The sequence below is a fragment of the Podarcis erhardii genome (genome assembly GCF_964252035.2).
Source record: "Podarcis erhardii genome assembly, chromosome: 7".
Lineage (NCBI taxonomy): Eukaryota > Metazoa > Chordata > Lepidosauria > Squamata > Lacertidae > Podarcis > Podarcis erhardii.
The window spans coordinates 64,780,258-64,850,066 of NC_138511.1; the positions used below are offsets into that span (position 1 = coordinate 64,780,258).

At 46.1% G+C, this 69,809-nt stretch overlaps 4 protein-coding genes across 8 annotated transcripts in view; 2 read left to right on the top strand and 2 right to left on the bottom strand.

Annotated features, from left to right (window-relative positions):
- The first annotated feature begins 334 nt into the window (after positions 1-334).
- LYPLA2 (lysophospholipase 2) lies at positions 335-25,678 on the top strand. 3 transcript variants are annotated; one of them, XM_081871726.1, is made up of 11 exons: positions 376-432; positions 5,118-5,200; positions 10,349-10,447; positions 14,151-14,182; positions 14,893-14,958; positions 17,816-17,863; positions 18,712-18,782; positions 20,116-20,189; positions 21,184-21,285; positions 21,504-21,680; positions 22,614-25,678. In XM_081871726.1, exons 3-11 carry the CDS (start codon positions 10,370-10,372, stop codon positions 22,662-22,664), a joined length of 699 nt encoding a protein of 232 aa, XP_081727852.1. In that variant the 5' UTR covers positions 376-432; positions 5,118-5,200; positions 10,349-10,369; the 3' UTR covers positions 22,665-25,678. The 3 variants fall into 3 exon arrangements, with proteins under 3 accessions (XP_081727850.1, XP_081727852.1, XP_081727851.1); XM_081871724.1 differs by lacking the exon at positions 5,118-5,200 and having other exon boundaries at positions 335-432; positions 10,343-10,447; XM_081871725.1 differs by lacking the exons at positions 376-432; positions 5,118-5,200 and adding an exon at positions 5,247-5,387 and having other exon boundaries at positions 10,342-10,447.
- Positions 25,679-30,687: 5,009 nt separating this feature from the next.
- GALE (UDP-galactose-4-epimerase) lies at positions 30,688-48,128 on the bottom strand. Its single transcript, XM_081871721.1, has 11 exons — positions 48,018-48,128; positions 40,112-40,238; positions 38,491-38,606; positions 37,396-37,509; positions 36,726-36,902; positions 34,940-35,053; positions 34,764-34,830; positions 33,500-33,585; positions 32,949-33,026; positions 31,588-31,702; positions 30,688-31,070 (listed from the first exon to the last, which is right to left on the bottom strand). The coding sequence occupies exons 2-11, from the start codon at positions 40,230-40,232 to the stop codon at positions 31,015-31,017; spliced, it is 1,044 nt and encodes a 347-aa protein (XP_081727847.1). The 5' UTR covers positions 40,233-40,238; positions 48,018-48,128; the 3' UTR covers positions 30,688-31,014.
- A 2,161-nt stretch (positions 48,129-50,289) lies between these two features.
- Positions 50,290-57,239, top strand: LOC309347508 (uncharacterized protein). Of its 2 annotated transcripts, none has more exons than XM_081872157.1 (6): positions 50,290-50,530; positions 52,490-52,519; positions 54,612-54,644; positions 56,335-56,496; positions 56,600-56,719; positions 56,823-57,239. In XM_081872157.1, exons 2-6 carry the CDS (start codon positions 52,507-52,509, stop codon positions 56,954-56,956), a joined length of 462 nt encoding a protein of 153 aa, XP_081728283.1. In that variant the 5' UTR covers positions 50,290-50,530; positions 52,490-52,506; the 3' UTR covers positions 56,957-57,239. The 2 variants fall into 2 exon arrangements, with proteins under 2 accessions (XP_081728283.1, XP_081728282.1); XM_081872156.1 differs by having other exon boundaries at positions 50,290-50,496.
- Positions 57,240-65,438: 8,199 nt separating this feature from the next.
- Positions 65,439-69,809, bottom strand: part of HMGCL (3-hydroxy-3-methylglutaryl-CoA lyase) — an 11,426-nt gene continuing 7,055 nt past the window's right edge. For both annotated transcript variants that reach the window (XM_081872005.1, XM_081872004.1), the window contains exons 5-9: positions 69,519-69,667; positions 68,937-69,000; positions 67,790-67,978; positions 66,766-66,891; positions 65,439-65,726 (exon numbers count right to left, since the gene is read on the bottom strand). In XM_081872005.1, coding sequence (XP_081728131.1) covers positions 65,625-65,726; positions 66,766-66,891; positions 67,790-67,978; positions 68,937-69,000; positions 69,519-69,667 — 630 coding nt within the window. In that variant the 3' untranslated portion in view covers positions 65,439-65,624. The remainder of the gene's footprint in view (positions 65,727-66,765; positions 66,892-67,789; positions 67,979-68,936; positions 69,001-69,518; positions 69,668-69,809) is intronic.

Sequence of the window (69,809 nt, forward strand, 5' to 3'; positions counted from 1 at the left end):
CGCCGGAGCCCGATTTCTGTTCTCATCCTGAAGCAAAGTTCTTAACCCGAGGTACTATTTCTGGGTTAGCAGAGTCTGTAACCTGAAGAGTATGTAATCCAAGGTACCACAGTAATAACAGCAAAAAGCCATATGAAAATACTGAGCCATTTAATTTATGACACCGGCACGAAGAACCCCGCGGGTCGTTACTTCAGCCAAACAAGATGGCCGCGCCCCTCGAGGCTCCTCTTCCGGACTCCGTTCTTTCCAGCGGGATAGAGCGGCGCGCGACACTTCCGGCGGGGCCGAAGCTTGGGCGGACCCGCCCACCTCGCGCGCGCTGGCGGCAGCGGCGGCGGCGGCGGAAGTTCCGGAGCCGTCTGGTGAGCTCGAGAACTGACTGAATCCTCTTCAGTTGGAAGCCGGGTAGAAAGAGACAAGAGGAAAGAGGTGAGGGGGGAGGGGGGCAATTAGATTCGGGACCCTTCTCGAGGGGATAGTCTCGTCGCCGAGGGGGCTTCTGTATGGGGAGAGAGAGGAGGAGGAGGAGGGTGGGCCGCCGGTCTCTGCGTGAGCGGCGGGCTGTTGGTAGAAGTGGGGGGGGGGCACGCGAAGGGGCCCAGGTCTGTGAGGTAAAGGGTTGGGGGAGGGCGCGGGTGGGAGCGGAGGGGGCGTGGGCTGGAGGGAGGCAGAGGGTGAGGCGGGCTGCAGGGAGGGTGTGGCCAGGAGGTGACACTCGCGAGGAGGGAAAGGAAGCTGAGAAAGTGGAAGAGGGTTTGAGGTGCTGGATTTTTTTTGGGGGGGGGGGTCCAGGGGTTGCAGGTGGGAAGAGGTCAGTGATGGAGGGTTAGGAGCACGAGGAGGTGCTAGCATGGACCAGATACAATGGAAGAGATGAGAGAAAAATATGCACCTGCCAGGACTCCCTGTCATTCTGAGAGTTTTTGTGTGTGTGCGTGCATGTTTTTAAAGGTGTCCTGGCAGGTGCATATTTTATCTCATCTCTTCCCAGTTTACATTTACATTTGCCTTTGATGTACAGGAGCTGCCCACCTTTCTCTTCCTTGGCATGGGCTTATCCTAAGAGGACAGGGGATGAGGAGGGGGAATGAGTGTGGGCAGGAAGATGCAAGCGGTCGTGGGTAGAATGTGTGTGTGCAGATGAATGGGGGGGGGGATCTGGGTGGGACGCTTTCTGAAAGGATAAGAACCAAAGCTGTGCCAAATCATAGGAGAGAAGTTAATTGCATGCTGCAGTATCTCATGCAAACTGTATTTTTATTGTGAGCAGTGACCTGAGTACTTTTAACTGCTTACAACCTTTGCATATATTGTAGGTACCCTTGCAAATAATAGATGATATGCACTCAGTTTCTATCTTCTACCTTATTCCTAGAACAAAGGTGGACAACACATTCATTATTAAAAGCATATATTGTCTTTTTTCCATTGTATAATAATGTCCAAAGTGGATTGCAAGTATCATAATAAAACAGTATGAAATAATAATAAACTAAGCAGCATAAAAACATAACTTTGATAACTAAAAGAATATGATTCACCTGAACTCAAAGGCTTGTTGAAACAAAATAGCCTTTACTACAATGTTGTATTGTGTAATAACTGTAGATTACATTGGAACTTTTGCCATCACACATCAATAGAAAATGGGTGTCTCTCATGGACTGGGTTCTTTAATATTTAAAAGTGGGAGAGACACACACATACATTTGTTAGGAAGAAATAATAACTTCGTTAGTTGTGTTGACCACAAGTTTGAATGCCTTAAACCTTAGTTAACCTACAGACTGATCTAACCATGTTTCCTTGGCATTCCAAGATTGCCTAAGATTGCAGTCAGCATGCCAGAAGTTATAATTTGACTTACACAAAAACTCAGTTTGTGAAAAACACATCGAGTGATTTGTAAGTTAATTGATTCAGCAAGGCCAGAGTTTCCAGAGCAAGTTATAATGGAATCAAGCTGATGAGTTGTGGTTTTGGCTGAAGATGCACAGCACAGTGTTCTTCATTACAGTACACACAAGTCACATTGCTAGATCTGACTAGGAGCCCACTACTCATGCTGTCTTCAGCCAACTAAATGCCTCAAGATAGAGCATGAAAGCAAGAACCTTAGCCTTTTGCCTTTCCAATTATCTGATGCTCAGTTATACTCTCTTTAAACATGGAGGCTTTGCTGAACTTTTGTGGCTAAAAGTTTCTGTTAATCTTGTCCTTCCATGCGTTTGTCTGATCCTTTTTAAATACCATCTCAGTTGGCCATCAATCACTACTTCTGGCAGTAGCAAATCCTATCAGTTTATTTCATGTTGTGTAAAGTACTCAGGTCCATTTGCAAAGGTTGAAAGCACCACAGCAATAAATAGAATGTGTGGGAAAGGTTTGAAGGGAAGAAGATTTATTCTTAGTACGTATAGTCCCTTTCCCCATACATCTCAAGCATGTAAAATGCTCCATATTGTAGCATGGAGGTTTGATAAACCATTTCCAGCTTGTTGGGCTATGTGTCCTATAAGAAATGAAGTATCATTTTTTTACTATAGCATAGGAATTGATATCAGGCAAAGAACAACATATTTGTGTGAAATAGTTCTTAAATAGTTGGCTTCTCTTTCCAAGCAACCATCTACTTATGGCATCCTGTTCAGGAGGCACTAGGGAGAGACTTCTTTGAACCAGTGAACAACAATTACAAGTAGTTGTTAGGTCTTTTAGGTCTTCTAGAAAAAATTCCTGAAGCAGTGTCATAACACCTTTATTAGGGCCATCTCAAACACTACCAAGTAGTGAGCAACCTTTCAAATTGTTTGAAACTCACTCTTTTGTAGTGCTTTAGTTGGTCCTAATAAAAGTTTTATGCTACTGTTGCTTTTGGACTCACTCATGTCATGTATTTTGGGAGCATGTTGGGACTGATTTTGTTAGCAATGTACTTAGCTCTGAGAGTGCTGTTATTACTGAACAAGCATTGTTATTAATATTGCATGACTTCTCTTTGTTACTAGAGAATGAGCAGAGAACACAAATGAAATTCCATTTGCCATTTGAATAGCTTGTTTCTCTTGCCCCATCACTCAGATATGGACAAGGAATGTTCATTTTCCCCAGTCCATTTTCCTAAAGAAGTGCTGGTCATAAGAGCATAGAATTGCCTTGCAGAAAGTTTCTTTAGTCTGGCTTTCTTTTCCAGCTGTGGCTAGCCAGATGCCTCTAAATGAAAATCCTGAGCAGGGTATGATGAGAGCCATCCCCTGTTGTTTGTCCACAGCAGCTGATATTCTGGAGTATGCTACCTCTGAACATGGATATTCCAACTGTTCCAGGGTTATTGGCCAGTAGATTTATCCTCCTGAGAATTTGTTTAAACACTTAAAAAAAAACCTTCAAAATTAGTGGTCAGTGTTTGGTAGTGCACTTTGTAAATTTAAGAGTTGCATGCCCAACGTAATCCTCCTATATCCTGAGCTTGCTGCTGCTTGACTTCATTGGGATCCTAAGTTCTGATAATATTCTGTTTCCCCTTACTCTGTCTTTTCTACAATATCCCTTTTGAGGCAGAGCAGCTGGTAACCTAGTATTCTAATAGTAGGTGCACCACAGTTTTCTATATATATAATGGCTGTTTTATTTTCGGTCTCTTTCCTTGGGATTCTTCATTCCTGTCTGAAAATTGCTTTATCTTCTACTGCTACCTCATTGTTTCCTACATACAGCTCCATATAATTTATGAATAGGTGAAATAACACAATTCTCAATTCAGAACTGAGGGAGTTTAATTTGCTTCCCACCATTGTGAAAACTGACAATTTATTTCTAATGTCTGTTTCTTGTTTTTTAACCAGAATGCTAAGGGTTTTTTTTTCTTAGCAGCCCTTGATAAAAAGTTTTGTCAAAAACTTTTGAGCTGTTCTTGTATTCTTGAATTTTCTGAAATCTTTTGACAAAATTATATGTCTGGCAGGTCTCATGTTTAATGCTCAAGGAATTTTCAAAAAATGGCTAGAACTATCCTTGAAAAAGCTGTGCTGAATCTTCCTCAGGATACTAATTCCTCAGCTGATTCTTCCTCTCTATGTGTTTAACAATTCTAGCCCTTAATAAGGTTTTCTGTCAGTAGCAGAGACAGCAGTTAGCCTAATTAATCTGTAGTTTACTGGATCCCTTTAAAAAATGGTGTTACGCTGGCTGTGTTCCAATAAGGAAGCTGATTTCCATGATGCTGTAAGTGGTGAGTTCTCTTAAATTCAAGCAAAATTGTCATTATTCTTGAAAACTACCTAGCTCATTCAGATTTAGCATGGTTTAGCATGAGGTTCTGTAAAACATTTTCCCCTCTCCTCAGTCCTTATATATGACAGACTTTCACATCTGTTCCTCAACTAGGAATGAATGGGCTGTATTGTGTAAAATTGGGGGGGGGGTAATTAGATTACAGTACCAGTGTTAATTTCAAGATGAGTACCTTGTATAGAGGTGAAAATGTATGCAAGGTACTAAGATTCCAGTGTCTGATTTTAATTTTTTAATGCACAGATGACCAGATTTTCTATCTGACACATTTCTTTTACACTCCTTCATATAAATAAGGCCATGGTATGCATTTGGGGGAGGAAGGGATTATGATTTCTTAACAGTTAGGGATTGTATTTCTCATGGCTTTTTTCACATGAGCCAGGGTGCCTTGAATGAGGGAATCCTGCTATTTTCTGCACCAACCTTTTCAACATCTTGTGCTCATAGATCATATAAACTAGTGATAGGAAATCTGTGACACTCTAGGTGTTACTGGACTTCAAATCCCAACATACCTGATCTTTGGCACACTGGCTGGAGTTGATGTAAGTTGGAGTTAAACAACCTATGCTATGTGCATAGCAATTTAAATATTTTGGTCACCGCCCAACATAGAATTAGGCACCTTTAAGTTCTTTGCTTTTTGGTGGATTTATGTACACATGGCCCTTGCACAGGTTTGTGGCCCTGATCTTTGCCTTTATGGAATTCTAACCTTGAATACTGTACTGTCTAGTCACTTTTTTTCGTAGGCTTTAAAATGATGTTATGGAATAAACAAGCTTGGTATGTCCTCATCTCACTCAATTTGTGGGCAGGTTACAGGACTTCCGGGGAGAGGAATGGCGGTTTGGCTGCCTCTCTGTTAGCTCCTGCTTACAGAAGATAATTACGGTATGTAGTGATTGATAATAGACAGATAGTCTGACTATTAATCATTATGCAGATAAGGGTGATCTGGGAGTTGACCTCAAATGCTTTCATCGAGACTGTTTTTATATGCCTGGTGGCTTGGACAGGAGTTATAACGAGCTGGGAAACTGACGAGTTGCCATCGTGCCCAAACTCTACATAATCAATTTTCACAGGTAAGAAAGACCCACACCCTCTCTTTTTAAAACACTTCTGGGACAAGGAAAACTGTAACAAAAATTCCCTCCATCAGCTGGTGAAAATCTACAATCTGAAAATCTGTAAGTAACACCTTCCGTCATTAAGGAAAACAGAAAGGAAAACAGATTGTTGTCTAAGGCAGAGTGTCTACGGCAGAGCAAAATTCCAGATTTATTGTTGACAATAATGATTAAATGGACAAGGGGAACCTCTGTGTGAAAAATCTTTAACCCTTTTTCTCTTTTCCTGCCACTAAACAACTGAAAAAACTGAAAGTAAAGTGGCCGTTGCCAGCTGTGGGTTAGAAGTTAATATGAGATAAGACACGTTGCAGCTGTGATTTTAAGGTGGAAATATTAAGCTAGACTGAGTTGCTAATAATATCCAGAACATCAAAAACGTCCATTATGGTAAAGGCACTTTTGGATCTTCCAGTGACTGTTGGTGTAGTTCAACAGTTCATGACTGAATAGTTTCAAATGATCGGATCAGAGATTAATGGAGAAAATGGAGAAGGGGAATACTCAGAGGCTTCAGACTAAATTGATGAAAAGTTGAGAGGACTGGATCATGAAATAGTTAAGCAGATGGTGATGCTGAAGTGGAAATGACTTTCATGCCTTGATTTGGATGAGAAGGAGAAAATAAAAGTGAGGTTATAGGGAACCCGACAGAGGGCCTTCTCGGTAGTGGCGCCCGCCCTGTGGAACGCCCTCCCTTCAGATGTGAAGGAAATAAGCGGCTATCTTAAGTTTTTAATATTTAATGCTGTATTGTTTTTAACACTTGATTGGAAGCCGCCCAAAGTGGCTGGGGAAAATCAGCCAGATGGGCGATGTATAAATTATTATTATTATTGTTGTTGTTGTTGTTGTTGTTGAAAATTATCTGGATATGGTATTGATGAAGTTGAGGGGCGAAAAAAACTTTGAGAAAACTTCAGTCCTAGCCTTGCTTCAGTTCTAGTAGAGAGAAAGTATTCTGCATACAATCTGAAGTGAATTAAGAAAATGATGCTGCTAATGTTATGGTATTCTCTGTGGAAAAAGACTGGAAAGAATGAAAATGGACATGGGCAGAAGAAGTTACTATCACTCAATATGGAGTAATGGTAGTGGGAATTAATGGAGGTAATGGCAAAAGAAAAAATATGGTTGACATTTATCAATAGCAATAACAATTAGAGAACCAATCTTGGACTTTTCATGAGAAAGAGGCACCTTGACATAAAAGAAATATTGTTTAACAGAAAGTGGAGAAGATGGATGTTAGTGTGGACTGAATGTTTGAAATAATCCTTTTTTCCTTTTTTATGTAACCTGCGGGTGAAAAATCAGAAGTTTTCTTTTTGTATCTTTCTCTAATGTTTCTTCTTTTGTCTCCCCCCACCCTTCTTTCTTCTTATTGTTCCTTTCTCTTTTTGTTTCTCTCTTTTGTTTTTCTTCTTTCTTTGGAGTCTTATGTCTGGTGCCTTTATTAAGGTCCAGAGATTGTATACTTATGGGAGTGGTAGATGGTGGATGGAGAACCCTGGGTGAGAGATAGGGAAATGTCGGTCTCCCAAGGTGCTTATTTGTCCTCTGTGGGTGGTAAGGGCTAAGAGTCTAATTACTTGATTTGTATTTTTTGTAGAAGCTATTTTATTGTATTTTGTAATAATAATAATAATTTCATTCAAGGAAAAAAATTGTGGGCAGGTTACTGTTCACGCATTCATGTGTGGAATGCAGTGGATCAGTCTTTATCTGGACTCTTGGCAAATGGCCTTATCTGAACCATTCAACTTGATTGCACCAATAGCTCAATATGGCATTTTCAGTGGGGAGGTAAAAAGCTGATGGACCTATGAAAGATCAGCTTCATCCAGATAAGAAATAAGATGCAGGAAATATAGCAATGTGAAGAAGACTTGGTTCCTATGTATTGTTGATATCTAGCTTGGTGAGGTTGCTCAGCACTTGAATCAGGGTGTGAATGATTTGAGGGTCATCTGGTCCACCTTTCTCTCTCATCCTCCCTTCACAAAGGTAACTGTGGACCTCTCTGCATACCCTCCTGTCCAGTCCACACCACACTGTGACATAATCAAATAACAGTTGTTTGATGAGGGGGGGAAACAAGCAGAGCAAGCTGCTTCATGTTATTCAAGCAACTGGTACCCTATTGCAATAGAGATGGAAGACCGCTTGAGCTGGACCTCTAAAGATTCTGTGCTTTAATAGCCAAAATCCTTCAAGTGGGATACATTTATTGTTACCGTTTATTATTATTATTATTATTATTATTATTATTATTATTATTAATTGAATTTATATCCCTCCCAGGGTGGCAAACAGATCTACAGTTTAAAAAACAAAACCCTTCTAAAACAGTTAAAACCTTCTAAGAGCAGTTACAGTTTAAGCATTCTAAAAGTTACAGTTAAAACCATTCATTCATTCCAGTGATCTCAGCGTTACCAAGAGCAGTGTTCATGCCACCAAATGCCTGGGTAAACAAGGAATGTTATAGTATTCCTCCTGAAAATTAATAATGATGGAGACAGATGTACTTCACTAGGGAGAGCATTCCACAAACGGGACCACCACTAAATATGTCCTGCCATGGGCCAGTGTCTGCTGAGCTGCCATTGGGTGGGTGGGGGTGTTTGGTGTTGTTGATGGGGAACATCTCTGTTGTTTGTGTTAATTTCAGGGAAGCAAGGGATGGCTCACAACAAAGACAAGGGAGCATGGCCTAAGAAACTGGAGTGTGGCTGATAAGTTCAGTAATTAGTGAATAATAACTCTTGTCCTGACCTTTTGGAATTCTCATTCCTGCTTCCTTCCTAATCTTTTTCGGGCAAGTTTCTTTGCATAGCTACAGTCACAGGAGGCTAGAAACTTGGTGTTTGTTTTAAATAGAAGATCAGATTCTGGATTGTATTCTTAGCCTCTGCTCTAAGCTTTTGTGGGTAACCATAGCATTCAACTTGCCGTTGCTTTTGGCTGTAACACTGATGTGGGCTTTTAGGTGATCTGGTGGCAATTGAGTTATACAGTGGTACCTCGGGTTAAGTACTTAATTAGTTCCGGAGGTCCATTCTTAACCTGAAACTGTTCATAACCTGAAGCACCACTTTAGCTAATGGGGCCTCCTGCTGCTGCTGCACCGCTGGAGCACGATTTCTGTTCTCATCCTGAAGCAAAGTTGTTAACTTGAAGCACTATTTCTGGGTTAGCGGAGTCTGTAACCTGAAGTGTATGTAACCTGGTGTATGTAACCTGAGGTACCACTGTAGTATGATGATTTGCACTGCGTGATTAGGTTAATAATAGGCTTCCAGATGTACTGGCAGTGTGGCAATGGCTTGATACCTTCCTGGCTTTTGTGGTCATAGTTACACCCAAGTGGGCAGCCATCGGGCATAGCTCTTGTTTTTCATGGTATTGGCTGCATCAGTACATCTCCAGTAGCAGCCGAGGCAGCACAGACTCTTGAATCTTTATGCCCCTGCACTGTTATCAGTGGTTATATAAATAGCCTTGTCCTTTACTGGTGGCATAGAAGTAACAAAAACTACTTTTAAACCTTCAGCTTTTTGGTTGCAGGAGGGGTTTGCTGGGATGAGAAATCCCAGGCTTAATATCAGGGTCTTTATGCTGCAGTTTTGTAAAAGCCACTGACTCCCACTCTGTCCTTAAGCTGTGCCTCCCAAGGCCTTTGGCAGGGTGTTACAGGGAACCCTTATCAAACCATATCACTGAATATAACAGATAAGCAGCATTTGAAAAACAAGTCATGGTTGCTTTGAAAACCCTCAGAGTTGGGAAATACAGAGTGGGAGCTCAGCTACCATGTGGTAGCCAATTCTTAGCCTGTTCGAAATGTGTTCACACACACATATACATATTATTTTGTGCCTACGGTATATTCCTCTAGTTGCATCCTGGTTTTGAATTTTGCCTTTTATGAATGTAGCACTTCTTATTCGTATATTTCTACATTAAACGGGTTCATACTTAATTTGTGGGAAAGTACCTTGTGATTAAATACTAGGGGACAAACCCTCATGGTTGTTTCAGTATAGGATAGGATTTTGTTGACTAGATAATCTGTTACAGACCTCAACGCTATAATTCATTGACGTGTGTCTACTAGAGGACAACTATAAAAGGGTACAGAAATGTTTTCAGAGGTATTAATAATCTGAATCCTCGCATGTGTCTTTCAGAGGAATGTTTGTAGGTCACATTTCAGGCAGCTCTTTGTGTTTCACGTTTTATATTAAATAATGCTCTAAAGAAGAGATCCATGGCCTGAGATAGGTTGGAGTTTAAAGTATTCAAGGCTTTTAAACGTTGTGTATGTTAGTCTTTTTGCACCTGGCCTGTATGCAGCCTTCTTTTTGTTAGTTCATATCTACCGGAAACTTTCCCAGATGAACTTTTTAAGCAAATGTAAAGTCTCCTTGGAAACCAGACTGGATTTTTGCTTTGCCTAGAGATGGAATATTCTCTTTGCCACTGTCAACTGCTGGAACTAGCTGGTCCAGGTTTTCCAGGTGGATATTCCACCTTGAGAGCTAGTTGTTTGTGGCTTTTGGTCTTGGGTGCTGGTCTGAAGCCCAAGGTTTCTGGGTTGCAACCTTTGCTCTGAAAATCTTGGTTTTCATTTTTAATCCAGGAGCAAGCTTCTAGCCCTTATGCAGGACAGGGAAAGAGATGAAACCTGATGGGCTTCAGAACGGGAACTTGTACATCATGCACACATTTGAAGAGAGGCTTTCACACCCCTTTTGATTCTGTACCCAGCCTGGTTATAAAAGTGAACTAGCTCTTCGCATAGTTGTAAGGTCCAACAAGATTAAGCATTGCAGAGCTGCTCTTAAATTAAAAGTGCTTTGCATATAATAAATGTGTGTGTGTTTCTCTATCTCTATGTCTTTCAGCGTGAGCTGTGAAACCTCTATTGGTGTATGTGCGGTAACAACATGTCTGTCCCCCTCCTCGCCGATGCCGTGACCATTTCAGGGGCAGAGCGGGAGACTGCAGCGGTAAGGGCTTTCTCTGTCTCTCTCCTTGGCTTGCCATCTGTCGGGATCCAGAAAGATTAGGGGAATTAACTGGATTTCTTTCCTCCACCCCCCTCCTCTTGGTTGCTGCTAATGTCAAGGGGCTGCCCTCCCTTTAACTCAGAAGCTGTTTGAGAGAAAGGGGTGGTGGGGGTGGTGGCAGAGGAATTGTGCAGAGAGAAACTTTGGTGAGGGGAGGGCTGCGGGAAGAGATCAACATGGTTTCGTTCCTTTCCAGTAAACAGCACAATGTTGTTTGTGTAGGACCTGCGCAAAACACCACCGCTGCCTCTGGCAGGTAATTAGCCCAGCTGTATCAAATTGTGTTGGCCTCGACGCTACTACTCTTGCACTAACAAGGAAATAATAGCCAAGGCTTGCTTTCTACCACCCCCTTAATGCAAATGTGGGGCTGCTGTGGTCAACCATCATGGCCAGGCGCTTCTGCAGAAATGACACTGACACCCACCAGACTCCCAAGCTCCTATAATCCTCGCCCTTGTTGCTGGCTCTGCCTGCATTTGCACCATCAGATGTACCTTGCAGTTTTATTTCCTGCCTATCTGTGTGAACCATGCCCTCCTCTTCACAAAGATCTAAATTCTGCAAGGAGAACACATTACATAAATCAAACACATTTTGCCTAGATCGGCTTATTTGTATATAATTCTTTTTCAGTATTTGGTCTCCTCAGTGCTGTGAGAGTAGAGAGATGAGTAGTCTCCAGGGGCATGGCTGTGAGTGGCCAGGAGGCAAGGGGACACCGGAAGTGCTCCCTTCTGACCACTGGTTAGTTCTGCCAACCCCCAGAACACTTTTTTTTTAAAAAAAGTTTGTTTTCTGCATTCCTGAGGACTAGTAACTGAGCTTTTCCAAACATATGTGCCCAACAGACAAAAGATGCTGAATTTTGCCACATTCTGGCCAACAGAAATTATTGCATTCTGGAATTCAGCAAATATTACTTTGTAAAGCCCATCTCCTTGTTCTATTATGCAAATGACTCTTGATTAATTTGCATGTGTTATTGTGGCTCTGTTTCCTTTTTAAAGGACAGAGAAAAAGGCTGATGGGATTATGAAGATTGGAGTAGGGTGTTAAATGTTTCAGAACTGTGGGAAGGAGTGAGATTAAATTATCAAAGAGCCAACTCCCCTTTGCACCCAAGTTCCATGGGGGGAGTGTTAAATCTGTGAAACAACCCTCGGATTGTCAAGAACTCTGTGTGATTGAGAGTTTCGCTGTAATGTGTCCTGATTGAGATGGGGTAGGCAGAGGTGTTTGTAGAATTTGTAGCCGTTTTGGTGAGGGTTAGACATAAGAGAGAAGAAAGGATGTGTTAAATGAAAGATGAAACTAGGACAGCAATAGGTTTTCTGGCATAACCATTTGGAGCCACAGGAAGGGAAAGGAAACCGTACAATTTCCTCTCCCAAAGACCACAGTGATAATGGCTAGGAACTTGCTCTTCCGCTAGAAATGAAAGCCGTGCTTTTCAGAGCTCGTAAGCAGCCAAACCATTTATCAAGATCTGCAACAGAAGCAAAGCTTTACAATTCTCTAGCTTTCCATTGGGTAAATCCTGTGAAGACATTCATGAGAAGTTAGTTTGCACTAACCTCTCTGCAAGAGTCAGAAGAGAGCCTCTGGTGGTCTGACACCTGGGGAGTGAATGTGAATACTCAGGTGTAAATATTCGGAGTGTGCCTCCTCAGTTAACTTGGCTTGTGAACAGAGATTGAAGCTGCTCAGGAGACATGACTCTGAGGTAACTGATGGTGCGAACAGGCCTGTCTGCCCGCAAGTGGATCTGTCACTGCCAAAATACTGCTGGGTTTAGCAGTGTGGTAACCTGCTGCAAAGATGTAGCCTTGTAGCTGGTTGATGGAAGCTTTTTAACCCTCTCACCTGGACTGGAATTGCTAACTTCCCTGACCTTTCTAATGAACAACTCTGTTTTTCTTCAAGAAGGCTGGAACTTGTGGTTGCCAACAGAAATGGGGAAGCAAAGCACATCCAGCTCTGCTAGCGGGTGTTTGGTTTCCTCTATCTGGGCTGCTGGTCAAGAATAACATTGATAACAGAGGGGTGCAAGAAGCTGTGCACCAGCATTTCTGTGTGAATTTTCGAAAGGCCAGATTCCGTTGCATGGAGAGCCTGCCTTTTAAATAGGACCTTTATATCACTGTGATTCTCCATGGTAAGATAAATTGCCCTGTTCTTCAGCAAGAAATGCTGAATTCTTAAACCTGTATAATTTTTTGCAAATTTGTGCAGTATCTCTTTATTATGCATAATTTACTGCACAACTTCTACTGTTTCCATTCTCAGCAAATAAATATACCTTATTTTTCCATGTATAAGACTAGGCTTTTCTCCCTAAAAATAATGTCAAAAATTAGGGTGGGACTTATATACAGATACATCTCCCCCCCATTTTCTTGAATATGAGTCCCCCAAAATAGGGGGCGTTTTATACATGAGGGCATCTTACAGACGGAAAAATATGGTATTATGCAGAGGAATGCAGAGGAGTTACACAAGGCTCAGAAGCCTCAACCACTAGAAACCAGACTGGGCCACATCTATGGTTTTTGATACTTTGCCGATCATACCCACTTGGCCTCAAAGCCATAAAGGCTAGAAACATCTTCTTTTTGAAAATGGAGATTCTCAGGAAGCCAGATATTGTGATCCTGCGGAAGCTTATACTTTCTTTGAGGTGAAATATTAAATGCTTGAAATAGGCAAGGTTTAGGAGAGGAGGTGGTAGCAGCCTGTCGGATTAATTCACAGAAAGCAATAACCTTGACCCAGAAGTTATTGGGGGTGGGGCATATTTTTTAAACAACATTTATATAATAGCTACTCAAACAAAAGACTTCTAAGTGGTTTACAAACAATCTATAATATTCATTTAAAAATACCAGCAAAAGCAAACATTTAAAAAGTTACATCAAAAAGTTTAAAATACAAAAGAAGATAAGTAAATTTAAAAAACACAAATTGCAACTACATGCCTGAGTAGGCTTGCTGAAATGAACAAATTTTTACCAGGCACCGAAAGTATTACAGTAGGTGCCTCCTACTGTAAGTGAGCAGGGAGTTCCAAAGTTCTGCCACACTAAAGGATGGATTTCTCATAAGTGTGGAATGCATGTTTTGTGACATTTGTAGAGTGCTGGTTCTGGAGATCTAAGCAGTCAAGTGAGCATGTATGGGGTGAGCTTATCACAGTGCCTAGGTTTAGGAATCCTGGATTATGGTTTAGGAATCCTAGGTTCCTAGATTCCTAGGTTTAGGAATCCTAGATGATGGGCCTCTCTGCATGGCTCAGCTTACGTCTTGTGTTTGCCTCTGTCTTCCAGGTGCAGATGTGCACATGATGTGTTAGCAGTCCCTTTTCAGTGACGTGGGGTGTGGTTGAGGCATCTTCTCTTATTACAGCTGGGGCACACACATGGTGATGTGTAGGCTCTTCGTTCCCAGCCTCTCCTCCTCACTTTAGGTTGGGTCCTTCCTGCTTTTCCCCTTTAGCATAGTTCACTGCTGTGCTTTTTTTTTTTTTTTTTTTTTGCTTTTTTTTGGCAACTAATTGGTCTCACAGGATGCTCCTGATGTGCTTTGGTAGCACTTATGCACTTGTTGTGCTGCCTAATGTGTTATTTTCTGCTTGATTTCACAGGTCATTTTTTTACATGGGCTTGGAGACACAGGGTGAGTGTTTGGGTTGTGTTAGTAACTGAGGCAAGAAAGGAAGGGGGAAACCTTCTTTGTTCCAGCAGCCTGGACCCAAAAGAGCTCCTGTTTCTAGTTGGGAAATGTTGAATGTTAATATTCTAGCCAGCATGAGCAGCGGCAGGATTGGAATGAGGAGATGTTGAGACAAAAGCAATAGTTTACCAATCCAGAACACATTTTCACATAGGAAAATGCCTTATACCAAATCAGATTATTGGTCTATCTAGCTCAGTATGTCTACACAAGCCTTCTCCAACCTGGTGCCTTCCAAAAACCTTGGACTACTGCTCCCATCAGCCCATTCCAGCATGGCCATTGGTCAGGGATGATGGACATTATGGTCCAAGACATCTGAAAGGCACCAGGCTGGGGAATGCTGGTCTGTGTGGACTGACTACTGAGCTCTCCTGTTGGGATACTGCACCAGGTAGAGGAGAACTTACCGACTTTACTGGATTGCAGTTACTCATACAGGGTATATAAATTTACTTGCGTCTTTATGCATAGCTTTGCATAAATGCTTCTAACCACAGTTGGCAGCTATGAAAATGTCCCACCATGGCTTTCCAGTAGAATGGGTTTTGGTGGTGGAGACAGGCAGTGGAAAATGCTTGCTTCTCCATTTTAGTTTGTCTGCTGTGCAGTGCAAGTTCTGATCTATGTTCTTTCTGCCTTCCCTACTTCAGGCACAGCTGGGCTGAGGCCCTGTCCTCCATCCGGCTTCCTTATGTGAAATACATCTGCCCTCATGCGTAAGTGTTGCCTCTGCCCTGGGTTACAATTAAGGCTTGCATATGTTTCAGGAAACAGGCCTCTGCTTGGGGTGTGTGTTCCCCTTATCAGTCTAGTTTCCTCCAGCCAGAAATAAGCTTCCCTTACAAACTCAGAAAATACACTCACCATCCCCAGCCTCGTGCCCTTCAGTCATTCTGGACTGCAGCTCCCATTAGCCCCAGCCAGCACAATCTCATCATCCCTCACCAATGGCCATGGCAACTCTGGGCTAATGGGAACCAAAGTCCAACAATGGGGAGGAGGTGCGGAACACAGGTTCCCTTAAGGCCTGTGTGTAGTTTTAATCCTAGCCAAACTGGAAAAATTCTCTTCACCCATGGAAACTAGTTTGCAGGCATTCTGACAGCTTTGCTCTCATGTAATTTGGAACCTTATAGGTTGAGAGGCAGGATAAGGTTGCTGCCTTATGTCATTTTTGTGAGCTTCTCTGGGCTTCTGGTTGGTTACTGTAGGGAGCAGCATGCTAGAGTAGGTAGCCCTTTGATCTGATCCAGCAGAGCTCCTCTTAGGCGCATCATTGCACCAGTGCCAGAGACTTCGCTTCCTTGAGCACAATACAATATATATTCCATTAGTGGAATTGGGCTGTGATGTTTTTCCTGCCTGCGTCCACTTTTTCCTTTTTTAAAATAGAAATATATGTATGTGCTAAGGCAGAATCTCAGCTGCATCCCAGTTCTCTTTCTTGTTGGATCAAGCCAGCTCTGGCTGTCTCAAAGTGAGAATAGCACTTAACCTATAGCTTTTTAGGGGCTATGGCTTAAGTTTTTGCTGCCCGCTTAAGATTCTGCCCTTGCAAAAAAAAACCCATCCCCACCAATTATTAATTAACCAATCATTGTATTATCCCTGATAGTCTAATCTTTTTCAATCAATTTTTTTGAAGATTTTAAACTGTGAGATACTACAATTGCACGAACATGACAACAAAAAACAATAATTTGGTGTTAATGGTAAAACAGCTATATTAAATATTACAGATTGAGGTTAGTACATTAATATCATAGTGGTGACCCAATCTGAAAAATAGACATCAGACACAATGTTGACTTTTGACCAAACCAGGTTGGGAGTTGAACACCTAGAGGTCAGTTAGTGCAAACTTCTTGACTGACCAACATTAACAGAAGCCGCCATTTCTCCACGAGGATGTCAGCCTTAATCAGCTGATATTCTAATCTGAGGAACATAAAATGATCCTGCTGGATCAAGCCACTGATGCATCTGATCCAGCATCCTGGTCTCACAATGGCCAACCTGTTGTCTCTGGGGAGCCTGCAAGCAGGACCCGAACACAGAAGCACTCTCCCCTCCTGCACTTTCCAGCAACTGGTACTCAAAAACATTACTGCCTCTATGACAGTGGCTGGAAGGAGCTCAGTAGATCTTGCTAGCCAACCTAACACTCTGCCTGAACTCCCTAAGCTCCAGCTCCCTATAACATGCATGGATTATCCAGTGTCAGCCATTCAGGGTGTTGTACACCACCCAGCAGAGGTGCTTATTTCAAAAAGCCTTCAGTAAATTAGCCCAAGATCTTTGAGGCACAAAGCACACTGCCTCTCCACCTCAGCCCTTAGCACGAGTTTGCTTGCTTTGGACAAACATAGTATCTGCCAAGCACATACTAAGAGGGGCTCACAAATAATTTTGCCCTTGTTACAAAACTTGAGAGTCTGTTTGACCTGGTTTTCCCTTCACCAAGTCCCCACCCCCAGCAGCTCCCAGGTGGAACATGGACAGATAATCATACTCCACAACTGGACCATCGTGTCCCCCCCTTACACTGGGGAATCTTTAGGTTTGCCGCAAAGAGCATGTTGACAAGCAAGGTGGGGATGCATCAGCTGGGGTGGGGCTAAAGTGGTGTGTCTGGGTGCCATACAAGATGATAAACAGGCATCAGTTTCCCTTCCTAGGAGCCTCTTTGAACCTGGACTTGCAGTGGTAATGGCAGGATGAGTAAAATAGGCTCCAAAAGAGCTGATTTCTGCCTTCACCTACATTCTTTTTGTCAAAACACTGGGAAGAGCCATGCAGTTCTGCCTTGAGCCTGCAGTATCTCCCCCCACCCCCCGCTTACCTTGCAAAGCAGCCGTGTCTGTCTTTGCGACGCCACCTGGGTTAGATTTAAGACAAAATGGAGTGACTTGCAGACTGCTCCTTCTTGAGTCTGGCTCTTTTGTTGGTAGCAACAGGCAGACACGCGAAGCCCTGTGCCCACTGTGGTGAGTGCAGGCTCATGAGCTTTTCAGCCCAAAGGAGATGGCTGCTGCTTCCTCAGCAACTCTAGCCAAAGCACCTAGCTCATGCTCAAGTCAGTCCCCAAATGTCCAGGTCCCAGGGTGGGCTGCTTGGCAACCACACCAAACGCTGACTGATCCAGGAGGGACTGTGTGTATTTCTTAGAAAGGAAGTAAGGGCAAGCAGAGCAGGCTGTGTGTGTGCGCGCATATGTAAAGATCTTTGTCACCTGCTTCTTTGCAAAGCTAACCCTACCTGGGCAGACCCTGAGGTTGGGTACTTGGGGGAAAACAGCTAGCAGTTCTATAGCTGGAACTCAGTCGTGTTTATCCCATACCTTTTGGAGTCACATACAAGTTCAACTTGTACAAGTGTACAAGTTCAGGATTTGAGAGAATGTGCAGCCTTTGCAGGTTTTTGCAAACTCTGCTATGTCTGGATGAGTTGAGGTTTCTTAGGTTTGTGAGGAGCCTCATGACCTGTTGTCTCTTCCTACTGGAGCATAATTGCCTGCTTCTCTCTCTCTCTCTCTTTCTCTCTCCCTCCCCCCACCCTCTCATATGCTTGCAGGCCTAGGATCCCTGTCACCCTCAACATGAAGATGGTCATGCCATCCTGGTTAGTATAAAACAATGTTAATTTAATTGCTGACAGATAAGCAACGTGCCCCGGCCTCCTGCCTCCCAGGCACTTCTTTTTCTGGCCTGCATGACATCATAAGGAAATATGGCAGCCAGAACTAGGCTTGTGGCAGTCACCAGGAGTGATGGGGAATGATACAGATGAGAGGCTGGTGGGAGGGGGGAAATTAAAGGCAGCAGCTGTGTGCAAAGGTTTAGTGGACCTGAGGAAGCTGGCCGGTGTTTTTTGGCTAGGGCAGATTGGTGCATGATTTGTAGGGGGCACACCATGGCTACTCCTATAAGGCTGGGGTGCAAACACTGTAGAGGACGAAGAGTGAGTCTTTAAATAAGATATTTGGGCCATGAGGTCGAGGGGTACTGCCTACCAGGTAGCTTGCCTTGCCTAGGGTTCTGATCCACAGCCCTTTAACAGTCTTTTAAGAAATGTATATTGTTTCAACATCCACAGGTTTCACTTCTAGATTTTCCTACAAACTTTTCCTGTGTCTCTGGTTACTTTTCTGGGCAATGGGCATTAATGTATATTCACAATACAGCAGGGGAGCATAGGCAGGCATGCTGCCTTTTAAGACCTGGTGCAAAGAAGGTCTCTGAATTGGTGCATGTCTGCAGCCAGCAGATAATCTGTCAGGTAGAAACCTCTCCAGCTTCCCAGCAGAGTCCTCCCTTAATCACTTTAATTCTTTCATACAGAAGATTTTGGAATGGCACAGCCAAGCTGCCAGGACACTATATAGTCATATAATGTGCTTGCTTAGCCAGCCTCATGTAGGCTGCTGGTGGACCAGAGAACAGGGGCTAACTTGCATTTTTTTCTTCTAGGTTTGATTTGATGGGCCTGAGTCCTGATGCACCTGAGGATGAAACTGGAATTAAAAAAGCTGCTGAGAACCGTAAGAAAAGTTTGCCCAGGGGTAGTGTTAGAGCTGGTCTACATTTCTCCAAATTGTAACTGACAACATTTGAAAGCCGGAGAGAAAGAGAGAGACTTGGGTTCTGTCATAAAGAGCCTCTGCCCTTTTTTACATTCCCAGTTCAAAAAGGCCCACTTCCCAATTCTTGCAAAAAGTAAAGCGAGTGAAGCAGTTTGGGATGTTTACATTCTGAATGCATAGAAGGCTTATTTTAAAACACTTCCTCCTAGTGCAAATGTAACAGAGGCATCCTGTAGACAATGTTTTGCATATCTTAAGCCATCCTCCACTCCCACACCATATTTATCCCTTCTCCAAGAAGATTTCACCCCTGCCTGCCCTTTCCAGTTTTAACTAGTTTTGTGTTGCAGGTGCAGTGGTTGCAAGCCATAGTTCCTATCGGAAACATATGGAAACCATGGTTATGAGGAAAGCTGGTTGTAGTAACCATGGTTTGCATTGGTCTGTATAACAAATCCTTGGCTAGCAACATGGGAAATTACCTTACCTAGTCAGACCTTTGGCTGGGTGCTGTCTATGCTGATGGGCGGCTTTTTGACAAGGGTCTGTCCAGCCCTATCGAGATTCTGGGGATTGAATCTAGGATCTTCTACATGCAAAGCAAATGCTCTACCACCGATTTGCAGCCATTCCCAAATTGTTAATGCTGGCAGGAGAAGAAGAGGAGATGAATCACTCCAGCAGGAAAGATCCAGAGAGTGGGAATGTGTGCTCTCAAGGCGGATTCCTGATTTGCAAATGTGTGGCACCTTAGCACTGTCTGCCTTTTTAAACATTTCAACACCAAAGAAGAGTGGTTTCTGGGTTTTAGCAATCACACACCAACTCTGTCCAAAGCTGGTGTGACATAGTGGTGAAGGCTGTGAATTGTGAATTCACTGAAGAGGTCTTGGGCAAGCTTCAGATTCCAGAGAAACAGCCATGTTGGTCCACTGCAGCAAAACCAAGAGTCCTCTGGCATCTTAAAAGACTAGCATGTATTTTGTGGCATCACTTTTCATGAGGGAGAGCTTAGCCCAATGCAAACGTTGATTGTCTTATGCTCTCTCCCCACCCCCCACCCTTTTCAAACTCTACTCCTTTTCCCTTGATCTCTGCCACTGGAGGCCTTGCCAGAAAGAACATCACACTCCTTTTAAAAACATGACATTTTGAAGCAGAGGAAACTGCGAAATAGATCTGTGCCAACAGACTTTGTCTTTGTAATTATTGTGCACCCAGCATATTTGGCATCTGAGATGCAAGGCCTATGATATTATGCCACCTTGAACTCTCTCCCTCTGCATTCCAGTTAAAGCGGTGATCGAACATGAGATAAAGAATGGGATCCCAGCCAACCGTATCATCCTGGGAGGCTTTTCACAGGTGACTGGTGTGTGTGAGGCAGGCTACATCCCCAGGATGGCAAGCCGGTGTGTGGATGGTGGGATTGGGAAAGAGGAACAGGACGTGAGCACTGGTGCTGGGGGAAGATGGAGAACTAGTGGCTGCCACCTTGCTAATGGGGGGAGGGGAGCATGGGGAATAATGTATAGCTTCCTCTGGAGCAGTAACTTGGATGTGTGCAGTTGTTCCAACAGTACTGAGGTTAAGTGGTATCCTGAGTCATACTGCTTTCACTTTTTCCATTCCAAACACATTTCTAAGCCTTATTGCCATGGGAAACACACATGCTTTGGGGCAATGTCTGGTAAAACCTTACAACCCAAGGATGGGTGTGGGGACAGAGTTAGACTTCTGGAGTGGAACTTCTGCCCTCCTAACCTACTACAGTGATACCTCGGGTTACAAACTCCGCTAACCCAGAAGTAGTACCTCGGGTTGAGAACTTTGCCCCAGGTTGAGAACGGAAATCGCGTGGTGGCAGCGGGAGGCCCCATTAGCGAAAGCACACTTCAGATTAAGAACGGTTTCGGGTTAAGAATGGACCTCCAGAACAAATTAAGTTCATAACCCGAGGTACCACTGTATTTCCCTGTTTCCTTCTGGCAAGCTGAACATTGCATGCAAAAAAAGAGAGGGAAGCCTTTGAAGTTTGTGTTGGTAGAATACAATCAAATATTTTTGAAAGCTTTAGGTTGCACCAGGTCTATTTTTTCCCTCAAGCAGTTAAGTGGGGCAGGAAGCGGTGAGGGCTCTTCTCTGGCACTGTGCATGAGGAGTGTGGCCTCCACTGACCTGTGTGTGTACCCCATACCATTTGTGCCATAAGAACCAGGAAATCTCCTACAAAGGGGTGGGGTGGGGAGGACTGTTCACAGGGGTGGTAGTAGATGAGAGTTGTGTGCACCTTTGCATTGGTAGAGGGCCTTTTCTGGAGCAAGCTCTGACCTGCTTTCTAATCTTGGTTTCGCTTCAGGGTGGCGCGCTGTCCCTCTACACAGCGCTCACGTGCCCACACCAACTGGCTGGCATTGTGGCCCTCAGCTGCTGGCTCCCCCTGCACAAGACCTTTCCTCAGGTACTGCAGCCCCCTCTCCCCCTTGAATGTGCTGCTGTTGGCCCTGTGGGTTGGGCTTGGTGCATGCCGGGGTGGCTGCTCAACTGGGAAATGCCTGTCTGGTAGAGCAGTTCCTTCACAACTAGCTTGCCCAGGTACTGCATTTCCCAGAGTGCAATGGGTTGTTCACAGCTTGGTCTCCTTCCCCTGCTGCTGTTTTCCCCCCCTCCCTCCTGCAGGCAGCAAATAACAGCATGAACAAAGACATCCCCATCCTACAGTGCCATGGGGAGATGGACCCCATGATCCCAGTCCGCTTTGGAGCCCTCACTGCCGAGAAACTGAAGGGCATTGTGACTCCAAGCAGGGTCCAGTTCAGAACCTACCCAGGAATGATGCACAGCTCCTGCCCTCAGGTTAGTTGGCAGCCGGTAAACCCATTTCCTAGGATGACTAACTAGTCTTAGTTGAGGGCCATATCTTGGTTGCAGCCAGGGTGCATGGCGGGATATTAGGGTTGAGATGTCCTCTCTCTACCTTACTCTGGAAGTATCTGAGAAGGACCTATGCCTGGTGCCTCGACCTTCAGAGGTTCGGTGGATGGCATCCAAAAGCAAAGCATCCTTTGAGGTACTCCTTGAAGTGCCTTCTGCCATGAGCCCTTATTATGGCTTGTATGCTCCAGTTTCCTAAGGTAGCTTTGCAGACCTGGTGGTCTCAGGCAGCCTTTTTGATCCCCACTTAATTATATCGTACTGCTGCAATCAGCTGTCTTTAAGAGGATATGTATTTTTTTTAACCAATTAATTCAAAGGAGATAACAGTGTTAGTCTGGAGTACTAAAAATAGCAGGTGCCCTGTGGAAGCTTAAAGGTAGACAACTATATTGTGGCCTCAGCTTTCATGGGCCAGACCCCCCAACTCCTGATAAAGCCAAGTGCCATCATGACACTTTAATGGTGGCTTTTGTTTAATCTCAACTTGCTTCAATTGACTTTTGATTTTATATGAGCAGTGAAATAAATTGCTGTGAGCTGGCTTGGCAGCCGCCTCTTGTGGCAGCCAAAAGACTGCTTGAAGCTTGAAAATCAGCGTACATGTGTGGGCAACAACTCATGTAGCATAACAAGGAAACTGGCCAGTCCCCCGCCCCCCGGACTCTTGATAAGCTCAGTTCTCATTTCAGCTCTTGAATTTTTTCTGTTTTATGACCCTCAGTTCAATGCAGAGAATCTTGTCACTCCCCGAAGGGAGCACATGAACTGTTTGAGGCTGTTAAGTCTTTGAAGGGGAGGAGAATGAGCACAGGCACAAACAGAAACCACTACTTCTCTTTTTACTCTGTGCAGGAGATGATGGCTGTGAAAGAATTCATTGAGAAGCTGCTGCCCAGGATTTAAACAAAGCTACTCGAGACTGTTGCAGGGAGAGGAGACAGAGGTCACCACCTGTGATCTTTAACCTTGACCTGCCCAGCTGCAAATGGGGAGCCACAGCAATCCACCTCCACTTCAGCCAGTTTCCTTTCTCTGGCCTTTCCCTTCCTCCTGCACCGCCCCCCTCCTGTGCATAGGGAGGGTTGTCCCTCTCTCTCCAGTACATGGAGTGAAGGTACGGAGCGGTTTTAAGGTACAGCTGAGAACCATGTGGCTGCCTCCATGCAAATTTAGTATTTTTGGTCACCTGATTTCCGCCTTTCTTTGCTATCTCTTCCCCCTTCCCCAACCCCACACAAATGCTTGCTGTGGCAATGAACTGGGTGGAAGCCAAAGGCTTAAAACAAAGGTATTACGAGACTGTGTTCTGTGCTGTTACAGTATTTGCAGGGAGCATCTGCAAAGGTATCTGAGCTCCCTGATGGGTTTGCAACAATCCCACCCACAGTCCCTGTGCCCCCCCTTTTCTGTGATGCAGAGCCTGAGCCTGTCCTGGTGGAACCACCTTAGAGGTGCAGGTAGGGTCAGGGCTCCCCTCTCGAGTTGCCAGTGCTTGGCTTTTTGGGGGCAGGGGAGGCAGGTAAACTGCCCCACCCAGGCAATCATTCCATCCCTATTCTGCCATCCCATCCACTCTGCCAGGCAAAAGGAGGAAGGTCTGGCTGGCTGACGGGTTGTTGTACATCCTCCAAGCATGTCCTGGGGCTGCTCCTCCCCAGTCAGCCACATGCACCATTCAGCGTGCTAACAACTCCCAGCTTGGGCTGGAGATACCGTCGGTTGGGGCATTAATGTGGTGGAGGGGCCCCCACCTCACCAGGAATTGCTTCTAATGTATGTTCTTTTAAAAAATCCTTTGTTTCTTTCTTTCAAAATCATCTCTGCTGTGGTCCCCTCCATTGGGTTTATCTTGTTTTGTACCTACACAGATAGGGTAGCGTTTGTCCAGAAGGTAGACACGCAGCAAGCTCTCGGCAGCCTTTTGGGCACCGCAGCTCTCAGAAGCACCACTCCTCCACTTCCTATCCAGTCTGTATCGAGTAGCTGCAAGCGGCCTTTTTGTCTATGGGGTGCAGTCTCCCTCTTATCCCTCCCCACCCCGCTTGTCTTGTTAGTGCAATGGGCAAGCACGGTCCCCCTCTCTCCCTTCTAGCCCTGGTGGCTGGCGTATTTTTTGAGGCTCTCCCCTAAGTCTCTAGTCTGTTTTATTTCAGTAACTGTCCCCTTTCACCTCAAGCAGAAGGCTCTCATCCCTATTTCTGGCAGGGGGCTGTGCTGTTGAGCAGCCAAGGTTCTCTTACCATCACCCCTTCAGCATCCACACCCAAATTATCCACCGGCGTGGGCTGACACCAGCACTGACAGCCAGGGACAAGATGTCTATTCAAGGAGTTTTCCTCCTTTTTGTGTGAAGGGCTAAATGTTGCCTCCCACATTGTCCTACTGTGTTGCTCTTTGTGAGGGATCTCTCTGCTCATTTCCTTCCCCTGGCTCTGTATGGTCCTCGGTGGTTGGTAGCAGCAACAGCAAGGGAGGTGTTTGGGGTCCCCCAAAGCTAGGACAGCCCTCCCTCTGCTACACTTTCCAGTGCTTTATACAGCTATATGCAGCAAAGGGGGATCTCAGCATATCCATGTAGGAATACATGGCCTGCCCTTCTAGAGCTTGCATCACAATGGCAGCCCCAAAGGAGATGTTGCTCCCCTTTCTGCTTTCAGTGCAAGGCTGCCTCCTCTGCCCTGAGCAGCTGCTGCTTCCCCCAAAATCTGCTTTTTGCCAGCCTTGGGGATCATTTGGCCGCGGCCAAACTTGGCTTCTCTAGAAGGCAAAGTGCCTTCACTGCCAAGTGGAATGCCTCCCACTTGGGGGTCTTTCCTTTTTAGCAGCTGGCAACTTGCTGGGTCGTTCTCCAGGTCGCAGGGGTTTCCCAGATCTCACTGCAAATGGGGCCAGATTACATGGCTTGGTGCTGGAACAGTTCACATTCACAGAAACAGCAGGAATGGTTGGAGAGATTTCTTTGTAATTGGCCAGAATATTCTGTATGGCCTCTTTTTATCACCAGAGAAGCAGAAAGCACTAATCCTTTCATAAACTGATTTGCATTAGATTCATTTTGAGTGACTGCTTAAACGGCAAAGCTGCCTCTTGCTTGCTCTGTGGAGGGTTTGAATCCTCCACTATTCTGCTTTGGGTTTGGATGTTCTAGTGGTTGGGAGGACTGTAGCTGGTCTTGGACATGCAGCAGAATGAAGTGGTAGAATCCCAAGGTAGTAGAGGAGGGGGACTGTACAATTTCACAATTGCAAGGTGGGTTTTGTGTGCACTGTTCTTGAATGCTCCCTGATGTAAAACTCAAATCCCTGTAAGTAGCAACACATCAAACAGAGGTTCTTATCTAGCCCTCTCATCTGCTGGATTTCTACCTGCAGGGACCTTTATGCGTGTGTATGCTGCTTTTTGACGTAGGGAGTATTTAGGCATGTTATCCCACCACCACTTCAGCCTTCACAAGGAAGTGTTGTGGTGGCAGTCCTTTTCCTTCTGCATTTTGCTCCATCTGCAGACCAGGCCTTGGCTTCCTTCTCTATAGTGAGCGTGGGCAAGCAGACATGAGGGGTGATGCTCCTCCTGTGCTTCTGGCTGCCTGGCTGCTGCTGCTGCTCTCTCTCCTCTTTTCTGACCATTAATTGGATTGTTCTGTATAGTAGTTACACAGAGAAGTGCCCTGGACTCTGCTGCTGTTGCCACTGCCAATTTTGATTAGATCCTTCTCAAAGCAAATTGTCAAAGTGGCCTGCAAGTCTTGGGTGTCTCTGGAGGGAATGTGTTAAGAATATGGAAGCCAAAGCAAAACAGTGGCTTCTGTATGTTCCTGCATATGAATTAATTCTCTTCCCCAACCCCCCTTTCCCTTTTGTCTTCCCCATACATCATTTTTATTTTTGTGTTCCACTGAGATTAAACAAACACAACCATCTGTGCCTCACCTTGTTGTTTCTTCAGTGTAGTCAAGATGTGTCGGTCTCTCCTACAGTCGTTAAGTGTTTAAAGCACTGTGTATGCCTCTTGGTTTAGATGAATAACAAGCCTGTGCAGTAGCTCATAGGCCAGGGGCAGCTGGTATGTGACCCTCCAGATGTTGCTGAACTACATATCCCATCACCCCCAACCATTGGCCATGCTGGCTGGGGCTGATGGAAGTTGCAGTTCAGTAACATCTGGAGGGTTGCACATTAGCTACCCATGCTTATAGGTGACTTTCCTACACGATGAGCAGCAGGGGAAAGAGAAACTCACCTAAGGCCCTGTGGGCTTCATTTGTGAACTAGCATTTGATCACAGATATTTCCAGTCTAGGCCCAAATACCTATTGCAACACTGGAATTCTACAAACTGCAAGTTACCATCTTTGATTTCTAGAGTGCAACATGTGACCACAAGACGAACTCCCTAGAAAATAATGTTTTTGTCTACTAATTTTTTTAAGGTTCTAGCCCTTATTGTGGCACAAAAATGCCTCCTGAGGCTAACTGCTGAATGGCTCTGAATCCAAATACTGTATGTACAAAAGGGCTTTATGTAATAGAGAAGCAGAGTGGGTGGTTTGGGTAGGAGAGACTATTCCCGTGTAACATCTTCGGTTTGAAAGGGGTTTTCTTAACTTCCCCTTCTCATTGAGTCAGGGCCAACTCAACTGTTAGGCAGGTGCTGAAGACGTAGGGAGCAGCAATGAAGTCAATGAAGTGTTGGCTAGCGCTGTGTGCTTGTGCCTTGTGATCCGCCTTGCACCCCCTCAGCTGGCCGCCTGTTTCACCAGTTGCAGTGGAGAATGCTGTTCCATCACCAGCACTGAAGTAAGGCTGAGATGCCACTCGGGGTGTGCGTCTATGTGCATGCATTATTTTGTCTTTCTGGCACTGGCAGCTAGATCTCTTAGGCTGGCTGTGAGGACAGTATTGTTTACTCTGCTTAACACTGGCTCTTCAAGATCTCTCTTCCTTGAGAATTGTTTCAGCTGGAGATGTTTAGGGACTGAAGTTGGAACATTGCATGCAGTGTAGGAACTCCCACCTCAATCACACAGGAAACTTGTAACCCAACCAAGGCAACATTCTCATTGCAATAGATCTTGCTATCGCCAGGGTGTGTGTGGTAGGCATCTGTCTTAAGTGAGGACAAGGAAATTCCTGTTGCCTACATTTTGTCTCAACAAAGAGAGATACCTTGTGCGTCTTGAGGTGGCAGTCTAATCTTACTCTGCTATCTCAGAGTATGTTAGGCAAGGCCTTGTAAATACCTGGCTTTGGGGCAGGAAGCCTTAATCCACTTGTTCGCAAACAGTCCCATTGACGTCAGTGGGCACTGTTTCACCACCAGGATGTGCTTGCATGTTACTGCTGGTGCTATAATAAAAGCTGGAAGTGAGCCTAGTAATTATTACTATGTGTTAATCATTTCGTGTATATTTTCCAATATCTAAAAACATATCAAAACACACCTTTTAAAAACCTCATCCCCCTTAGTCTCAAGCCACCAAATTTACACTGGCAAGATTTACATTTTGCTAGTATCTTCTGGGATGTGTTCCAGGCAGATGACCCTAAGAATAACATGGTTATCTATAATCATTCAATTGCATTTTCCCCAATGCCCTTCTATATGTTTTTTTAGACCTCAGAAAAATCTGGCTCCTTTTAGAAGGATCAGTGCCACCTCTGCTGCTACTTGGCCATGTTTCTGGTGGCGGCGGCTATCATTATGCTTCACTTACTCGGCACAATTTTAATAATGTGCCTATTTTTATTGAACTTCTAATTTGCCCTAAAATACTTCTGCCTACATTAAAAATTATATGCACATTCAGATGATGGTGCTCAAATAAATAAGTCTTTCACTACAGATTTAAGAGTTCTTTAAAAAGCTAGGCTGCTAAATGGCCATTCTTCAGGGCACTGTAACTCACTAGGGCAGAGGTTGCCAACACGCCGCACACAGGTACTAATGTGCCAGCCAGTATCACCTACGGTGCCTGCAAAAGGTCTTGGTAAATATACATAACATAAGAGACTGTTTGATCTTCCTGTTCAATCTGTGTTTGCACTTGGCTTGGCTTCTCCTATGTTGAATATGCCCCTTTAATTATGCCTACTTTTTTTGGCTGCCCAAGAGTGGGCACCTACCATCTCTGCTGCTCTAACAGGTAAATTAGGCTACCCCCAGCAGCCATTTTGGCACTTCCTCAAAATTCCAAATATACCCCACAGGCCCCAAAAGGTTGGCAACCCTTGGACTAGGTTATGTTTCCCAATGTAGTTGGAATATAGCATGACACTACCCACCTCCCACCAAAACTGGGGGAAATCAGCTGCAATTCTACATGTAGCTTACAGTGGGAGCAGTGAGCTTTAAATGAAGTTTTCAAACATTGAAAGATGGTAGCCTCAAATGGATTCTCCTCTTGTTCACTCCAGTAGGCAAGGCTATGCAGCTTCTAAGCCCCACAGAACACATTAAGAATTGCTTCTGAGTAGGCAGGCACAGGGTGGTGCTTACAGTGGGGATAAAAAACCTAGCAACCGGCATGGGAGTTAAAGCTTCACCTGTGAACCGCTTGCCAGCAAGCAGGGTGGATCATAGATTATTAGCAACACAGAGGTGCAAAATCTGGCCTTGGACTTCTTTTTTTAACTTCAAAAAATCAAGTATTTAGTCCTTTTTAAGATGGAGGGAACACAATGGCAACAATAGCACCGCCACAGAGACACACAGATCAGAAGGGTAGAAAGAGTAATCTCTAGTTCTTTGATCTTGTAATCCAACATCTGGGGCTGCATCTCCCATTATCCCTGACTATTAACTATGCTTGCTGTGGATTATGTGAGCTGTGATCCAGCAAGAGATAGGGAGCCATGGTTGAAGGACATTGCTCCAGTCAATCAGGTAGAGCTTTTCCCCTCAAAGCTTTCTGCCCTCAAGTTCTACACTAATAAAACATTCTGTACTCGTGAAAGCTGCTATATACACAATTTCTTCTAAGTGCACAATCTAGCTTTCCACTGCGGGAGCTGCACACAGCTTTGCTACTGGAGTAATTTATCTGCTGCAAGATGACTGCAGCAGGATTTTGATTTGGCTGCAACAGAAACTGCTGTGTGAATTCGAGTTAGTTGTAACAAATCAAGGCAGACCAGAAAGGGGAACTTATTCCACCAAGCAAATCCTAGCTGATGCTCCATTTTTGCAACTGGTTTCTTTTTCTTTTTTAATCTGTACACCACCAAAAACTTTCATAATGCTTCAGAGATTGCTACTTACAAACCGGTGGTGGATGATCACTAGAGAGGCCAAAATAATTGGTTCCAATGGGGGCAAGAAATGTGGCTGGTTTAGGAAAACATGCCCTGCCTCAGAATACATTAAATATAGAAAGAGGAAGGCTGGTCTCTGGTTGTAGGGATGGTACACTGATCATCAGGCATTGCAGGAGGGCAATTGCAAAGAAATCCACGTGTGATGGTGAGCTGAGCTAGCTGGTGCAAGACTAGGCTTTTGAGTTTCCAGGCTGACCACAGCCTGTGTCTCTACTTGACCAAAGCAATTAACGGATTTTTGCACCAACTGTCACAGTTACAATGAACACCAAAGAGGAGCTTAGGAAGTGCTCCCCCCCCCTCCGGTTTAGGATCTGGCCCCTATGCCGCACAGCCTAAGCTCGATGAACTAGTTTTACTGGAGTGGCCATTTCTGTGGCGCATCTGAAGTGAAACGGGAATGTGCTGTCCCTGCCCTGCTTCACCACCATACACTGCCTGCCCCTCACTTCCACTGCCACCGGAACGGCCCGCTTCTCACCAAAACTCTGCAAGAAGGGGCCATTCTCTGAGTCCTTGGCACTCATCTTCACCCCAGGGGAAGAGGACCAGCAATATTGTGGCCAGCTCTGAATTTTACAGGACTCTGGATTCTGGTTTTTATGGGGCTACACAAGCGCAATTATGCTTAATGAGGGGTCAGCTATTTGCCTCATCTACTGGGATTCTACCTCCTTCCGCATCCACTGCAGCTACAGCCCTAAAGCCAGCATTAATTATAGTTTGGGCTTGACCTTTACAACGACCCTGTTTGCTTAGCCTCTGCCTGCTAGAAGATACTTCAAAAGGTTACTACACTCCTATTCAGCTGCAGTATTTGTCCCCTCCAAGTTTGCTTAGGAGCAGCCTCCTGCCCTGTTGAAGAGTAACAATGCAAAGCAAATTTCCCTATCCTGGTGGCATCCACCTGTTTTGGACTACAACTCCATTCAGCTCCAGGCAACACAGCCAATACTTGGGAATGATAGGAGTTGCAGTCCAAAGCTTTCTGGGGGGACACCCCTTGATCTAATCTGAAAAGTGTGTTTTCCCACAGGTGGTAGACATGCCCTTGGAACTGACACCCCTCTTTTTCCTTTCTTGATTTTCATCCCAGCCTCACGGCCTCAGTGACGCCTGGCAGTCTGTAGACCATCCTGCAAAGGGTCACTTGACATAGCATGGCCTCAAAGCTGCACCAAACTATAAGCCTGAAAGTTCACTGAATCACCTGCCAAAGAGTTGGTGTACTTCTCTCCTACTACTGCTTTGTCACATCAGTATTGGGGAACCTGCCGGACTGCTAATTCCCAGCAGCCCTAGTCCAGGATGATGATGAGCTGTAGTGCAGTCACATCTAGAGGGCCACAGGTTCCCCACCTCTGATTTACAGAAGGCATTACAATTTAGAAACGGGAAGCCAGGGAGCAAACGACAAGGCTCCATGGACCTAGCTGTCATTTTCCAACTACATTTTACACTCGTACCTCCATGCAGCCTCTTCCCACAGCTCAGAACCTCATGGAGCAGCCTGCATCCATCAGGACATCTCAAGAACCTGGCAGCAGAGGGTGGACTCTTTAAAACCAAAGAAACCAAGTTTGTCCCCAATGAGGGGAGCTTGACATCCTCCATGGGCTCCCATTGACACTTTATTTGTCAGTCTTCCCACTCAATGGGAGGGTCAGAGCTCCTTGCTCCCTGTTTGGTACCAACCTGGCTGGCAGAGAAGGTTCAGGGAGAAGGCACAAGAGAGTTAAAGAAATGGGTACAGTAAAAGGCCAAGATAATCTTCCCCTTCCTGAGTCTATTTGGTCTCTTACGAAAAGGGAGAAGAAGGGCAGGGGAAGGAACGAGCAGGAACCACCATCTTCCCTGAGTGAAAAGCAAAACAGCCCTTGGAACTGTCCTTGGGTCATGGCAGCCACGCACTGGGGAGGACAGGCAACATCTTCCCGGCGCTAGTTCTTGCTGTAGCCAGTGGGGTTCTGTGACTGCCACCTCCACAAGTCCTCACCTGGAAAGGGGCAAGAGAATAACGGCAGTGAGTTAAACTGGAATTTGCTACCACGCTGTGGGGGTGGGTGCCACTACAGAGAAGGTCCTTTCCTTGATTTGCAGAGAGATTAGACAATTCCATGGAGGATAAAACTAAAAATGGCTACTGGTTGTGATAGCTATGTCTACCTCCAGTGCCAGAGGCTGCATATAGCTCTGAATACCAGTCGTTGGGAATTGCAAAGGGGGAGAGATGTTGTTGCACTCAGGTCCTGCTTGTGGGCTTCCCATTGAGGCACCTGGTGGGCTGCTGTGAGTGAGAGCAGGATGCTAGGCTAGCTGGGCTGAAGGCCTGATCCTGCAGGATTCTTTGCATGCAGATGTCAATGGAACATCCCACCCCATGAGACTCCAGGTGAAGGGAATGGAAACCCATTTATTTCTCCAGCTTCTGCCCCTAGGAATAAAGAAGGGGGAGGCAAAGGCTGGCAGAAAAGGAGCAAGCAGATGGCCCTCTGTGGGGAGGCTCCACTTACACATTTTGTCCAAGCCAAAAACAGCTTTCCAGCCCAGCTCCCGTTCAGCTAGGGCAGGGTTGGCGTAACAGGAGGCGATGTCTCCTTCCCGACGTGCAACAATCTTGTAGTTTATCTAGAACAAAGACCGCAGCCTGTCATTAAGCAATGGGAAACTGACCGGGGCAGCAGCCAAGATGATAAGACACATTACTATTAATAGTACTATAATTTTGATTTATTAGTCTCTCACTACAAAATAAAACCCTCTCAGACATAACAAATTAAGTGTCACAGGCAAAGAATGAAAATGAAAAAAATACGCATTACAGTGAAGCAAATCGCCAACAGCAATAAACAAAATGTTTATCATAAGCCATCAAATGCATGGGAGAAGAGAGTTGGAAGGATGTTAATGATGGTGCCAGGTGGACCTCACTAGGGAGAGCATTTTTTCATTTATTTAAAGGCAATCATTGGTAAGCTGCTTAATATTCAATTATCTGCAACCTAATCACAATGGCATTCCTTCCAGAAGACTAAAGCGCTGATTGACGTTCTCTACTCTAGTGTGAGGCTCCTAGACCAAAATGTTGGCTGGTCCCCTCAAAAGCACCCTGCATTCTGCATAGTAGGTGGGCTGGTCGTGCCACTGGCAGAGGGGAGCAATGTGCCTCTCTATAGTCCCAGTATTAAAATTTAAAGGTACACATTCCAGCCCCAGTTTTATGCCAACTCTTTTTAAACAGGGTCGCAGATCAAAGAGGCCATGTTTGCCTCATATCAAAGGAGGCAGATTTTGGATCCCAAAATACTGAAAGCTACCTCAGGTATGGCAGGCATTTATTATTTTAGCACAGGCTAAATAGCCTATGAGCTCCTAAAGCAGGGGTGGGAACCTGTGGCAAGTCATTTGATTCCAATTCCCATCATCCCCAACATCATCTAGAAGGTCACAGGTTCTCCCCAGCCCTGCAGAAAAGTGGATGCAGCCCATCAGCCATATATGGAGACCTGGCTTGATAGCCAACCTGAACTTGCTGTCATAACTAGCACTGCGAACAGAACAGCCTGGCAAGGGTCTGGTAAGTGCTAAAATGTGGGGGGGGGGGCTCCAGTCCAGGGGCAAAATGCAGGACTTCTCCAGGGCACTCCCCTTCCTGGCCTTGCTCCACTCTCAAGTGCTTTTGCATTGCTGGAATGTGTCCTTGAACATCTGGAGGGCACCAGGTTGGGGAAGGCTGAACCAGACTCCTGCTTCATGGTGGGCCCAGCGAGGGTTGGCCAATTGGCAATGCCGTCCTCTCTCTGGTCCCCTTTACCTAGACCCTAACAGGAATTCAATTCCCCCTCCTGGAACCCAGGTTGTCCCGATACTCTACCTCTCTTCCCGACGCCTTCTCCATTGCCTTCACCATTTGCAGGACTGAGCAGCCGGTGCCGGTTCCAAGGTTGTATATCTGCAAAGATGCAACTCTTGTGACAAAGGCTTTGTCGACCTTATTGCCCTGTGCGGCACTTTCCAGGTGCCTGTCCCAAGGAACTTACAAATATAAGAAAAACTGCACCACAAGGGAAGGGTCTATAGGAAGGAAATGCATTCAGTTTTCAGGTACACATCCCTAGAGCTTAGTTTCTGTAGGTTGTGGGAAGTAACTAGGGGGCCATGCCAAAATCTTCATGGAAAAAGCATTCTGTGAAATGGGAAGTGTGCGTAATCATATAGGGTGGTGGAACTTTATTGGCACAAAATTTTGAACACACCCCTTCCTAAACTGAGCCCGTCTCCTGAACAAATTAGGAGAAGTGGCTGGAGTCTGCAAGCAAGGATGCTCCCAAAATCCAGGTAACAGAGGCTCAGTTGATGTGGGCTCCAGCAGAACACAACATGGATGGAAGCAGTGCTTCTGACCAAGTCTATGCACTTCCCTACCTTGCAGCCACAGTTCTCCTTGAGCTTCTTCAAAGCCGCAATGTGGCCTTTGGCCAGGTCCACCACATGGATGTAATCCCGGACGCCTGCAGAAGAAGGAGGAAACCCATCAGCCAGCACACTGGCCACCCCCTCTGGGTAGGCCTACATCTTACTTAGTTCAACCTTTGCCAACCTGGTAGCCTCCAGATGACCCCATCAGCCCAGCTAGCTGAGTCGCCACCAGGATGGCGAAGGCTGAACTGGTTTATCATCAGAAGGAGGGATGATAAATACAGACGCTATCCTGCTATGAAATGAAAGGAACAACCCAGGGAAGATTTTCCAAGCAGATCATGGATTTGCCAAGTTTGATTTTAAACAGGGCTTCCAAAAAAGAATTATGGGGATTCCGGTTTGCCAAGGGTCCTGGGAGCTGTTAGGAGACCCCCTATTCCCCTCCCAGTGCTTCTCAATTCCCAGAGTTCGCTGGGAAGAGGGATTGTTAAACCACTCTGGGAATGAGACTCTCCCCAGGCCACACCCCTCACTGGGTATGGTTTGCAACCAGACTGCTTTCGCCTGGCTGGAATGTGCTTTGCTTCTTGGTTGCCTGGATGGAAGACAGAGACGGGTGTTTCAAAACTAGCCTATCATAAAGGTAAAGATAAAGGGACCCCTGACCATTAGGTCCAGTCGTGGCCGACTCTGGGGTTGCGGCACTCTTGCTTTATTGGCCGAGGGAGCCAGCGTACAGCTTCCGGGTCATGTGGCCAGATTGACTAAGCCGCTTCTGGCGAACCAGAGCAGCATACGGAAACGCCCTTTACCTTCCCACCAGAGCAGTACCTATTTATCTACTTGCACTGTGACATGCTTTCGAACTGCTAGGTTGGCAGGAGCAGGGACTGAGCAACGGGAGCTCACCCCGCCACGGGGATTCGAACCGCTGACCTTCTGATCAGCTAGTCCTAGGCTCTGTGGTTTAACCCGCAGCGCCACCCATGTCCCTTTATAAGGGGACAATTCATGTTCATTGCTCCACCCATGTCTGCTGTTCCTGCCCCTGCCCTTCACTGGCCTGTGACCCTCAAAAGGTTCCCCTTAAAGTTTTCCCATCTCTGCCCTAGAACACATACACTATGTGTGTCTATAAACCACTTGGGTTAGAGGCCCATAACCTCTCTGGCTTCCACATCTCCAAACTTCCCAGTGCCGTATTTCAAGTAGATTTGGGGGTGGAGGCATCATTCCTTTCAAGCTAGGGTGATTCCAAGCAACTCACCGGTCCCATCCACTGTATCATAGTCATCCCCAAATACACTCAGGTACTCTCGGCGCCCCACAGCCACCTGGAGTGAACAGAAGGAAGAAACGACAAGGTGGCACAGGAGTTAGCAGGAGAAACTTGCTGTGCAAGAGGTGGAGCAGAGCAAACTCTCCCAGGGGGGTCTTGGGTACCTGAGCAACGTAGGGCATCAGGTTGTTTGGGGTGCCCTGGGGGTCCTCGCCAATCCTCCCCGACTCGTGGGCTCCAATGGGGTTGAAGTATCGCAGGAGAACCGCATTCCAGTCCTGAGAGAAGCAGCACAAGAGATCGGATCAGAAAATACCGCCCAGGAGAGCTGTATGGAAGACTCTGGGACTTGCTTTCCAGTTCTGCCTTGCACAAGTCTGACTTTAGAGGCATGAGATAAAAAGCTTTTATTTATAGTGGTATCAGAAAAACTAACACGTCACTCAAAGGTACAAAGAGGTAAAGCCACTTCTGAGGATCTGGCCACTGTTTGGTGGCCATGGATCAATGATCCACTTAAATATTATATGCCCAGACACAATTCATTTATATGGAATTACTTGTAACCCATCTCTGGCTTATGTCAATTATATTTTAAATATATGTTATTATATACTGGGGCAGATAAACTAAGCTAAATGTATAGGCTTATGCTGGTATTATAAGGCCATGTACTTGTGGATTCTTAATATATGCTGTCAGGGGCTCAGGAGCAGAGGCACAGGGAAGAGGGGAAATGGAGAGCGAAGGGGAAGAATCCGAGGGGAGCGTAGGAGAAGAGGACAGTGGTCCGAGGGATTCCATGAGCCTCTCCAGCGAATCGGAAGATTCACAGAAGGGGGCGCCAGTGGCCAGGGGCAGGGGGTTCCCAGGGGGAACGCCCCAGGAGCAAGGGGGCAGCAGGGACTCCCAGAGCAGTAGTTGGAAATCAGGACCAGCTTCCCCACCAGAGCAGAGTGGGGGGGAAGAGTCCCAAGCATCGGGGCCAGTGCATTCCCCACCAGGGGGAGAAGACGAGGCAGAGCTGACCACGCCTCCGTCGGAGAGTCGGGCGACGGAGGGGAGGTCAGATCCAGCTAGTGTCCCGGAAGAGGGAAGCAGTGACAGAAGTAGTGTAACGGTTAGGAGAAAGGTCACTGGGTTGGCGCGAGAGGCAAGTTCAAATGTACAGGAGCGCGGGACAGCAGAGAATGAGGATTGGGAACCGGGTCCTAAAGCCCGACGGAGGGAGGGGGAGGAGCTAAGCGACTCAGCGTCGGAAGAGTCCAGAAAGGGCAATGCCCCAGCGGGCAGGAGGACCCAGAGGAGGAGAGAGCAGCGGAAAAGGTGGAGCAGGGCTAGGATCTTAAACTGGTGTCAGAGGGGAGGAGACTCAGACGGGACTTCGCCGATCTAGGGGTTAAGACGTAGGGCTGCACGCTGTGGCTTTGAAATGGAAACTGAACTTCAATAAAGACTTTTATACATTACCACAGCCTAGCGTTGGTCCTCTGTGAGCTGGGACCTAGAGGCAGCTCTGACATATGCCTTTCTTTCCATTAGTTCCAGAAGTAATGAAATAAGTAATATGTATTGAAATTACAGTGGTACCTCGAGTTAAGTACTTAATTCGTTCCGGAGGTCCGTTCTTAACCTGAAACTGTTCTTAACCTGAAGCACCACTTTAGCTAATGGGGCCTCCTGCTGCTGCCACGCCGCCGGAGCACGATTTCTGTTCTCATCCTGAAGCAAAGTTCTTAACCTGAAGCACTATTTCTGGGTTAGCGGAGTCTGTAACCTGAAGCGTATGTAACCCGAGGTACCACTGTAATGCTATATGAGTTTTTGCAGAAATGACAATAAAGATTATTTTAGAAGAAAAAAAGAAAAAATAACCCAGAAAATACTGCTGAGGACAATTGTACCCCTGTGTTATAAGGGGGTTGGTGGTGTGGTACGTTGCTCACTCACCGGTTCTGCCTTGCACAAGTCTCGGATCATCTCCTCGATGAAATACTTGGATTTCCCGTAAGGGTTTGTGCAGCCTCCCACAGGGTGGTTTTCGTCAAGGGGGAGGTAGGCCGGGTCGCCGTATACTGTGGCTGAGCTGCTGAACACAATGTTCTTGACCCCGTGCTCTTTCATGGCCTGTGGAGGAATGCAGACAACCTCAGTGCTCTTTCTCCAGATGTCTCTGGATGTTGTTGGACTGCAACTTCCATCATCCCCGACCACTGAGATGGCTGAGGATTATGGGAGTCTGAGTACAACAAGAGTTGGGGAGTGAAGGTCAAAGGGCACTGAGCTAGCCAGGCTCCATTTAGCAGGGATTCTGTTTGAAAGTGATTCCTCAAGAGCAGGAGGAAGCCCTGATGATGGGTGAACAGCACTTCCCCAGGCCAGGGCGGGCCAACTGATGGGACACATCCAACCCCTGACCAGCCTTCCTCCAGGCCAACATGGCGCCTTGAGTGACACTATGGAAAGCCTGTCGCACGTGATGCCGGAAGCACCTTTGGGCTGCTCTGACAGCCGTCTGTGCCACACGCGAGATGCGCCTGCTACAGTTGTCGTCCTCCCGCAAACCCAGACTTACAGAAGCCTTGTAAACCCTGGTGCAATAAGCCATGTTCCTGCTCACCTCCAGCAATCGGATGGTCCCAGTCAGGTTCACTTTGTAATATTCCAGCGGCATCTGGACAGACTCTCCCACAGCCTTGAGGCCTGCAAAGTGCATCACAGCAGAGAAATTGTGCTGAGGAGAAACAGAAGGGGGAGCTGCATTAGGAATACTTCAGCGGAGGCTACAGTACGTTTTCTATTTATACGTGCCCATTTTAATTTAAAAAAAAATGTTCCCCTAATGAAAAGCCGGAAGAGGGCAAAAAGCGCCTGTGGTGCTTTTTTTTTATGAGAAACGCCATTTTGTGTACTGATTTCAAAGGGCTTTTGGCCCAAGCTTGCAAACACACACACCAGAGCCAGATGTCCTGCATGTCTGGCAGGAGAGCCAGATGCCAGCCTGACACAACCCACAACAGGGCTGCGTGGCTCCCGAGTGGTGCAGATGCCACTTCTGAGTTCTGGGATTGACAGGCGTCACTCGTGGCTCCCCAGCAAAGCCCAAGGAGGCACATCTGGCGCTTTTGCCACATATTTTTAGGCAAAAATGTTTTTCTAGAAACAGGCCTTTGGCTAATTAACATCCCATGTGTTTGTGGGAAAGGGGGCTATTGGTTTCTTTTTGTTCTTGTTTTTATTATGTATTTACAAAATACAAAATTATCATGTTTCGAACCACCCTGTGATCCTTCAGGTGAAAGGTGGTATACAAAATAAATAAATAAATGGGCCAGAAATAAACACAGCAGGAGCGTTGGGGGAGCAGCATGGCAGCGACACAAAGATGCTCTGGTGCACACACATTGGGAACAACAAAATCTCCCCAGAGGCTGAAAGGAGTGCTGTGGGGAGGGAGGGGAGCAACGGGGGGTGAGCAGACAGCAGAGGCAGGAGAGAGAGAACCCCTCTCCTGCCAGCCCAAAGTGTAGTCCAAGACAGTGAAGACAGGAGATCTAGGGGACCACCACTGAGGAGGCCCTGATGCCACCCAGAGAGCAAAAAGTAAGCCAGAATAGTGCCCCCATTGGTGGGGGGGGGAAGGGGGCGATGCTCCAACCCATCTCAATAGGTGTAATGGGGAAGGAAACATTAAGCAGTAGGATCAGGCCCTCACCTTCTTGAAGAGGTTGTGGAGACCTGCCTCATCAAGGACATCCAGTTCCTGGAATGGGATCTTCTTGCCCACGATCTCCTCCACCCGCTGAATACTCTCGGGGACCGTGCTGCCCCCTGGGGAGAAAGACTGTTTTTGACACCACACCAGAGGAGACCCGATTCCCAAATCATTGCTGTCCTCTTCAATGAGGAAGACTTGGTGGTGCCTTTCGGGGGGCAAAAACCCAGGGGCCCCCACTCAGCAGAGTGAATGGGTGGGGGACCCTCAAATACAGAACGGCTGGGCTAATGATCACATTGTGAGGGAAATACATGTTTCCATCTAAGGACTTAAATTATCCTAACAGAACTACTGAAAGGACTCACACATCCAGATCTACAAGCCCCTTCTTAGGATTGGGATAGGCACCTGGTGGTCCAGGAGCTTGGTCTGGTCCTCAGGGACTTTCCATCCACATTCCAGCCTAGAGCAGGGATGGGGAACCTGTGGCCCCCCAAATGTTGGGCTTCAACTCCTCAGTCCCAGCCAGGATAGTCAATGGTTAAGGAATGATGGTTGCTGTAGTCCAACAAACATCTGGAGGTTTCTCCTCCTTGTCCTAAAGAGTTAAATAAACCTCTGGTTCTGTGAATGGGTGGGTGCAGCCAATGTTGCTGCCCCACCCTGACCCCTCAGTTCCTTCCTCCTACTTGAGCCAAGCCAGCCCCTTCTTCTCCAAACGGCAATGGACATTCCTCCATTGCTCTGCTGTGCCTCTGACTTGGAGGCCAAAGGGCTCTTGATCCCTTCCACAGGTGGAGCAACAGTAGCCTGGTCAGATGACTGGTTGAGGTGCACAAAAAGCAGAATCCTGCCACTGACCCAGCTGCTGTTCATGTGGGGAGGTTGGATGAAAAAAGGAGGCCTTTTGTCTGTATCTCAAGTGAGTGAATGGGGAGGCCTAGGAAGAGGAAGGCCAAAGCCTGTGTTGCCACGCTGGGAAAGAGAGGGCTAAAGAGCCCTTTGCCTCTGCAAATCAGTGGGTGGAGCTAATGTTTCTGGCCTATGGGGCTTTGCTCAGTTATGAATCTCCCTTTGCTGGAAGGGCCATAGCTCAGTGCTCGAGCCTTCCATGCAGAAGATCCCAGGTTCAATCCCCAGCATCTCCAGGTAGGATTCCTAGAGAGCTACTGCCAGTCACTGTAGACAACCCTGAGCTAGATAAACCAATTGCCTGGCTCAGCTGAAGGCAGCTTCCTGCATTCCTAAAGGTCCATCTAGTTCTTTAGAGCTCAACCTTAGGTCCCCAGATGTTACTGAACTACAACTCCCATCATCCCCAGCCACCTTTGCCAATGGCCAGGGATAATGGGAGGTGCAGTCCCAACAGAATCAAAGGACCCACAGTTGAAGAAGGCTGGTCTGCATGAAATGGTAGCGGCTCTCCATGGTTTCAGGAGATGGGACTTCTCCATTCTTCTGGATACGCATCAGGTGTGATCTAGCAGGCCTCTTTTGCCAGGGATTGAAGGTGGGACCTTCTACATCCAAAACAGGTGCCCTACCACTGAGCTATGGCCCTTCTCTAAATCCCCGTCAAACCAGTTGCTGCCAGCCCTGGCCTTGGCTGCCTCCTTACCTCGGATGGCATTGTGGAAATTGTCAAGGACCACAGGGGTGTATCCGGCCTCAGCCAGTTCCAGAACGCAGTGGCTCCCGATGTAGCCGGCTCCACCCGTCACAAGGATCTTTTCCGACATTGTCACCTGAAAGGGGACACGATAGCTGCTTGAGAGAGGAGGGATGGGGGGCCTTCATGGGAACCTTAGGGGTGCAGAAGCTTTCATGGAGGTTCTAGGAAGGATGTAGGTGCCCCCAACTGATATCTGCCTGGATGGCACAAGAGCCAAAAATCCAGCCTGAGTCAAGACAGGTGTTGCATAGAATGAATGCACACAGCTTTCATATATTGTGACGGCACTGGGGAAGTCATGATATTCTCTTCAGGCCCAGAAGTCAGCATCCTGAGTGTTTCAGCTCATATTTAATGAGGGAACATAGCAAGTTTCTAGTCTTTAAGACTGCAATGGCAGACTTGGAAATCAGACAGCGCCTGGTGATGTTTCAGAAGATGGGCTTCCAGTGGCGTTGAGGTACTCAGGACACTAAAACTGCGCTAAGACAGTGCAGGGTTGTTGTGAAAAGAACCATGATGCCTTTGGGCACCCTTTGCATGCTAAACAGAAATAGGGGAGTGTTATCTTCTCTGAAGATGTGACATTAACGTCATAAGATGAAACCCCCTCCAAGCCTGCCTCCTTCCTTCCCACAACTTCCCTCCACCTCAATACAATTTGGAGTAAATTGCAACATTTACTTCATCATCTATTTTCCACTCCTTTGGGGTCCTTTGTGTGGTAGATGCCATACAGAACCAACACTATCCTTAGCCAGGGACCAAAGAAACTTGCAGTTCTTGCGAGTGGCAAAAATGTAGTCATCTGGGAGAGGACAGGATCAACCACTGGGCAGGGGGGGGGGATTGGACTCTGACCAGGGCAATGAGTCACTTTGTTGAGATCCACCCTGTTTTGCCCAAGAACCAAAGAGTGGGTTGCCAACACCACAGGGCAGCTGCCCAAAAGCACACCTCTGGGCATGTGAGCCTCTTCACAGTCCGCAGACACATGGGTCAGCCCCACCTTTCTGCAAACTGAAAGAGGTTTCTGTCCTTCTGCTCCCTGGAGAGAAAGGAGGGGCTGCAGCAGGAAGGGGTGGAGGGTGTTTCATCCTCCCAAATGGACAATTTTTTTTTTCAGAGAACAGACAAGCTTTTAGTCTTCTTGAGCTGGCAAGGTTCAGCATCTTGCTTGGAATAGAAGCCCTCAGAGTAGCAGCTGAGAAGACTAAGCCAACTAGACAAACTGGGCTCATTCCAAAGGCCAACGGAAAGAATATCCAAATACACATACACAGAGAAAAGCATTCATGTGGCTGGGCTGTTAGGCTTGGACTAAGGTTCAGATTGAGCCTCAGGCATGCTCCTGAGCAGCCTTGGCCAGATTACCCCAGAGCCTCAGTTGTCTTCATCTGCAAAATGGGAACACATTGGTCCCTGTCTATTTCTGGATCCAGCAAGAGCGCCCTGTCCTTAGCTTCAAAGCCCTTCTTGGCCTTGCCCCCTCCTCATCCCACGGCTCATAGTATTCAATAAACCCTTGTCCGTGATCTTCCCTCCTTCAGTTCCACCACCCTCAACCAACCAAACGTTTTCTCAACGTACTCCATCCTTTCTCTCTCTCTGCTAGAAACTGCCTCCTACAATGCCAGCCTGACACCACCTCTCCCCCTTCAAAACCCACCCCATCTTTTCTGTGAAATATTTGGCACAACCCCACCCCAATATCCTACTGAAGCCACATGCAACTGAAAGAAATACATATTTTATCCCCATTTCCTCCCTTCCTCTGTTGCATCCACTGCCCACTGAGTCCAATTACAGATTGGAAGTGCCATGGGGGCAATGACTTATACACTGTAAAGTGCTGATACCACTATGGAAATGAACGATTAAAAACTAAACTAAAAACAAGGTGGGGACAAGGTCATGGAAGAGATGCAGAGCGTGACAATCTGAAACCAGAAACGTGCCTAATGCCCAGGCCAGCCTCCCTTAACCTCATTCTCTCCAGATGTTTTAGGCTAGGCTGATGGAACCCAGAACGTCTGGAGGAGAGCACCTGGTTGAGAAAGGCTGGTTTAGACACCCATTAACATAACTCTTACAAAGACATCCGCCACAAAATCCCCACCACTTCCTAAAAGAGAAATAGGAACAGGCATGAGAAAATGGCTGGCAAATGACTATGGCTGGCAAAAAGAACTGCAGTTCAGCTGTCGAGCGCCTTCTTTGCATGCCAACAATCCCAGGTTCAATCCCCAGCTTCTCCAAGTGGGACAGACCCCCATACAAAACCCTGCAGAGCCACTGCTAGTTGCAAGAAGGACCGGCTTCCTGTGTTCAGATGCTCCTATGACAATCTCAGCATATGAGCCTCTTCCAGGGCCTCAGGCCCACTTTCACACCATAATAAAGCAGTTGTGTGGACTTTGGCATTTCTGCAAGCACATTTGATCCAATATAGTATTTGGATTATTATTTTTACTATTTTAAATCGTGATTAGCCAAAACAGAAGCCCTGGTGATAGCCAGCAGCTATGATGTGTTCCCCCTGCCATTTCTCCTGGCTGAAGAGACCATCTGCTTAGCCCCTTCTGGGACTGCCCTGGCATAACCTCACTTGCGCCTCCGCCCAAAACCATGTTTTCAATCTGTTTCTGCTTTATAATCTGCAACCTTTGCTGCAGGGTGATTAACGTTTAAGCTTTGATTCCCAGGACAGGCAATGGATATACTGTGCTTCCGACAACCGTGCAGTTCCCAGAACCCTCCAACTTAGCCAACTTTTAAAAATATTTTGACAGGTTCTGCTCCTGCGCCTTTAACAACAGCCTGAAAAGCACAAATGTAACAGAGAAAGCTTTTCCCATTTCTGTGTATCTTTATGTCTGGAAAAGCTACATTTGTTTGTTGTTGTTGTTTTGCAGGAGCAGGGAGGTAAAAATGTCGGTGGCTCAATTCCTGCATTGCTGCTTTTGCAGGGAACAAGAGAATTAAGCTCCGTGGCAGTTCAATCTACTTTCTGGCCCCCATCGCAGGTATGTTGAAACACAGTCACACCCTGTGGGTATGCAGAGTCAGTTACATGGCTGGGAGCCAACCTGCTTCAGAGAACAGGATATGGAGACACCAAAGTCACACAGTTCCTGGTCAGAGATAAAAGGGGGAGTGGCATGATGGACTGGAACTCACCTGGGCAGGCCAGATACCTGCAAGTGGAAATAAAGCCTTAGGAGGAACGGCTGAGGGAGTTGGGTAAGTTTAGCCTGGAGAAGAGAAGGCCGAGAAGTGATGATAGCCATCTTCAAATATCTGAAGGACTCTCCTTCACTGGGGGTTTTTAAATAGAGGTTGACTAGCCATCTTTCAGGGACTCTTTATCTGTAATTCCTGTGTTGCAGGAGGCTGAACTTGCAGGAGTCTCCTCCAACTCTACAATTCTATGATAATTAGACTCTCCTAAACAGTAATCATTAGAATATTACAGTGGTACCTCGGGTTACAGACACTTCAGGTTATGGATGCTTCAGGCTACAGACTCTGCTAACCCAAAAATAGTACCTCGGGTTAAGAACTTTGCTTCAGGATGAGAACAGAAATTGTGCTCCAGTGGCGTGGCGGCAGCAGAAGGCCCCATTAGCTAAAGTGGTGCTTCAGGTTAAGAACAGTTTCAGGTTAAGAACGGACCTCCGGAACGAATTAAGGACTTGACCCAAGGTACCGCTGTAGATGGATTCAGGCACGGACTTTTCATATTATTATTAATTAGATATATTGGTCACTTTTTTTACCAAGGTAACTCAAAGCAACTTATGGTATATAAGCAAAGAAACACATACAGTAAAACCAGCATATAAGAAAAACATTTGAAGCAAAATCAAAAGGGCAATTCTATCAAGGAAACCACAGATAATTAACAGCCAAATGTTTTTCTAAGCTATGTAATGATGGTGCCAGGCAAGCATCCCTGGAGAGAGTATTCCACAAGCTGGGAGCCACCACAGAAAAGACCTCTTCTTGTGTTGCCACCCTTGGACATCCTGAGGAAGGAACACACGATTAAGGGCTTCAGATGACACTCACTGGGTCCAGGTTGGTTCAGAGGAGACTTTAGAAGGTGGCAGGTATACAAGCTGTACTGTAGCTACACCAGCAATGCCACACCAAGACCATCTGGCTCTGCTGGCACACCTTGAGTACACACAGCCCTCTCTTCCACAATTTGAGCGCAACTCTAACAGCCCAATGAATGAGGACAAGTCAAGGTGACTCAGTTATGTGAGAAGAACCACAAGCTGTCAACAACTGAGAAGCAGGAAGAAACCTGATTTGAGTCAGACCTTGTACAAACAACAGAAAGAGACACTGTGATGGGCAAGATGCAAAAATCCAGGTAGCAGATCAACTAGCAGGAAAACAAAAGCATGTATAAGACAGACAGGTCTTTATCGGCATGTCTGTGAATTTTGACAGGTACAAATTGCTTTAAACCAGATTGTGGAGACATGTCTAGAAAAGTTATTTATTCTTGCAATGACCAGAAAAATCTTCTATCATATCATTAATGAACCCTGTACAGCTTCCGTTTATTAACTGGCAAGAGCCAAAATTTATCCTAGGACTGTGAGTTACAAGCATGCTCGCAGCTCACAGCATCTGCATCTGCATCGCCGAAGGGGTGCTACAGAGGGAAGTTTGACCTTCGTCACTCATGCCTTTTCCTTACTCTGAAATCTCCCCCTTCCAACCACTGTTCATTCTGAAACCTGTATGCTGGAGGGAGCAGGGGCAAAGATTTAGATCAAGGAAATAGCACCAGAGGGAAATTTCAGCCACTTCCCTTATCTTCAAGGCAGCTATGCAGTGCTGGTAATTAGTTAACCAAAAAGACAAGCCATGGTTTGGCTTGACATGTTGTCTGAACCCAGGCTCATGGTTTAGCTCCCCTGGTCTAACCAAGAGCTGTAAACCATAGGTTCAAACCACCAGCCCTGTTTCAGATAGCATGCTAAGTAAGGCAAACAGTAGCTTGTCCCGGCACATCTACAGATTGACTGGTAGGGAGCAAAGTGACCTCAATCTCCTCTCCCACAGCCCATGCATTTGTGCTAAACCATGGCTTGGCTCAGCATGATGCGCAAAGTCTTTGTTATCACACCAACATGATGTAAGAATATGAAGATGAAGGGATGGAGCTATGCAGGTCCAACTTGCTCATTTCTCAGTGGCACTCACTCACCCAGTTCTGTATGTGAAAGCTCAGTCTGGGATAAAGCTGAAAGTGCACCAAACCTTCCTGACAACAAGAGGGCAGGGGTGGGGAAACTGTTAGACTCCAGCTCCCATCATCCTTCACCTTTGGCCATGCGGGCTGAGGCTGATGGGAGTTGGAGTCCAACAACATCTGGAGGGCCACAGGTTACAATGCCAAGTATGACTTCAATATGATATCTTTGATTTTTTATTTTATGGTCCAATTTCAAATACAAGGGAAAAGTGAGTATAACATGAAACATATTCTGCATAGAACTTACGTTCCAAAAACCTCACACATATACTTTGCAAAAGAATGAATGTTTACTACCCTCTTCTCTCCTCATCTCTCTCCCTGCCCACCATATACTGTATACAGCATTAAAATTTCACATCGAATAAAAACAATCTGTAAAAAAAGACTTTATGATCTGAAAACATCTCTGTGACCCAAGAAATTCTTTAATAAAAACCATTTTTAAAAAAGAACTTGCATTCCAAACAAAGCATACAGGTGTAGCCTCAGGAGGAAAGGGAAAGTTTTGCCACACACCTTAATATCACCCCAAACAGCCATCAAACCACAATATACTCCCAGCACAAGTCACGTGCAGCGAGGGGCCTAATTCCAAGTACAACAATTTTAATGAAAGAAAAGAAATGCGAACCACATTGCTTCAACAACAGTATCCTCTAGTCTAACAAACTCTTTAGTAATCTGTTACAATGTATTAATTGCCAAACTCAAGAGTAACAGCTTGTATAGACACAACTTTGAGGACATCATCCACACTCCAGATATTTCCATGCTGGCTGCTACTAGAAGGAAATTTTTCCTTTACAGAAAAGTTCATCACTGCAGAGAAGCAAAATCTTCCCTCTATATGTGATGCTAGGCGATCTGAAACCTACAGACAGAGATTATGCAATGGGGAAAGTGCATCTCTGTGTAAAGAAAACATTGGGGTACACTGAACACACCTGGCTCCCTGCAACACACTGGTTTCTCCTACTACTACCTATTCTAAAACATAGGAAGTTGCCTTCTGAAGAGTCAGACTATTGGTCTATTTAGTTTAGTATTGGCTTTTACACTGACAGGCAACTAAAGTGGTACCTCTGGTTACAGACACTTCAGGTTACAGATGCTTCAGGTTACAGACTCCGCTAACCCAGAAATAACCCAGAGGATGAGATGGTTGGACAGTGTTCTCGAAGCTACAAACATGAGTCTGACCAAACTGCGGGAGGCAGTGGAAGACAGGAGTGCCTGGCGTGCTCTGGTCCATGGGGTCACAAAGAGTCGGACCCGACTAAACGACTAAACAACAAAACTCAGAAATAGTACCTCGGGTTAAGAACTTTGCTTCAGGATGAGAACAGAAATCGTGCAGCGGCAGCAGGAGGCCCCATTAGCTAAAGTGGTGCTTCAGGTTAAGAACGGACCTCCGGAACGAATTAAGTTCTTAACCCGAGTTACCACTGTAACTGCCTTGCAGGGTTTCAAGCAGGTATGCTTCCCAGGTCTACCTGGAAATGCTGAGCATTGAACTTTGGACATTTTGCATGCACAGCATGTGCCCCAGGCACTGAACCCTGCCCCTTTCCCATAGCCAGCATTTAGCTGGTTATAACTTTAGAGGAAAAGCACAAAAGTTATTATGGCCTAAGCGTCCACTGAGTAATTTGTTCATCTTTTATTAGGTGCCACACCAGTCGGTTATAAATATAATGGATTGTCCACAGTTTGAAGTGATCCTGACCAGCTTGTGGAAAGAGCAGATTATCATGCCTTGCTTTGATTTTAACACACAGGTGTTTACTTGCATAGTACTAGAAGCAAGATGCCAGCCCTGCCTCCGGATATTTAATTTCTGGAGATTCAAGAGAAAGCAAGAATGGGAATGCAAACTAACCTCCCCACTCACCCTCCACTAGCTCTTGCAACATAATTACCCCAAAAGCAAACAGGAAATGTAGGAATACGGAGAACTGCCTATACTGAGTCAAATCATTCCTGCATCTTGTGTACCTGGACTAATAGTGGCTCTCCAGGGTTTCAGGCGCTAGCCAGCTCCCAGCCCTATCTGGAAATGCCAGGGATTGAACCTGACACCTTCTGGGTGCAAAGCACCACTGAGTTATTGTGGTTTCAGACAGGTATCGGGAAGTAAATGGAGACAGCTGCATTGTTTCACAGCAGGTGGATACATGATGGAAACGATCAGGTGAAGGCTGTCCTTTGCATGGAGGTACAGCAGGCCGGGAAAGGCTGCTCATTTGCTAATGCTCCAGCCTGCTGTTAAAGGCACACGAGCAGAGCCATCAGGAAAAGGTGGCAACCTGATTGCACAGAGGCTACCCGGGCTGCCGACCTCCCCCGCTGAACACCAAGAGATCCTATTACCCCCCCCCAAAAAACTCCCCCCCCCCCCGCTTTTAGGATGAGCAGCATCCCTCGAACAGCATCGCATGTATTGAATCAAAATCTCAGTCAGTAGCATCTTCTTCTCTATGAGGTTTCAAATTGCCAAGGCCCTCCATTTTATTCACAAATATATAAAAATGCATACACACTGCCCGGTACCGCCTACCAAACTCCCACACTCACCAGCAGCTCTGAACGCGCCTCCAATTCAACAGGGGCTCATTCTTCGGCGCGTCTCCTTTAAGAGCTCCTGGGTCCCCCTCCTCCCCTGTTCCCTCCTGGCCCCGCCCCGGCCCGTAGCGCGGCGACACGCAGCAGCTTCCCCATGGAAACGTGTCACTCTTCTCCCGCCCCGTCCCCGCCCCCCGCTACGGGAAGAGGCAAGAGCCAAAAAGAGCCGAGCCATCAGCCATTGGATATAGACAAGTCGGCGCTGTCTTTCTCCAAGCCAGGCACCGGCTAGGCAGAGACCTGCTCAGCTGCAAGCTGCATTGTGGCTGGCCTTGAGCACCTTCTCTGCTTGGCTTCGGAGGCAGCCTTCTCCGACAAGGGATCCCCAGGTGCAGCTGGGCTACCCCATCATCCCTAACCAGCAGGGCCAGCGGTGAGGGATGCTGGGAGTTGTAGTCCAACATCTGGAGACCCAAGGCTGAGAAAGGCTGCCCTGAGTGCACCTTGCCAACAAAGGTCCATATAGTTAAAGCTATGGTTTTCCCAGTAGTGATGTATGGAAGTGAGAGCTGGACCATAAAGAAGGCTGATGGCCGAAGAATGGATGCTTTTGAATTATGGTGTTGGAGGAGACTCTTGAGAGTCCCATGGACTGCAAGAAGATCAAATGTATCCATTCTGAAGGAAATCAGCCCTGAGTGCTCACTGGAAGGACAGATCATGAATCTGAGGCTCCAATATTTTGGCCACCTCATGAGAAGAGGAAGACTCCCTGGAAAAGACCCTGATGTTGGGAAAGATGGAGGGCATGAGGAGAAGGGGATGATAGAGGATGAGATGGTTGGATACTGTTCTCGAAGCTACCAGCATGAGTTTGACCAAACTGCAGGAGGCAGTGGAAGACAGGAGTGCCTGGCGTGCTCTGGTCCATGGGGTCACGAAGAGTCGGACACGACTAAACGACTAGACAACAACAACAAAGTGCATAGTTGCTTTTGTTTTTCCTCTCCTTTCAAGAAGAATATCGAGGTGCAGAATAATAAACATGTCTTCCGTAATACAGATATGTGCCATTTTAGAATCAATTATTGCAAAGGTTGATGAATGCAATACATCAAATAACAATAGAACAAATAACTATTGACTCCAGCATGACTCCTCCCTGCCCAACAGAATTTTTTTTGCTGTTGTTCATGAAAATAAGTTTATATTAAAAAAGTGGGAGAGACACCGTTACCTCTTCGGAAAATCACATCACAAGCATTACTTGATTTAAAAATTAATTTCACCGATTGGATGCGTTGTATCAGTGGCTGCTTCTTAGACCACACTGCTCCCTAGTGGCCGAATGTGTGAACTCATATCTACCTTCTTGTACTTAATTCTCAAAGTACAGGGGTTGGGAACGCCTGGCCCCAGGGGCTGAATGGGGCCCTCAGACTCTACCCCAAGCCATACTCCACACTGGTCCTACTCCAGGCCCTCTTCGACTGCTTGTGCCTGGTTGGAATCTCATTTCCTTGACCTGTGATAATGCCTCTTGCTTGCCTGGATGGAGAAGGGTGCGTGAGTGTAAAAAGATTTGGCTTTTGCACAGCTGGGATGTAACAAACAGTAAAGAATCACACCTGTTACCCCATTGCCCTTGACTTGCCCACAAATGGGATGTTTCACCCCCAGCGAGGTTGCCCACAAGGGAATGTGGTTCTCAGGTTTAATGCTTTTAACATATTATCATCAGGGTAAAAGAATCAGATGACAATATATTTAAAGAATGTAAGCCTACCCCTTAAAAAGCTGAGAATTCACCTTGCCAACAAAGGTCCATATAGTTAAAGCTATGGTTTTCCCAGTAGTGGTGTATGGAAGTGAGAGCTAGACCATAAAGAAGGCTGATCGCTGAATAATTGATGCTTTTGAATTATGGTGCTGGAGGAGACACTTGAGAGTCCCATGGACTGCAAGAAGAGCAAACCTCTCCATTCTTAAGGAAATCAGCCCTGAGTGCTCACAGGAAAGACAGATTGTGAAGCTGAGGCTCCAATACTTTGGCCACCTCATGAGAAGAGAAGACTCCCTGGAAAAGACCCTGATGTTGGGAAAGATGGAGGGCACAAGGAGAAGGGGACGACAGAGGACGAGATGGTTGGACAGTGTTCTGGAAGCTACCAACTTGAGTTTGACCAAAGTGCGGGAGGCAGTGGAAGACAGGAGTGCCTGGCGTGCTCTGGTCCAGGGGGTCACAAATATTTGTGTATCACTTTCGTTTCCCTCCTTCTCCTCAGAGGGCTGGGAAATAGAAACCTAAAGGTTTGTGGAATGGTCCCTGGATGTTACTTAATAACTGGAGCAGGGCTGCAGCATGGAACTAGAGTCCAGATTCTGCTTACATTGGTGGAGCATGCTGTCAGTCACTAGCCTCTCCCCACTACAGAGGAGGATATAAACAAGAGGGGCTGCAGTGGCTGCAGATACACAAGAAGCGGAGTGGGTGCGCAGGAACTTCTCGCAGGGTTACCCAAAGGGTAAGCAAGGGAAGTTGGTGACTCCGTCAGTTTCTTCCCCAGCAGCTGAATATTGACATGTTTCTATTTCGAGAAATATTTCTTAATACGCAAGACCAAGTATCACTTCTCAGATCCAAGAATTGCATAGCTTTTAAGCTTATTTGGTGGGGAGGTAAAGATACGTAGTGTTTTTGGCAAAGTATCTTAAAAAATCAAAGAAAAAGCAGGGTGTGAGCTTCCCTTGCCGCCTTGGTTTTGCTGTTAGACAACATTAAGGATGTTTTTAAAATGAAAGATCTAACTGTTAAAGTATTGTTAATAGGTTGCTTTCAACACAAATACTGAATGCCTTTTTAAAAGCAACAATACCTTCGTTTAAGAAAAGAAAATCTGGTGAGAGGTAACCTAATACAATTGCTCATATCGTTAGCAATTTGTTAGCTTAATGCAACATATATAGGATAGATTGAAACAAGCCGACTCCTCATATAATTGGTATAATACTGTCAACCAGCACATGGGCGTAGCCAAGATCTTTGTGGGGGGGGGGGCAGGATTTGGTTGGAGGGGTCAGGACTTTTGTTAGAGGGGCAGAACCGACGTGATTGGTCAGTTAGTTAAGTATTTACAGTATATTGTTTTACTTGATTGGGGGGGGGGAGCTGCTCCCCCCACTACACCCATGAACCAGAGTCCTTTTTTAACTCATGGAAGCTTATGCTGAATATAATTTGCTAGTCTTTATGTTACCATGAGACTTGGTTGCTTTTGCTGTGAAACAGAGTTAACACAGCAGTTTCCCACCTTGGGAATTGTTTTAAGCAAATCATTTTAACAGTGTAGTGGCATAATGTGCGAGTGGGTTCTGGACGCAGTGGGAGTCTGAGTGGTTGTTAGTTAAGAACATAAGATCTTGCTGGATCAAGCCAATGGTCCATCTAGTCTAGAATCCTGTTTTCACAACGGCCATTCAGATGCATCTGGAAAACCCTCAATCACAACTCCAGTGGTTTCCAGCAACTGGTATTCAGAAGCACTGCGGCCTCTGAACTGGAGGCAGAGCACAGCCATCGTGGCTTGTAATCACTGATAGCCATGTCCTCCATGAATTTGTCCAGTCCTCTTGTAGCAGGGAACCCACCCCCCCCCCCAATCATTCAGTTTGTACAAACTTCATACACACTCACACTCACACACTACATACGCTACACTTTCTATATAAATTCATAGAAAATCAACCATACATTGGATTTGCACTGTTCCACTTTTATTTTACTCCATGAAGGAAGGACTACAAAATGGGGAAGGTTTGATACAGGGCAGCCATAATCCCTTCACCATCCCAGCACATCCACAGGAGCCCTGCCCAGATGCTATGCCAACCCTGATGGTCCTAGACAGAAGACCATCAAGATCACAAAGAACTTGCATATGGGAGTGGATTCAGCACAGACTGGAACAAAGGACAATAATCAGCTCTTCCCTCTGGGGGCAGGAAACTGCAAACTCCCCTCTGTCACCTGGAAAGTACTCATGGGGAGGGGGAAAGGGGGAACCACCCAGGAGACAGGACACTCAGGTTACCACCACAACTCCTCCCTCAACCCCTCCTTTCTGTGATGTATGCATGATGTTTCTGGGGGTGGGCTTGATCTGAAGGATGGGAATTTCAAAAGTCCTTGTAAGACCTTGCACACCATTTTTTCTGTGTCCTTCCTCTCTCCTGCAAGTGAGGGGAGCAGCCTGTTGCAACAGTTCAATAAAGGCCAAGCCTACAGGCTGCTGTTTTGCTCCAAGTTATCCTGGTTGGTGTCTTTGTTTTTGTCCAAGGGAGCCCTCGGATTTTTCCGTTAACACTCTTTTAAAGCCACCCAAAATTGGTGGTCGTCACTGCCTCCTGTGGGATTGAGTTCCATATTTTAACACACAATTGTACACTGCATTATCCTAACAAGAGTTTCTGGCATCTCTATACAGGTCTTTAGGAAGCCAGCATGGTTGACCCAGGTAAGAGAGCCTGCTTACTTTCTTGGGGATTGGGTAACTGTAACCGTATAGTCCAAAGAAGTTGTCTCAAACTCTCAGTCAGCGACACAAACTCTCCTCACCTCCACCCCCACTCAGTGCAGATTAAAATTGGAAGCATGCTTCACCGTTAGGTTCTGTTGACACTATGGCATTAATGTGTACACAGGTAAGGGGAAAAGGTAAAGGACCCCTGGACGTTTAAGTCCAGTCAAAGGTGACTATGGGGTTGCAGCACTTATCTCGCTTTCGGGCCGAGGTAGCCGACGTTTCTCCACAGACAGCTTTCTGGATCATGTGGCCAGCATGACTAAACCACTTCTGGTGCAACAAACACTGTGACGGAAGCAAGAGTGCATGGAAACGCCATTTACCTTCCCGCCGCAGTGGTATCTATTTATCTACTTGCACTAACATGCTTTCTGCTAGATTGGCAGACACTGGGACAGAGCAATGGAAGCTCACCCCATCGCGGGGATTTGAACTGCCGGCAAGCCCAAGAGTCTCAGTGGTTTAGAACACAGCATCACCCGCATCCCAGTACACAGATCACTGTTTCTGTGCATGTATTCATGTGCCTTCATCCGCATAGGAGTGCTTTTAATTTTATGTTTCCAAAATCTGTCTTAATATTCATGCACACTAGTAGGCAATACTTGGTTAAATGTGTGTGTTGCCCCACGCTTCAATTAGAACTTCCCTGTTCCTGAAACTGGAGGTCTCTTGTGGGTAGGAATGCAAGTACAGTGGTATCTCGGGTTAAGTACTTAATTCATTCTGGAGGTCCGTTCTTAACCTGAAACTGTTCTTAACCTGAAGCACCACTTTAGCTAATGGGGCCTCCTGCTGCTGCCGTGCCGCCGGAGCACAATTTCTGTTCTCATCCTGAAGCAAAGTTCTTAACCTGAGGTACTATTTCTGGGTTAGCGAAGTCTGTAACCTGAAGCGTATGTAACCCGAGGTACCACTGTATTTCAAAATCTTGTACAACTATATACATAGTGACCAAGACTAGATGAAAGAATTGAACAAATCTGAAATACTTTTCTTCTAGTTCTGCATGGGCAGTTACATGCTCTTGTAACATCTTAGATTAATGTAACAGGCCACATCTTGGGCAGCTTTTGAAGACAGCACAGAAACTGAAGCTGGTTAAGAAATGCAACTGTGCCATTATGTTGGAAAATGCCAGTTTGAAATATATCTTGCCCAGTATTGAAATATTTGCACTGGATAGCAGTTCATTTTTGGGCACAGTGCCAATTGATAGCTTCCCCTTCCCTCTGCCACAGGTAGGGATGGGGGAGAAACTCATTTCCTTTCAAATTGAAAGGTGAACCTCCCTAATTTGCACTTTCAGAAGCAGTACAAGAACCAAAACAACAACCCTTTGAGATGTGCACTTCTCTGAATTTTGCAGTGCAGTTCTTCAGCCAAGCAATGTGTACAAAAAGGCACACACTGTCCTTAAAAATGTGTAGATGAGTAAAAATAACATTTTAAAAAATGTATTGTTTTAGAGAAATTGCTTTGCAAAAAAAAATGTGTGCACTAGGGAATATTGCATACAAATGTATATATTAGGAGAAATCAGAATTGAAATGTTGATAAATTTTCATGAGAATTTGTTTGCATTTGCTTTTAAATCAAGGTGATATGGAAATGTGAACTGAACCTGAGATTGAAAAACATGAGGAACAGAAAAGAACTGAAACTGGCCAATATGCCCATCACAGTTGTAGCTCACCTGATGCTTTTTTGCATTTTACAGTCATACCTCTGGTTGCAAACGTGATCCATGTGGGAGGCATGGTCGCAACCCGCAGTGTTCATAGCCTGAAGCGCCGTGTCTGCTCACGATGCAATCCGGCGCTTCTGCGCACGCATGTGACATCATTTTGTGCTTCTGCGCATGAGCGAGCGCTGAAACCTGGAAGTAACCCGTTCCGGTACTTCCGTGTTCTGCGCGGTCTGCAACCCGAAAACGCACAACCCGCAGCGTTCGTAACCCGAGGTATGACTGTATATGTACTTGAGATCCATTATATCTTATTAAAACAAGTCTCTCTTTCAGTGACTGCAGTTTTGGGAGCTGCAGCCGGCTTGGGTAAGTTTTTAGCAATATGGATTTCCAGTTGGGCAAGTTTGGGTGATTATTTTGCTTGCAGCAGCATGAATGAAGCTTGCAAGTGATTGGAAATGGTGGAGTTCACAATGAAAGTCTGGCTTGATGAGATCTGTGAAATGGCTTTGACAGAACACCTGGCATATCAAAACAGAATAACTGAAGGGATAGCCAACAGCATTAAATTAAACAAAATTTGGATGCCCTTTCTGCATTAAGCAAATACAGTGGTACCTCAGGTTAAGTACTTAATTCGTTCCGGAAGTCTGTTCTTAACCTAAAACTGTTCTTAACCTGAAGCAACACTTTAGCAATGGGGCCTCCTGCTGCTGCCACACTGCCGGAGCACGATTTCTGTTCTCAACCTGAAGCAAAGTTTTTAACCTGAGGTACTATTTCTGGATTAGCGGCGTCTGTAACCTGAAGCGTATGTAACCCGAGGTACCACTGTATCTATATATCGTAGCCAGTTCCCCCACCTTTTTTTCAAGAAAAAAAGCACTGGTAGCAGGGATAGCCAAAGCAGGAAGGATGGCAGGGGTGGGTGGGTGGGTGGGTGGAGGAGAGAAGCAAACTGCCTTGACTGTCAGAAATGCAGCTGAAGTTAGGGCAAGTTGTTGTGAGCAGGTGCTGCTAGCAACGGAGGTACCTAGTGCTGGTGAAAAGGTTTGTTCCCCCCTCACTCCACTGGTCTCAGAAACAGTGACTGGTCTAGGGCTACTCTGATTTTTTAAAGCGAAAAAGGGACTTGAACCAAATTCTCCCCAAGCCCAAGTATCTAGGCACCTGGTTGCCCGCCCCCCTCCCAAAATCAATGAGGTCTGGATGCAAAAATATGCATTTGCTTGATTGGGCATATTTTTAGAATCCACCTTATTCATATGACATTAAGTTGTTTTCTAATGCCTTTAAATATTGTGTTTTAATTGTTGTAAGCTGCTTTGGGACCTTGGGGTAAAAGATGGATTGATGATGACAACAATGATAGGTGGAGAGCTTTACATGCCAAGTCGTCTGAATTAGGCACTCCTAGTTTAATTATTTTAGATCAGGCTTTCTCAAACTCAGCCCTCCATGTTTTTTGCCTACAGTTCCCATGATCCCTAGGTAGCAGGACCAGTGGTCAGGGATTATGGGAATTATAGTCTCAAAACATCTGGAGGGCCAAGTTTGAGGAAGCCTGTTTTAGATGATAACCAACCAGGAGCTACTTCACCTTTCGTCCTAGCAGGGCTCCATGAATTCGCCCCATGGAGCAAGCAATTTGCATTCTCACTCTCTCCTTGTACCAATTGCAAGAGCCATAAAATGATGTCAGAGGTTTTTCCCCAATCTCTTGCCATCCAGCAACTTTCCCTGATAGTGCGTGGAGGCTCAATGATCCACAGATGGCTTTCACTCCCCAATTAGCAAGATAAGCAAGTTCTCTCAGGGGGTGCAACAGACCACACACACCCCAATTGGAAACCACTGCCCTAAATATCCAAGCCCAAGAGCCTTAGCTTTTGAAATTAGAGTCTGTCAGTCAGGGCCCCACCATCCCAGGCCAGGTGGGAAAAGGCCTGCAAGGTCTCCTAGGACCCACAGCCAAGACGGTTAAGCACTGTGGTCTAGCCAATTTAGATTTAAGGCTTCTATCATGTAACATATTCCTAATTCTGTGTTCTTGCAGCAGTGGCCAAGATTGGTGTCCCAGCAGCACTGGGAGCAGCAGGCTTCACTGGAGCTGGAATTGCAGCTGGCTCTCTGGCTGCAAAAATGATGTCGACAGCAGCCATCGCCAATGGTGGAGGAGTAGCAGCTGGGAGCGCAGTTGCCGCACTTCAGTCAGTCGGTATGTCTGCTGCTCTCAGGACAAGAACCACATGATTGGCAGAGCCAGTCTCCCCACCTTGAGATCTTCATTACAATAATGGTGTGCCTTGATCATCTTCTAGGTGCTGCTGGGCTGTCCGCTGCTACCACAGCTGCAGTGACAGCTGGTGGAGCACTGCTGGCTGCCGTTACCAAGGGTGGAGTAGCAGCTGGGAGCGCTGTTGCTGTGCTTCAGCCAGTCGGTATGTCTGCTGCTCTCAGGACAAGAACCACATGATTGGCAGAGCCAGTCTCCCCACCTTGAGATCTTCATTACAATAATGGTGTGCCTTGATCATCTTCTAGGTGCTGCTGGGCTGTCCGCTGCTACCACAGCTGCAGTGACAGCTGGTGGAGCACTGCTGGCCAGTGGCGTAACGTGGGTTGTCAGCACCTGGGGCAAGGCAAGTAACTTGCGCCCCCTAACCCGTGGATTTTAGCACTCAAGTCTCTTCCAGTAGATTAGTGCGCCCCCCCTCAGAGGTTGTGCCCGGTGCGGCCGGCCCCCCCTGCACCCCCACGCTACGCCACTGCTGCTGGCTGCCATCTTCCGTTAAGAAGAAGACACACATATGCAGAGGCCATATCTACTTGGAAGATTATGCTTTGCCGTCAACAGCATAAATGACCTTAAGCAAAATGTGATTTTAATCAATGCTATGTTATTCCTACTGGCTGAGATATGCAACAACAAATAAAGCTTTGAGAATTATAAAACAACAAGAGTGTTAGCAAGAAAGCTGATTGGTGGTATCGTACAACGCACATGTAAAATACTGGCTGTCCCATGAGGAAAAGATCCATGTTTTCCTTAGCAGGTTTTTGACTTCAGTGTTTTCTGCTGCACTGGGGGAAACTCCATTTCCCCTCTTTGCACAATTATGAGCTGCTTAGTTGAGAATCCCATTCTGATTGGAGTCCAGACATGTACTGAGGCCCCCAGTAGTAGAGCTCGGATTCACCTAGTGCAATTAACTGGCAGTAGATTCAGAACCAATAGAGGAAAACACTCCTTTGAAAAGTTGTGATAGGCAATAGCTTTGAGGGGACATTAAAAAATAATAATTGGGGATTAGACCAATTGATGGATGGCAGATATGGGACAGTTGCATATTCCTGCATTGCAAGGGTTGGACTAGATGATCCTCAGGGTCCCTTCCAACTCTCTGCTTCTATGACCCCAAGGGCTGTTGATGACTATTAATCACAATAGTTATTTGGAACATTGAGCAGACTATACTGGGAACAAACATGGGACAGGCCTGCCTGTTAAACTTCACAAAACTTATATTGCCAGCATTCAAGGGTGGTCCTTCAGCACGCACCACAAACTACAGTGGTACCTCAGGTTAAGAACTTAATTCGTTCTGGAGATCCGTTCTTAACCTGAAAGTGTTCTTAACCTGAAGCATCACTTTAGCTAATGGGGCCTCCCGCTGCTGCTGCGCCACCACTGGACAATTTCTGTTCTCATCCTGAAGCAAAGTTCTTAACACGAGGTACTATTTCTGGGTTAGCGGAGTCTGTAACCTGAAGTGTATGTAACCCAAGGTACCACTGTATTTGGAGAACTTTTGAACTTGGGGTATGTGCTACTTAAAAGCAACCATCTTAAATGGAAACACCTGGCAGAATTGGAACGCCACTGGGACTGACAAACAGGAGATCTAGGGTTCTTCCAGATGGTCAGTATTTTATGTGTGATTCCAGCACAAAGTGGAGCGTAAGGTCTATGTATTTCAGTGGATTAAACAACACTTCCCCTCGTGCAGGGATGTCAAATTGGGCTCTTTTTCCTTTGCGGGGGCAAAAGAGCATCTGGTCCTGCCCCCTTGCCCCATCCTCCATTTGTGCACAATCGCTAGTAAGGAAGACAGTTTTTGCCATGATCCTGAGCGTTCTTTTGGTAAGTGACTTTTTCCTTTCCCCGCTAAAGTCAACGAGTTTGGCTTTCCTCCCTAAAACAAAGCTCAACAACTTTGACCTGAACCCCTCGAAAAGGGGTAGATCACTGCCAGTTTTTTATTCTGTAAGTAGATCGCAGTCTCTTGGGAGTTGGACGTCCCTGCCCTAGTGCAACGAATCCACTTTTTTAACTTCTGAAATTGAAATTGACCAGTTCTATGAAGACTTACAAGACCTTCTAGAAATGACACCAAAGAAGGATATTCTTCTCATTATAGGGGATTGGAATGCTAAAGTAGGGAATCAAGAGATAAAAAGAACTGGCAAGTTTGGCCTTGGAGTTCAAAACGAAGCAGGGCAAAGGCTAATAGAGTTCTGCCAAGAGAACAAGCTGGTCATCACAAACACTCTTTTCCAACAACACAAGAGACGACTCTACACATGGACATCACCAGATGGGCAGCATCAAAATCAGATTGATTATATTCTCCGCAGTCAAAGATGGAGAAGCTCTATACAGTCAGCAAAAACAAGACCTGGAGCTGACTGTGGCTCAGATCATCAGCTTCTTATAGCAAAATTCAAGCTTAAACTGAAGAAAGTAGGAAAAACCACTGGGCCAGTAAGATACAATCTAAATCAAATCCCTTATGAATACACAGTGGAAGTGAGGAACAGGTTTAAGGATTAAGATTTGGTGGACAGAGTGCCTGAAGAGCTATGGATAGAGGCTCACAACATTATACAGGAGGCAGCAATGAAAACCATCCCAATGAAAAGGAAATGCAAGAAAGCAAAGTGGCTGTCCAACGAGGCCTTACAAATGGAGGGGGAGAGAAGGCAAGCAAAATGCGAGGGAGATAGTGAAAGATACAGGAAATTGAATGCAGATTTCCAAAAAATAGCAAGGAGAGACAAGAAGGCCTTCTTAAACGAGCAATGCAAAGAAATAGAGGAAAACAACAGAATGGGAAGAACCAAAGATATGTTAAAGAAAATTGGAGATATGAAAGGAACATTTCATACAAAGATTACTATAATAAAAGACAAAAGTGGAAAAGACCTAACAGAAGCAGAAGACATCAAGAAGAGGTGGCAAGAATACACAGAGGAATTATACCAGAAAGATATGGATGTCTCGTACACCCCAGGTAGTGTGGTTGCTGACCTTGAGCCAGACATCTTGGAGAGTGAAATCAAATGGGCCTTAGAAAGCACTACTAATAACAAGGCCAGTGGAAGTGAAGGTATTCCAGCTGAACTATTTAAAATTTTAAAAGATGATGCTGTTAAGGTGCTACAATCAATATGCCAGCAAGTTTGGAAAACTCAGCAGTGGCCAGGGGATTGGAGAAGATCAGTCTACATCCCAATACCAAAGAAGGGCAGTGCCAAAGAATGCTCCAACTACCGCACAATTGCACTCATTTCGCACGCTAGCAAGGTTATGCTTAAAATACTACAAGGAAGGCTCAAGCAGTATGTGGACCGAGAACTCCCAGAAGTGCAAGCTGGATTTAGAAGAAGCAGAGGAACCAGAGACCAAATTGCAAACATGTGCTGGATTATGGAGAAAGCTAGAGAGTTCCAGAAAGACATCTACTTCTGCTTCATTGACTATGCAAAAGCCTTTGACTGTGTTGACCACAGCAAACTATAGCAAGTTCTTGAAGAAATGGGAGTGCCTGATCATCTCATCTGTCTCCTGAGAAATCTCTATGTGGGACAAGTAGCTTCAGTTAGAACTGGATATGGAACAACTGATTGGTTCAAAATTGGGAAAGGAGTACGACAAGGCTGTATATTGTCTCCCTGCTTATTTAACTTATATGCAGAATTCATCATGTGAAAGTCTGGGCTGGATGAATCCCTAGCCGGAATTAAGATTGCCAGAAGAAATATCAACAACCTCAGATATGCAGATGACACAACCTTGATGGCAGAAAGTGAGGAGGAATTAAAGAACCTTTTAATGAGAGTGAAAGAGGAGAGCGCAAAATGTGGTCTGAAGCTCAACATCAAAAAAACGAAGATCATGTCCACTGGGCCCATCGCCTCCTGGCAAATAGAAGGGGAAGAAATGGAGGCAGTGAGAGATTTCACTTTCTTGGGCTCCATCGTCACTGCAGATGGTGACAGCAGCCACAAAATTAAAAGACGCCTGCTTCTTGGGAGAAAAGCGATGACAAACCTAGACAGCATCTTAAAAGGCATAGAGATCACCTTGCCAACAAAGGTCTGTATAGTTAAAGCTATAGTTTTCCCAGTAGTGATGTATGGAAGTGAGAGCTGGACCATAAAAAAGGCTGATCGCCGAAGAATTGATGCTTTTGAATTATGGTGCTGGAGGAGACTCTTGAGAGTCCCATGGACTGCAAGAAGATCAAACCTCTCCATTCTTAAGGAAATCAGCCCTGAGAGCTCAGTGGAAGGACAGATCGTGAAGTTGAGGCTCCAATACTTTAGCCACCTCATGAGAAGAGAAGACTCTCTGGAAAAGACCCTGATGTTGGGAAAGATGGAGGGCACAAGGAGAAGGGGACGACAGAGGACGAGATGACTGGATAGTGTTCTCGAAGCTACCAGCATAAGTTTGACCAAACTGCGGGAGGCAGTGGAAGACAGGAGTGCCTGGCATGCTCTGGTCCATGGGGTCACGAAGAGTCGGACACGACTAAACGACTAAACAACAACAAGCCCACCCCATGCCTCAGCCAAGCACAGCGGGCACCCCTCTCTGCAGGGGGTGGACTCTGATTCTGTGGAATGGCTTTCAATGGGCTGGAGAGGATATATTGATTGCAATGTATCCCTCCAGACACCCATGCATGTGGGTTGAACAGAGTTTCCAAATCCCATCCTTGGCATCAAAACTAAAAGCATAGGGAATTAAGCTGTAAAACCTTATTTGGAGCAAGTCCAACTCTGAAGTAAGCTGGCTTTCCCCTTTTTACCCTGTTTAATTAAGAATCAGGGAGTAATTTGGGAAGTAAGTTTAAAAATATATTTACTTACTTTATAATCATGGATTGGTTCACAGCAACAGTAGCAGTAACAACTATGCAGGCAAAATACTTTTATTTACAATATAACCAGCTTCAGGCCTGGGCCTAAAGTTGGGGCAAGCAGAGGCATGCCTGCATCTAACACTGGTCAAAGGAGCAGAGAGAACAGGAAGTACTATATGCTGCTTCCTCCCCAGGAGAGGAGGGGAAATGACATCACACAGAGCCCTCTCTGTGAATTGCATTTCTATGGGCTGAGTATCTGGCTATCGGCAATACAACTCTGTGGACTTACCCCTTCTCACGCTAACTAGCCAGAACATGCACTTGTTGGGTTTGGCTGCTAATCTCCCACAGATTGTGCCTTGCACAGAGGAACGCTACAGCGTGGCTATTGCTTGCAGCAGCAGTGATAGCCATTCAATCGATGTTTAAAATGCCTTCAGTGAAGGAGAGTCCGTCATCTCCGAGGGAGTCCCTTCCACTGTCAAACAGCTCTGTCAGAAAGTTCTTCCGGATGTTTACTTGGAATCTTCTTACTTGTAATTTGAATCCGTTGGTTCAGCTCCTACCCCCTGGAGCAGCAGAAAACAAGCACTGCTCCATCTTCCATGTGACAGCCCTTTAGATATTTGAAGATGGCTATCATATCACTTCTCGGCCTTCTCTTCTCCAGGCTAAACTTACCCAACTCCCTCAGCTGTTCTTCCTAAGGCTTTATTTCCACTTGCAGGTGTCTGGCCTGCCCAGGCGAGTTCCAGTCTATCATGCTTCTTCCCCTTTTATCTCTGACCAGGAACTGTGTGACTTTGGTGTCTCCATATCCTGTTCTCTGAAGCAGGTTGGCTCCCAGTCATGTAACTGCACACCCACAGGGTGTGACTGTATTTCAACAAAGTACCTGCGATGGGGCCAGAAAGTAGATTGAACTGGCATGGATCTTAATTCTCTTGTTCCCTGCAAAAGCAGCAATGTAGGAATTGAGCCACCAACATTTTTACTGCCCTGCTCCTGCAAAAAAACCTAGCAGGTGTAGCTTTTCCAGACATAAGGATATACACAGAGATGGGAAAATCTCTGTTACATTCTGCTTTTCAGGCTGTTGTTAAAGGTGCAGGGGAGCTGACCTTGAAAACATTTTTTAAAACTGTTCCTCATAAGGCTTGGTTTCCAGACTCTTGATAATCTCTGCACATGTTTCAGCTTGTCAATATCCTCCTTAAACTGTGGCGCCTAAAACTGGACACAGTATTCCAGGTGGGGTCTGACCAAGGCAGAATAGAGCGGCACTCTATTCCTTGATCTGGACAACTTCTGTTGATGCAGCCTTGAATTACATTAGCTTTTTTTCCTGCTGCATCACACAGTTGGCTCATGTTAAGCTTGTGCTCTTCATTAAGATCCTGATATGCCCTCCATTCCACTCCCCTTGCCCATCCACAGCAATTCCAAAAAAGAACAGATTTTATAACTAATACTTTATTTAAAACATTTCTATACCACCTCCCACATCATCTCAAGGTGGTGTACAACAATATTAAAATACATATCAAAACATTAAAATGTGGGAAGGAAACACAACTGAAAATCTAGGGTAGCTTTATTCTGAGACCAAACAGCACCAGAATCCTGGGGGCACGACGTGGTTTTAAGATGTGCAATGTAATGAGGTTTAGGCATATTTTGCACTCTCAGAAGGCAGGTGGTTTAGTAGTGTGGGTGCCACCACTGAAAAGACACTCCCTCCAGTGGCTGCAAACTGTAGCTCCATAGGCTGCAGCCCAACAGGAAGAGCCTCAGGTATCCTGGTACCAAGTTGCTTAGGGCAGTAGAAGTAATTACCAAAATCCTTGAAAGCCTGGCCCAGCAGCTTGTTTGCAGTCAGTGCAACTCCTTGGATTAGTGTAACATGTGCATGTTGCCCCAGCCTGCAGCTGCATCTCATACCAGCTGAAGCTTCCAGAACAGCTCCACATAGTGTGCGCAAGCCAGCATGGGTATCAACACATGTGGCTGGCATATTGAACACCACATGTACCTCTAAGGCAAGCATGGCCAAACTTGGCCCTTGAGCTGTTTTGGGACTACAATTCCCATCATCCCTGACCACTGGTCCTCCTAGCCAGGGATGATGGGAGCTGTATTCCCAAAACAGCTGGAGGGCCAAGTCTGGCCATGCCTGCTGTGAGGCATGGGCTGTCTGGGGAGTCCCAGAACTGAAGGGCCACAGGTTTGCTACCTTAGCTCTAACCAGTTCTGAAGGATTTCCCCAGCAACAAGAAGAAGCTAACAATCATTTGGCACCAATTCCTCCGGCACAGGTCTGTTAGAATTGCCAGAAAGCTATCAAGCCCTGGAGCCTTTGCTGTTCCTCTTCTTCAGAAAGACTTAAGAGCCTATGAAAGGGAAAGTGAACTATAAGCAGCGAAGGAACCGGGAAGCAAAAGGGTGAGCGCCATATGGACATTAGGATGACACAGAATCATAGAATTGTAGAGTTGGGACCCTGAGGATCATCTAGTCCAACTCCCTGCAATGCAGGAATGTGCAGCTGTCCCATACGGGGATCAAACCTGCAACCTTGGCATTATCAGCTGTGTCATCCATGGTATCATTTATTTATGGCTGGAAGTAAACATAGCTGGTGCAGATTTGTACCAGGGAAGGAAGGGTGCTATTGCCATTCTGACACCAACTCCTGGAGAACAAAAAGGGGTAGGGGGAGGAAAATGGAGTAGAGGGACAAGCGTGAAAGGAGCCCACTCCCCTTAGCTGGCAAGCAGAACTAGTTGGGTCAGGGGCTGGAACAGCACAAGGATCAATCAGCTGCAGCGGCCCAAATCTAGGGGCAGGCACACCATCACTCAGTGGCACACAATCCCTGCTACACTTCTTCCCCTAGGATTGGAAGCCATCATCCATACTGGCACGAGAAGGAACGAAGGCCTGCACACTGTTCTCCAAGAGTGGGTAGGAAACTGAGCATGCCCCACATTTTCTAAGGAAGATAATGTGGGGAGGCTGAACTGGCATGGATACTGGCAGCAGGAGGAGCTTGTGATGGGCTTGTTCTACAAGAGGGAGTCTTCATGGGACAGGAGTTGGGGGTCAGACCAGAATCCCACCCTCTGAGGCCCAACAAGACGATTTCAGCAAAGGTTTCAGAGAGGCTGCTTGCTTTTAGATATAGAAAGTAGCACATGGGCGGGGTAAAAATAACAAAATATTTATTATTTATTTAATTGGTCAATTCTTTTTTGCAAGCTGGGCAACCTTGGGATAGGTGTGGTGAACAGAAGGCAAAAACTATTGCCTGTTTTGGGTTGCCCACTTATATCCCCACAAGTTGACTGCGAAAGGCATCCTGGTGGGGGGGGGTAGGGTACTCCACAGTGCACTGTTGACGCAACCACAACGCCACATAGGAGACTCCGAATGAGAGAAGAGGAAAAGATAAATTATGGCCCAAGCAAATGCAGGGTCCAAAAATACAAATAGGGATAGAGGTATATAGGAACTCAGGATGCTCCCATGAAGATGAATGTTTTAAAAAGCTCCAGTTGATGCTGGAAGATTCGAGACAGGGAAAAGGAAGTTATTCTTCACAAACTGCAGTTTTTAAACTAGGGAATTTGCTCCCAAAATATGTAGGGACGACCCCCAACTTGAATGGCTTTAAAAGGCAAATTCATGGTAGATAAGGCTATGAACCACTATGGCTAGGTTCTCCCTCCCCTATCAGAAGCAGTATTCCTCTGAATATCATTTGGAGGGACCCCCAGGTGAGGAGGGCCCCACTGCACTCTGGTCCTGCTTGTGAGCTTCCCATAGGACTCTTGGTTAGCCACTGTGAGAACAAAGTGCTGGACTATGATAGGCCTTTGGCCCAACCCAGCAGGTCTCTTTTTATGACCCCTTGCAACAAATCTGTTCCTTGGAGACAAGTTGTGACCAGTGGGAAGGACTCAGGTTCTTTGCGAAGCCCAAGATATCCAACCAAGTGCAAATACAGTGCTTTAGACTACTTTTTTTTAATGTCTCTTTTCAGGGTAAAATTTGGCTGACTCATCTTCCTGCCGTCGAGTCCGGAGAGTGCTTAAATAAAGTTAGGAGAGGAGACCAAGTGCAAACATGGCAGATTCCAGAGTGTCGCTTGTAGTTTTGCTTCCAACAAGTCCCGTAAAGGCGCTGCTCTGCTTCACAGTTTGCAGGAGGCCTGTGCCACTTTCGAATTGGTCCTCCTGTTCAGCGCCTTGCAAATAAAGGTTCCTGCGTCCAGAAGTTTTGTGAGGTCCACACCCTTCATAGGGAAGAAGAAGAGAGACACAGCTGCTTACTTGTACATACAAAGCTGCATTAGATGACGTCAGATCATTTGTCCATCTAGTCTAGTACTGCCCTGCTCTTTGGACTGTCAGCTGCTATCCAAAGATTTAGACACTGGTCTTTCCAGCCCAGTAAACTGAGGTCCTCCCACTTTCTTTCTTTCTTTTTTTTAAAAAAGGGGAGATGCAGAGAATTGAACCCAAGACCTTCTACACCCAAAAACATGTGCTCTTCCTCAGAGGTCACATCCACACCATTAATTTAAAGTACTCCTATACCATGTTAACAACGATGGCTTCCGTCAAAGTATCCAGGGAAATGTAGTTTGTTAACAGAGCCCATTAGGAGACCCCTATTTCCCCCACCATGAGAAGAGAAGACTCTCTGGAAAAGACCCCAATGTTGGGAAAGATGGAGGGCACAAGGAGAAGGGGACGACAGAGGACGAGATGGTTGGACAGTGTTCTCGAAGCTACCAGCATGAGTCTGACCAAACTGCGGGAGGCAGTGGAAGACAGAAGTGCCTGGCGTGCTCTGGTCCAGAGGGTCACAAAGAGTCGGAAATGACTAAACGACTAAACAACAATTTTCCCCCACAAAGCTACATCTGACAACTATGCACACCCCTAACAAAATTCAGTTCCCAGGATTTGTTGGGGGTGGGGATGGACTTAAAAGTGGCATAGGAGTGCTTTAAATGGATGGTATGAAGGTGACCAAAGATACATCTCTTACTCAGAAGAATATAATTTTGAGGCAAGTCATGCAGTGACCTCATGCAGTGGAAAACTTCAGACAACCTGTTTCCAACACATATACAACTTGACACACAGTGGCAGATAAAGCTCGGCTGGATGCTCTAGTTGGGAGAGACATCAAATACAATAGCAGCTAATCAGCCAACGAGGGCCACAGACACCCATCTCTATCAAAGCAAAATAAAGACAAACGTGCCTTGTACTAACTCCCAAACCCAAGACAAGTGTGTCCCCCTCCTATGACCAAGTACTTACAGTGTGGATGCCAAGACCGTTGAGCATGTACACCATGTCTTCTGTGGCCACATTCCCAGATGCTCCTTGGGCATAGGGGCAGCCGCCAAGGCCAGCGACTGAGGAATCGACCACATTCACGCCCATCTGTGAACAGAAGCAGAGCCGTTCTAAGGAAACGTCCTGCCTGGTCCGTGAAATAGCAGTGAAATAGCAACTTATGGGCTGATTAACTAGACCAGGGATGTGGAACCGGTGGCCCTTTTGATGTGGGTGGTTCCTGGCTCTCATAAGCCCCAGCTAGCATGGCCAATGGCCAGGGATGAGGGGAGCTGTGAGCCAACAACTGGGAAAGCCACAGGTTTCCCATCACTGAATTAGACTGAAAATCCAGGTAAGGGGTTCTGCCTCCCTTTTCTTTTGCAAAAATAAAATAAAATAGGTCACCTCCCTTTCTTCCAGGGTATCAGAAATTCTTGTATGATTTGGGGAAGGTGGACGTATGCTGGAAAGGCTCCTAAGAGCATTCCTTCTGCATGGATCCTGTTTTATATGTAGTCCGAATGCCTTTTGTGGGGCCAAAACATGCCCCAGGGACCCTTTTATCCATTCCAGGTCACTGAGCTCTTTGGAGAGTCACTGTTAGTGGTCCCTCATGGCTCAGATGCACAGCTTATATGTGCCAGGAGCTGTGCATTCAGAGGACCCGATTTTATAGAACTTCCTTCCAGCTGAGGTCAGACAGGTCCCCTCTTTGTTACTACTTACTACTGAAGACTGCTTTTCATTCCATTCATTCATTTTAACAGAAGTCTAATCTTTTGTTTGTTTCAATTGATTTTTATCTGCACTGTACTGAGTTTCTTGTACATGGCTTATAGGCAATTCCAATTAAGCGATACATAAACTGTCAAAATAAAAACAAAATCTCTATCCCAGGCAAGATTGGCCAATGACCAGGGCTTGTTCGTGGCTAGCATGTGGATTGGGCGCCACCCATTTTAGTGAATTATGTCTTGAGCTATGAAACCAGCGAGGAAGTCACCTGAAGCGCTACCAGCGTGTTGGCGAGTGCCTGCCCGTAAGTGTCATGGCAGTGGACAGCCAGGGCTCCAAGAGGAACCTCCTTCATGACAGCAGAGAGCATGTCCTTCATGTTGCCGGGGGTCCCAACGCCAATGGTATCACCAAGGGAAATCTCGTAGCACCCCATGGCATACATTTTCTTTGAAACCTGCAGCAGAGAACAGAACATTTACAGAATTTCCAACACACAAAGCTGCCTGACACCAACTCAGACCACCGGCCCGTCTAGCTCAGTGTTGTTTAGAGCAGTTTCCCAAACTTTAGGTCTCCAGCTGTTTTTGGACTACAATTCCCATCATCCCTGACCACAGGTCCTACTAGGTAGGGATGATGGGAGTTGTAGTCCAAAAACTGCTGGAGACCCACGTTTGGGAAACCCTGGTTTAGAGTGAGTGGCAGTGGCTCTACGGGATCTCAGACAGGGTTGTCCCCAGACCTACTTGGAGAGGGTAGGGACCGAATCTGTGACTTTCTGCGCAGCAAAGCATGTGTTCTACTACTGTGCTTCCCATGCAGACCTACCATTTAAAGTTTGAGCTACACAATGTAAAGAGCACAGGGACAATGCAAAAAGCGAGAGCCCCTGGCTGAGTTCCATCTTCCCGTTGCATAACATATACTTCCATTCACCCCATGTCCTATTACAGTGTGCGTTTTCCTGCTCTTCACATTGTTGGCTGCTGGTGGTGAGGATAAAATACATGCAGCTGCCTTTTACTAAGTCAACCCATTCTTTCACCTGGCCCAGTACTGGGTTCTTCCCATCCCTGCACTGCTGTCAGAACACAGTGCAAGGTGAATGGGGTGTGTGTGTGTGTGCCTATATCACATATATACACACACCAACTTAATACAGGGCTGCCATTTGGGATGGCAGCCCTATGCTCTTTGCAAAGTGCAATTCCTTCTCGAAAAAGGCGCCTTTTGCTTTTTTCACCTTGCACTGAGCACTGAAACGACGGCAGCTGCAACACGCAGTGCTTATGTGTGACTGAGGTTACCAAGAATATCAAAGATAGAAGGCCACCACCGCCCACAAATGCCTTTCAGTATTGATGCTGGGTGCACAATGGATGCCACAACATCCAACTGCAACATATACTCACTTCTGCTACTTTAGCAGGAGAAATCTTGCCTTCATATGGGCAGCCAAGGACACAGGAGACATACCTGCATGCAGAGGGGAAAGAACAGGCATTATTATACCCAATACATGCAGGAGTTTCAAATGCCTTTTACACAACCAGAACGGCAGCCTCAGACCACCGGCCTCACACGTGACCTATAAATCATTTGCAGAATAAGAATAGCTCCTAGGGATTTACGGCCAAGCCTGTGGAATGAAAACCTCACCACAGCCTGTTATGTACACCAGAATCTTCACTCCATCACATAAAATGTGAAGAGCTCCCTTGCTCACCTATTGGGGAACGGCAGCTGTTTCCTCATGTACATGGAAGACAGCAACCGATGGCCACATCCCCAATTATGGCTTATCAGGACCGCATTATGGAAAGCTCCTTCAGGCCATCTCAGAGACGATCCAGTATTTTGGTTCTGAATCCCCTCCCCTCTCCCAAGCTTCACCAGCCCATTTGTAAATGTAACAATAATAAATAAATCACGGTAGATTAGCAGGTAGAGAGGAACGCTCAACACCTCAGTTAGCACATGGCCCTAAAGCTTACCCTCGGACCGGGATACTGGTTTCTTTAGCTGCACTCAGGACGTCACTGAATCTGTCCAGACTCTCCTCAATGGAACAGTTGATGTTCTTCTTTGTGAAAAGTTCTGATGCTGCCCCGAAGATTGACACCTCCTTAGCTCCTGCTGCCACCTGCCAATACAGGGAATATGCCCTATATATCACTCCCTCTGATAAGTGAACGCAGGTGCTGGTGAGTGACAACAATTTAATTTTCAAACTCAGGTGGTGACTGCAAGCAATCTTGATTTTCTGCTTATCTTTTAACGCAGGG

Excerpts from the sequence above, each read along its gene's own strand:
- LYPLA2 (XM_081871724.1), top strand. The coding sequence starts at position 10,370 with ATGTGCGGTAACAACATGTCTGTCCCCCTCCTCGCCGATGCCGTGACC. Across the intron at positions 20,190-21,183 it reads TCCTGGGAGGCTTTTCACAG|GGTGGCGCGCTGTCCCTCTA; the intron begins GTGACTGGTGTG and ends GTTTCGCTTCAG. Across the intron at positions 21,286-21,503 it reads TGCACAAGACCTTTCCTCAG|GCAGCAAATAACAGCATGAA; the intron begins GTACTGCAGCCC and ends TCCCTCCTGCAG.
- GALE (XM_081871721.1), bottom strand. The coding sequence starts at position 40,232 with ATGTCGGAAAAGATCCTTGTGACGGGTGGAGCCGGCTACATCGGGAGC. Across the intron at positions 35,054-36,725 it reads ACTTGTGCAAGGCAGAACCG|GACTGGAATGCGGTTCTCCT; the intron begins GTGAGTGAGCAA and ends TGCTTCTCTCAG. Across the intron at positions 33,586-34,763 it reads TGATACAGTGGATGGGACCG|GCGTCCGGGATTACATCCAT; the intron begins GTGAGTTGCTTG and ends CTTCTTCTGCAG.
- LOC309347508 (XM_081872157.1), top strand. Across the intron at positions 56,497-56,599 it reads TGCCGCACTTCAGTCAGTCG|GTGCTGCTGGGCTGTCCGCT; the intron begins GTATGTCTGCTG and ends ATCATCTTCTAG. Across the intron at positions 56,720-56,822 it reads TGCTGTGCTTCAGCCAGTCG|GTGCTGCTGGGCTGTCCGCT; the intron begins GTATGTCTGCTG and ends ATCATCTTCTAG.